This window comes from Arachis hypogaea, chromosome 3, assembly GCF_003086295.3.
Source record: "Arachis hypogaea cultivar Tifrunner chromosome 3, arahy.Tifrunner.gnm2.J5K5, whole genome shotgun sequence".
Lineage (NCBI taxonomy): Eukaryota > Viridiplantae > Streptophyta > Magnoliopsida > Fabales > Fabaceae > Arachis > Arachis hypogaea.
This window is the reverse complement of record NC_092038.1, coordinates 60,003,841-60,075,929: the sequence shown is the minus strand read 5'-3', so window position 1 is coordinate 60,075,929 and position 72,089 is coordinate 60,003,841.

The window sequence follows — 72,089 nt, the reverse complement described above, 5'->3', positions numbered from 1 at the left end:
CTACCAAATTAAAGTTCTACAAACCCAAAATGCTCGAGCTTGGCTTCTCCAGAAAAGGATTGAAGTCTAAACAAACTCGACCTCAAAAAAGACTACGCTCAAGCAGGGGCACTGTTCATGCCTTGGGTCGAGCTGTACGACCCGGGCTGATTGAAGACAAATCGACCAACCTGTTCAAACCAGGACTACCCGACCTCTTTTAAAAAGAGGTCGGCCAAACTGCTACAAAGGCCCAAAAAAGGCCCCAACAGAGGAACACGACCTAAAAGGCAGCCCAAGCCTAGAAAGATAAGGGCGGTTCCTCTAAAGATAAGATGACTTCACTCAAAGATAAGATAAGATAACTATATTATCTCCAGAAAGGTCACTCTACACCATTATAAATTTACTGGAGCACCCATGTATAACTCATACTCTGATTCTACTAAAAACCTGCTTAATACCCTTGCTAACTTAAGCATCGGAGTTCCTTGCAGGTACCACCACCATCCGGTGACGAAGGATCAGCACCACCACCAAGTCCAACAAGTTGGGTGCGGTGACTCTGGTCACCATCATCAAGTCGGACACAACAACGCCGACCAGTACAGAAGATCTCGTCTGAGATCGACCTACAGTTTCATGTAACCTTTGGAACAACACTCAAACACAAAACTCAACACCTAAGAGTTAAGGATTCAAAATTTCACTAGGGTTTGAGGTATCTTACCTTAACCAAGGGTCAAGGGAGCAAGAACAAGCCTTCCCTTCAAGCTAGTTTGAGCCTACAACATCCAAACTAAAAAATCTCAACACTTTTACCCGTAAATTTTTGAAAATGAGGGCTGAGAATTCGAAGAGAATTCTGTGACTTACCTCAAAATTGCTTGGGTGGGTTTTGTAGAGCTCAGCACCGTAGTCATATGGCCGCAAATGGTGCGTCAATCAGAGCCCCAAATCAAAAGATATGATCAATTGAAGTTGGAGCAAGGGTTTGTGTTTCTCCTCCCATCTCCCTTCTAATTTTCATCATGTGTGGTGTTCTTTGTGGGGAAGAAAGGGCTGAGCTTCATTTAATTAATGAAGCTTGGCTAGGCCTTGGGCCCAACTTAGGTCCGGTTGGCCCGGTTTGGCCCGTTCATCCCAATCTTGGGCCGATTTCTTTAAAATTGGTGCCAAAATTCTCATTTCAAATTTCTCTACCACATTAAACCATAAAAATCTCATTTCTCACTTTCTAGAATATATTTTAATCTATGGGTTAATTAGCCATAAATTAACCGGGTTTTACAACTTCGGCGGTCCGTAACTCGGTCCTCGGAGTTAGGAATTCTTAAAAATTGGATTTTTATGAAAGTTTATTCAATGATCTTTCCAACGGATCAGAAATGGTTGAAAAAGAAATTTTGTAGAAGAAGTAATGTGTGGCGGAAGTTTAAGATTTAAAAATGGAATTCTGCAACTTTTCAGACTTATTCCGACCCGCACACATGGCCGACACGCACGTGTCAACCATGATTTTTACTCCCTCATGGGTGCGCCTGGCCGACGCATATGCATTGCTGTAATGATGCAAGTGCCCTATAGAAAATCCAAAGAGTTGTGCTGGTACTAGGTTGGTTTTGTGCAAGGAGCACAAAACGTACCCACGCGTACGCATGGGCGATGCTCACGCGTCACTCTAGTTTTCCACCTTCCACGTGTGCGCTTGAGCGACGCGCACACGTGATCCCATTTTCAACAAAGTTGATTTTTTGAGTTTTTAAAGTCAAAGTTCAAACTTCTAAGCCTCTTTTTTCATTCCTTAAGTCCTAAATTTTTATAGTATGCCTAGTAATGAAAAGAAGTTAGGACATGTGGTAACTTACGGATAAAGTAAAGTGAGAATCAATGATGAATGATGAGTAATGATTATTGTATGAGTTGCTGAGCACGATGGTGAAAGTGTTGTGTATAGTATGGGCCAGATGGCTGTGATAAGAATTGAATTATGGCTGAGTATGTATATGTATATGATTAATGATTAAATGTGGTAAATGAATAATGATGGAAAATGTTGAATGTGATGTATGACCCAGGTAGTAGGCAGTGGCGTTATCCACTTTCTCCAGGTGTGAGATGGGGAAGGAGGATTTCAATAAATGAGTTTAATTATGTAGTTTTGAAGGAATGTATGTTTGAGATGCCTGGGTATTAGCAAGGGTTGTGGTCATCCCACTTGCTCCAGGTTATAGATTGTGACGCCTGGGTAGTTGTGGTAGTAGTGGTGATTCCACTCGCTCCAGGTTGAGCTTTTAGACACCTGCCTGGGCAGATGCAGTGGCTTTGATCTACTTGCTCTGCGATGTGGTGAGATATACCTGCCTAGGTAGATACAGTGGCATTTGTTCCACTTGCTCTGGGTTTGGTTTGCAACTCATGGGGTAGATGCAGAGGTTAGCCCCCACTTACTCCCAGTCGAGGTTGATTTGAGATTTGTGAAATTATCTGAGTTTTGAATTTCCCTGGGTAGATGCAGCGGGTCGGCTCTACTTGCTCCAGATTGAGAGCCAAGATTTTGTTGACCCTATATCGTAAGTGTGGCCGGACACTATGAAAGTTCCGGATGAGCTCTCTCCCATGGATAAACACCAGTGTGGGTGTTGTGTGATTATGATTATGATTGTGAATAACTCGAGTTGAGGATGCATGACAGAGGGATACTCCAATGGCTAGCTACCAAGACTTGTCGGGTTGGCTTTATAACCAACAGATGAGGCTCATCAACCATAAGGCAGGCATACATCATTTGCATATGTTTAAATTGTTTGGGTTTGCCTATTTGTTTTGGATTGCTATAACATATATGATATGTTACCTGATTATGTGCTACTTATTTTACGTGTACCTTATTGTGTATTACTTGCCTGTATTGCATGTGTTTGTACAACTGAGAGGTCCCTCATGCTGGTGTCGGTTGACGCTGAGGGCTGTTCTTGATGAGATGAGTTGATGATGTAATTGAATAATGATGATGATTATTGAATGAGGTAATTGAGCTCCCTGGGTAGACGTAGTGAAGTGATTTCACTTGCTCTAGGTTAGGCTATGAGGTAATGATATAGAATTGCTGAGAGAGTATGGCTGGGATCGGTTTCGTTTATAATTCTGACTGTGAATTGTCTGGGAGTTAGAAAGTTGGAAAGCAAGAGGAATATGAATTAGATTTAGCATTCCCTTGTGTCAGTTGCCTATTTATGGATTAGCGAGAACATAGGATGAATATTTCGTGAAAGGAAGTTTAGGATGCTTAGTGGGTTTTTATTACAATACATTGTATTTATTTGGCACTTTTACCGTACTGGGGACCCATGGGTCGGGGGTTCTCATTCCGTATATATCTCTTATTTTTCAGATACAGATCCAGGTGCTCAGAAGTGAGCTGTGGTTCATCTAAGAGATGGCTGATGACAAGTCATCATATGCCTATTTTTCAAGCTAATTTCACTTATTTCACTAGTTTTTATGCACTTTCTTGGATTGTAAGTAAGTAATTTAGAGTGGAATTGCATGATTTATTTGAATCAATCAACCACCCTTTAATTGATGCTAAATCATGAGGTTCAAGTTAAAATTAATTGATATTTGAATGATATATGAACCTTGTGAATTTGGTGATACTTTGATTGGTTGTTTTGATTAATTGTAGGTGAAGAAAAGAAGAAGAGAAGAAAGCGTGGCTTAAGAAGTGTGGCCCAAGGAAGAAAATAGTGTTGCAAAAGAAGAAGAGAGTGTGGCACAACAATGAAGGAAAGCCTATTGCTCTCCCCAAGAGCACAATCCTCTCCAAGGGAGCACAACAATGAACCAAGCATGCAAAGCTTCACTGCTCTGCCCCCTCTTTAGAGTGGAGCACAAATTTAAGCCAAGAAACAAGGAAGAGCAAAAACATTGTTCTGTTCTCCTTGAGAGCATTTTCGGGCTCCTCTTGGAAGAAAATTGAAAGAAAATATCTCCAAGTGCCACCCATGGGTTTCGAACCCAATCACAAGAGGGAAGGGGGGCAGCGCTCAAATGCAAGGAAAACAAGCCAAAATTGGCTTGTTTTCAACCTCCAAGGTTCGAACACAAGACCTCCAAGGAAGTAAAGGCCTAGGCGCTACTTTGGTGCCAAGGAACCCAAGGAAAAAATGCAGCAACTTCCTCAACCAAGTTTCGAACCAAGGGTCTATAGGAAGCCAAGCCTTATGCGTGAATTAGGTGCCAAGAAGAAAAAAGCCAAGCAATGCACTCCATTGGATTCGAACTTGGCACTCCCCTTGGAAGCTCCAATGCACTGCTCACAAGGAGAGCAGAGCATTCCCCTTGGTGCGTGCATCATGACATGGTCTAGGAAGCTTGGCGCGCACAACATTGACACGGGCAGGATGCACATGCAAGGCTCCACTACTCCGCTCTCCACAAGAGCAGAGCAATCTCATGTTGCCTCACAAACCTTGGCACGCAACAAGGATCCCCACACAAAGCTTCAATGCTCCGCTCCCCACAAGAGCAGGGCATCCTCTTGGGAGCAACACTTGGGCTAAATTCACTTAAAAATCCAATTTAATTCAATTCTTCACCCATCTTTCAAGCCCACTCAAAATTCTTAGATCTAAAATAGAAAGTGTATAAATAAGTGTTACTTAGGATTAGAGAGGAGGACTGGATTTTGAATTTTCATCTTTTGTCAACTTGAGAGCTCACTTTTCATTTTCTGCTTTTGGAACTTCTGGTTTTCAATTTTCATATTCTGTTTTCTGCCATTGGCTTGAGAATTGGAGGAGAGAATTCACTTCTTCTTCCTCTGATCTTTTTGTTTCCTTTACTGGGTTTTGATTGAGTCTTAAGTGTAAAGAATTGAGGAACTTCTGTCTCAATCTCCATTTAAGATCTCTTTGATTTTCCTACTGCATAATTAAGTTGAATTCAATTTCCTTTACTGCTTCACTCTTCAATTTCTCTTTAATTGCTTTGTGAACTTGGATCTAAGAAGGCAATTGAGATCTAGACTTTGCTATCTAGTCTTTGGAGTCCTGAGATCTGATTTTCTTTTTGGTTCTTCTGCTGAACAACTACTGCAATCAAATTTTATTTCCTATTTGAGATCTAGTTAATTTCAATTCACCTTTTGCTTTGTTAATTGTTGCAATTTACTTTCTCTTGCTTAAATTCTGAATTCTCAGTCCCTCAATCCCTTTTCATTCAAGCAATCTATATTTCTTGCATTCTAAGTTGCCTCAATTTATATTTCTTGCAATTTAAGTTTCAGTCATTTAATTTCTTGTTATTTAAGATTCAGCACCTTTACTTTCAGTTCTCTTTAATTTCTACAATTCATCCCTTTCCCATTTATAATTCATGCAATTTACCATCTGTTTGCTACAAATCACTCAAATCAATCCTTGTTGCTTGACTAAATTAACCATTAAACTAAAATTGCTCAATCCTTCAATCCTTGTGGGATCGACCTCACTCATGTGAGTTATTATTACTTGATGCGACCCGGTACACTTGCCGGTGAGTTTTGTGTTGGATCGTTTTCCACACATCAAGTTTTTGGCGCCGTTGTCGGGGACTGAAATAGATTGACAATGATTAAGTGAGGTGGTAGTTTAGATCAAGCACTTTTTCTTTAATTTTGATTAATTCGCTAACTGTTTGAGATTTTGTCTCAACTAACTACACTCAATTTTCAAGAGTGCTGTTGTTTGTTCCTTGTGATTGTGTGTATGTCACAGGTAAGAAGAGAGAATTCTCACTTCTCTGAGCAAGACGAATGAACCCTTAGGAAGTTGAGAAGAGAAGCTAGAGAAAAGAGTGTTGTTGGAGAAGAAGAAGGTTCAGAGGAAGAAGAGTATCACGAAATGGAAGGGAATCCCTCAAATTCGAATCCAATAGGGGGAGTAACCAACAATAATCCTCCTTGGTGGACGAAATTGTGATCATCAATGTTGTATTCTTTGTTGTTGTATGTAATAATTATAATGGCTCTTTGCTATGTGTGGACACAACTCCGTTCAACTAACCAGCAAGTGTACTGGGTCGTCCAAGTAATAAACCTTACGTGAGTAAGGGTCGATCCCACAGAGATTGTTGGTATGAAGCAAGTTATGGTCATCTTGAAAGTCTCAGTCAAGCGGATAATAATTGATTATGGATTTTCGAATAATAATAAATAATAAACAGAAAATAAAGATAATTAAAATAGGGTAGAAATACTTATGTAAATTAATGGTGGGAATTTCAGATAAGCGTCTATAGATACTGTGCCCTTTCTTTTTCTACTTTCCTACTTCTTCCTTCAATCCTTCTTACTCCTTTCCATGGCAAGCTGTATGTAGGGCATCACCGTTGTCAATGGCTACATCCCATCCTCTCAGTGAAAAAGGTCCAAATGCTCTGTCACAGCACGACTAATCATCTGTTGGTTCTCAATCAGGTTGGAATAGAATCCCTTGATTCTTTTGCGTCTATCACTAACGCCCAGCCTTCAGGAGTTTGAAGCTCGTCACAGTCATTCAATCCCAGAATCCTACTAGGAATACCACAGACAAGGTTTAGACTTTCCGAATTCTCATGAATGCCGCCATCAATCTAGCTTATACCACGAAGATTCTGTTTAAGGAATCTAAGAGATACACGCCCGGCCTAAGGTAGAACGGAAGTGGTTGTCAATCACGCGCGTTCATAGGTGAGAATGATGATGAGTGTCACCGATCATCACATTCATCAAGTTGAAGTGCAACGAATATCTTAGAATAGGAATAAAGAGAATTGAATAGGAAATAGTAGTAATTGCATTAAAGCTTGAGGTACAGCAGAGCTCCACACCCTTAATTTTTGGTGTGTAGAAACTCCACCGTTGAAAATACATAAGTGAAAGGTTTAGGTATGGCTGAATGGCCAGCCCCCAAAAACGTGATCAATAGTCTCCTCAGATGAAGAAAAAAACAAAAGTGAGACCAAAGATGTCTAATACAATAGTAAATTATCCTATTTATACTAGACTAGCTACTAGGGTTTACATGAGTAAGTAATTGATGCATAAATCCACTTCCGGGGCCCACTTGGTGTGTGTTTGGGCTGAGCTTGATCTATCCACGAGCTGAGGCTTCTTTTGGAGTTGAACGTCAAGTTGTAACGTGTTTTGGGCATTCAACTCCGGGTCGTGACGTGATTCTGGCGTTTTACTCCAGACAGCAACATGGAACTGGTGTTGAGCGCCAGTTTACGTCATCAATTCTCGAATAAAGTATGGACTATTAAATATTGATGGAAAGCTCAGGATGTCTATTTTCCAACGCCGTTGAGAGCGCCCCGTTTGGAGTTATGTAGCTCCAGAAAATCCATTTCGAGTGCAGGGAGGTCAGATTCCAACAGCATCAGCAGTCCTTTGTCAGCCTCCTTATCAGAGTTTTGCTCAAGTCCCTCAATTTTAGCCAGAAATTACCTGAAATCATAGAAAAACATACAAACTCATAGTAAAGTCCAAAAATGTGAATTTAACATAAAAACTAATGAAAACATCCCTAAAAGTAGCTTGAACTTACTAAAAACTACCTAAAAACAATGCCAAAAAGCGTATAAATTATCCGCTCATCACAACACCAAACTTAAATTGTTGCTTGTCCCCAAGCAACTGAAAATCAAATAGGATAAAAAGAAGAGAATATACTATAAATTCTAAAATATCAATGAAGATTAATTCTAATTAGATGAGCGGGACTTGTAGCTTTTTGCTTCTGAACAGTTTTGGCATCTCACTTTTTCCTTTGAAGTTCAGAATGATTGGCTTCTCTAGGAACTTAGAATTTCGGATGGTGTTATTGATTCTCCTAGTTAAGTATGTTGATTCTTGAACACAGCTACTTTTATGAGTCTTGGCCGTGGCCCTAAGCACTTTGTTTTCCAGTATTACCACCAGATACATAAATGCCACAGACACATGACTGGGTGAACCTTTTCAGATTGTGACTCAGCTTTGCTAGAGTCCCTAGTTAGAGGTGTCCAGAGCTCTTAAGCACACTCTTTTTACTTTGGATCACGACTTTAACCACTCAGTCTCAAGCTTTTCACTTGGACCTGCATGCCACAAGCACATGGTTAGGGACAGCTTAATTCAGCCGCTTAGGCCTGGATTTTATTTCCTTGGGCCCTCCTATCCATTGATGCTCAAAGCCTTGGATCCTTTTTTTACCCTTGCCTTTTGGTTTTAAGGGCTATTGGCTTTTTCTGCTTGTTATTTCTTTTTCTTTCTATTTTTTTTGCCTGATTTTGTTTTTCACTACTTTTTCTTGCTTCAAGAATCAATTTCATGATTTTTCAGATTGTCAATAACATTTCTCTTTGTTCATCATTCTTTCAAGAGCCAACAATTTTAACATTCATAAACAACAAGATCAAAAATATGCACTGTTCAAGCATTCATTCAGAAAGCAAAAAGTATTGTCACCACATCAATATAATTAAACTAAATTCAAAGATAAATTCGAAATTCATGTACTTCTTGTTCTTTTGAATTAAAACATTTTTTATTTAAGAGAGGTGAAGGATTCATGGAATTATTCATAACTTTAAGACATAGTTACTAAACACTAATGATCATGAAGTAGAGACACAAAACATAGATAAACATATAATATAAAAACCGAACAGCAGAAAAGTAAGAACAAGGAATGAATCCACCTTAGTGGCGTCTTCTTCTTGAAGGACCAACATTGTCCTTAAGCTCTTCTATGTCCCTTCCTTTCCTTTGTTGCTCCTCCCTCATTGCTCTTTGATCTTCTCTTAATTTCCTCTTCAGAGTCCTTTCAGGTTCAGGGTCAACTTCAATAAGAATGTCTTTTTTTCCTTGTTCCTGCTCATATAGGGAAGAAGAGAACAAGAAAAGAAAGAGGAATCCTCTATGTCACAGTAAAGAGGTTCCTTATTGTTAGTAGAAGAAGAAAGGGGATAATGGAAGGAGAGGGATGAATAATCTGTATAAAGAGTAAGGATAGGGAAGGTGATAAGAGATGAAGAGAAGTGTTAGTAAATAAATAAATAAATAGAAGAAGATGAGAGATGGAATTTCGAAAATATTTTTGAAAAGGAGTTAATGATTTTCGAAAATTAAGATAGGAAATTAAAATTTAAAATTAAAATTTGAAATAATTAATTAATTAAAAAGAATTTTTTGAAAAAGAAGGAGATATTTTCAAAAATTAGAGATAGAAAAGTAGTTAGGTGGTTTTGAAAAAGATAAAAAACAGAAAAGAAGTTAGTTAGTTGATTGAAAAAGATTTGAAAATCAAATTTGAAAAGATAAGAAGATAAGAAGATATTTTGAAATTAAATTTTTTGGACAAGATAAAATTTTTTAAAAAGATATGATAAAAAGATAAGATAAGGAGATATGATAAAAAGATATGGTTGAAAAAGATTTAATTTTTAAAGTTAAAATTAATTACTTTACTAACAAGAAACTACAAGATAAGATTCTAGAATTTAAAGATTCCTTTCTTAACAAGAAAGTAACAAACTTCAAATTTTTGAATCAATCACATTAATTGTTAGTGAATTTTCGAAAATTTGATATAAAGATAAGAAAAAGATTTTGAAAATATTTTGAAAAAGTTTTTTGAAATTTTCGAAAAAAAGAGGAAAAAAATGGAAAAGATATGATTTTTGAAAAAGATTTTGAAAAGATAAGATTTTTAAATTTGAAAATTTGACTTGACTTGTAAGAAACAACTAATTTTAAAAATTTTTGACTAAGTCAACTCAAATTTTCGAAAATTATGAGAAAATTAAGGAAAATATATTTTTTTGATTTTTTGAATTTTTAATGATGAGAGAGAGAAACATAAAAATGACCCAAAACATGAAAATTTTGGATCAAAACACATGATGCATGCAAGAACACTATGAATTGTAAAGATGAACACCAAGAACACTTTGAAGATCATGATGAACATCAAGAACATATTTTTGAAAAATTTTTTATGCAAAGAAAACATGCAAGACACCAAACTTAGAAATCCTTAATGCATGGACACTGTGAATGCAAGAATGCACATGAAAAACAATAAAAGACACAAAACAAAAAATCATCAAGATCAAACAAGAAGACTTACCAAGAACAACTTGAAGATCATGAAGAACAATATGAATGCATGGAATTTTTGAAAAAAATATGCATAAATTTTAAAAACATGCAATTGACACCAAACTTAAAAATTGACTCAAGACTCAAACAAGAACAAAAAATATTTTTGGTTTTTTTTATGATTTTATGATTTTTTTGGTATTTTCTTTATTTATTTTCGAAAAAAAGGAAAAAAATTATGAAAAATTTTTAAAAACAAAACAAAAAGAAAATTACCTAATCTGAGCAACAAGATGAACCGTTAGTTGTCCATACTCGAACAATCCCCGGCAACAGCGCCAAAAACTTGGTGGACGAAATTATGATCATCAATGTTGTATTCTTTGTTGTTGTATGGAATAATTATAATGGCTCTTTGCTATGTGTGGACACAACTCCGTTCAACTAACCAGCAAGTATACTGGGTCGTCCAAGTAATAAACCTTACATGAGTAAAGGTCGATCCCACAGAGATTGTTGGTATGAAGCAAGCTATGGTCATCTTCTAAATCTCAGTCAGGCGGATAATAATTGATTATGGATTTTCAAATAATAATAAATCATAAACAGAAAATAAAGATAATTAAAATAGGATAGAAATACTTATGTAAATTAATGGTGGGAATTTCAGATAAGCGTCTATAGATACTGTGCCCTTTCTTTTTCTACTTTCCTACTTCTTCCTTCAATCCTTCTTACTTCTTTCCATGGCAAGCTGTATGTAGGGCATAACTGTTGTCAATGGCTACATCCCATCCTCTCAGTGAAAAAGGTCCAAATGCTCTATCACAGCACGGCTAATCATCTGTCGGATCTGATGACAAGTCATCATATACCCATTTTTCAAGCTAATTTCACTTGTTTTATTAGTCTTTATACACTTTCTTGCATCCTAAGTAAGTGATTTGGAATGAAAATGCATAACTTCTTTAAATCAAGCAACCACCATGAAATTAATGTTAACTCATGAGGTTTAAGCTAATTTTAATTGAATTTTAATTGATTTATAAGCCTTATGAATTTAGTGATACTTGGAGTGGTTGTTTTGGTTTATTTTAGGTGAAGAAAAGAATAAAAGAGAAAAGCGTGGCCTAAGAAAGCGTGACCCAAGGAGAAGGAAGCGTGGTCAAAGGAAGGAAAAGTGTGCCGCATGCAATGGGGGAGGCAAGCATTGCCCTCCACAAGGGCACACTGCCCTCTAGGAGGGCAACATAAGGGAACAAGGCATAAAAGGCAACTCTGCCCTGCCCACTACAAAGGCAGAGCAAAAATCTGTGCCTTGGAATCAATAAGAAGAAAATGTTGCCCTGCCCTCCACAAGGGCAGTATCGGGCTCACAAGGGGAGAAAATCAAAGGAAAATGTCTCCAAATGCTTGCCACAAGAGTTGAACACGGGACCATGAGGAAGCAAGGAACTAAGTTCCATTACCGTGCCAAGAAAGCCAAAGAAAATGAATAAGCGTGTGTAGCAGCCAGGATTCGAACTCAGGACATCAAAGTGAAAACACTACCCTGCCCTCCGCGAGGGCAGGACAGCATTTTGTGTGGCATGATTCTGGCGCACCAAGAAACGAGTCTGGTGCACCAAGGAATGAATCTGGCAGCACCAGCAGCGCACCACAGCACCCATCTGGCGCACCAATTTTTCCTGCCCTGCCCTCCGCGAGGGCAGGGCAGCGTTCTGTGCACCAAGACCGCACCAGCTCGCACCAAGCCGCACCACACATCAATTTTCTGCCCTGCCCTCCGCAAGGGCAGGGCAGACTCCTGGAAGCTATTATTTTGGGCCGAAAATTTAATTAAAATTCCAATTCAATTCATTTCTTCACCAAATCAAAAGCCCATCCAAATCCCAAAATCCAAGAATAGAAAGTGTATAAATAGGAGCTAGTTTGATGTAATTAGGACCTTTTGCTTTGCTTTTGAATTTTGCACTTTCTTTGAGCTTTGAATTTTATTTTTGCACTTTGGAACTTCTCTTGGTGTCTTCACTGAGATTTCAGAGAATTAGGGAGGGGAATTGATCTCTCTTCTTCCTCGTTCTTGCTTGGGCATTTTTAATTTTCTTGTTTTGAGTCTTGGGTGTTAAGAATTGAGGAAATTCTGTCTCAATCTCCACTCAAGAGCTCTTTAGTTTCTTTTCTGCATAATTGAATCCATTTACATTCTCTTTACTGTTTCTTCTTCAATTTCTTGTCAATTGCTTTGAGAACTTGGATCTAGGAAGGTAATTGAGATCTAGGCTCTGCTACCTAGTCTCTGGAGTCCTGAGATCCGAATTTACTTTTGGCTCTTCTGTGAACCCTGCTGCACTTTAATCTCAATTTCTGTTTGAACTCTAATTGTTCATAACTCAGTTTCTGTTCTATTAATTGTGGCAATTCAATTTCTCTTTGTTTAGATTCTGCAATCCCAGTCCTCAATTCCCTTTTACTTTCAAGCAATTTACATTTCTTGCCATTTAAGTTTCTGTAATTTACATTTCTTGCACTTTAAGTTTCAGTTATTTAATTACTTGTTCTTTAAGATTCAGCAAGTTTATTTTTCCCGCTCTTTAATTTACTGCAATTTCCCCCTTTCCCTTTACATTCCAAGCAATTTAGCTTCTGTTAAATACAACCCACTCAACCAAAACTTGATTCGCTTGACTAAATCAACCACTAAACTAAAATTGCTCAATCCTTCAATCCCTGTGGGATCGACCTCACTCATGTGAGTTATTATTACTTGATGCGACCCGGTACACTTGCCGGTGAGTTTTGTGTTGGATCGTTTTCCACACATCAAGTTTTTGGCGCCGTTGCCGGGGATTGAAATAGATTGACAATGATTAAGTGAAGTGGAGATCTAGATCAAGCATTTTTTTCTTTTCTGTTATTTTAATTTTGACTAACACACTAACTGTTTGAATTTTTGCTTAAACTAACTAAAACTTCATTCTAGCTATAGATTGAAGTTTCATTGGTTTTCTGGATCTGTGTGTTTATTGTTGTGTGTTTGTATGTCAGGTACAGGAAGATCTTCTCCTGTCCTCTCTGAAATTGACCAAAGAACTCTTCGAAGAATAAGAAGAGCTGAAAGAGGGAAGAACGTTATTGGAGAGGAAGAATCTGAGGAGGAATTCCAAGAAATGGAAGGAGATCTCAATCAACCAGGAGAAGGAGCCAACAATAACCAACAACAACGAAGAGTCCTGGCTTCATATACATTTGCAAATGCTAGACACTGTGGAAGTAGCATTCTTCCTCCTAATGTCAATGCAAACAATTTTGAATTAAAGCCACAACTCATCACTTTAGTTCAAAACAACTGCTCTTTTGGAGGAGGACCATTGGAGGACCCAAATCAACATTTATCTACTTTCTTGAGAATCTGTGACACGGTGAAAACCAATGGTGTACCTCCTGATAGCTACAAGTTATTGCTCTTTCCATTTTCTCTCAGAGATAAAGCCACTCAATGGCTAGAAACCTTTCCAAAAGAAAGCATCAACACTTGGGATGACTTAGTGAGCAAATTCCTTGCCAAATTTTATCCCCCTCAAAGAATCCTAAGATTGAAGACTGAGGTGCATACATTCACTCAAATGGAGGCTGAGAACTTATATGAAGCATGGGAAAGATATAAGGCTCTATTGAGGAAATGTCCACCAGAGATGTTCACTGAGTGGGACAAGTTGTAGAACTTCTATGAGGGACTCACTCTTAAGGCTCAAGAAGCACTTGACCATTCAGCTGGAGGCTCTTTGCAACTCATGAAAACTACAGAGGAAGCTCAAAACCTCATTGATATGGTGGCCAATAACCAATATTTCTTTGCTCATCAAAGACAACGCCAACCATCACAAAGAAGAGGAGTAATGGAGTTGGAAGGAGTGGATTCAATTCTAGCTCAGAACAAGATAATGCAGCAGCAGATTCAACAACAGTTTGAGCAAATGGCTAAAAGGATTGATGGCTTGCAAGTTGTATCAGTGAGTGCCACAAGCCAACCACCAACTACTTGGGTGCAAAGTGAAGAAACTCAAGAGGAGCAACAGCAAGAGCAAGTCCAGTACATGCACAACCAAAATCCTGGAACAAATGAAGTCTATGGTGATACTTACAATCCATCTTGGAAGAACCATCCCAACCTCAGATGGGGAGACACCCATAATCAAAACCAACAGCCATGGTAAAGGAACTCAACACAAAACAATTGGAAAAACACAAACCACAATCCCCAGCCAAACACTAACCAAAATACATACAGAAAACCACAAAATAATTACCCCAACTCTAACCATTATCCACCCAATAACCACCCAACAAATCAAAACACCTATCATCATCCATCAACACCCCAAAACCAACCAATTTCACAAGAATCCCAGAGGATCACTAATCTAGAGCTGCTCATGGAAAAGATGATGAAGAACCAAGAATTGACAACAAAGAACCAAGAAGCTTCCATGAAGAACTTAGAACGGCAAATTGGGCAAATCTCCAAACAGATTTCTGTTGAAAAACCATCAAGCTCACTACCAAGTGACACCATTCCTAACCCAAAAGAAGAATGCAAGGTTGTGCAACTGAGAAGTGGAAAAGTGTTAGTGGATGGTAACCAAGGAGCAACCAAGAACAATGACAATGAGTCAACAAAGAATGATGAATCCATCAACAAGGACATGTTAAGCAAGGATGTCCCAAAAAAACTCACAAAGGAAAACAACGAACCACAGAATCTAGAGAAAGGAAAGCAGATCAAGGAAGAACCAAATCCAAGACAATATCAAGTGGAGAAGAACTTAACACCACCACTGCCTTATCCACAGAGATTTCACAAAGAGACAAAGGATCAGCATTTTCACAAATTTCTTGAGACTTTCAAGAAGCTGGAAATCAACATACCCTTAGCTGAGGCATTGGAGCAAATGCCTCTGTATGCCAAGTTCTTGAAAGAGCTCATCAACAAGAAGAGAAGTTGGAGTGAAAAAGAGACTGTAATGCTTAGTGAAGAATGTAGTGCAATCATTAAAAAGGGACTCCCTCCCAAGCTTGAAGATCCTGGAGGTTTCTTCCTACCCTGCACTATTGGAAACCTATTCATCAACAAGGGAATGTGTGATTTAGGAGCAAGCATAAATCTAATCCCATCTTCTTTAGTGAAAAAGCTTGGCATAGAGGAGGTGAAGCCAATACAGATGTCCTTGGAGTTGGTGGACCAATCAGTACTATATCCTAAAGGGCTGATTGAGAACCTGTTAGTTAAGGTTGACAAGTTCATATATCCTGCGGATTTTGTGGTCCTGGATTCTTCAGAAAATGGAAATGACTCCATAATACTTGGTCGACCATTTTTGGCCACTGCTAGAGCCATTGTGGATATAGAGCAGGGAGAGTTAACCCTCAGGATGCATGAGGAGAGCATCATCTTGAGAGTCTTTCCATAATTACAAAGGAATGAAGAAACAAGCAAAACAAGTGGTGATCTCCTTCCAAAGCAAGCAACCGACAAGGCAGTAGAACAGAAAAACAAGCTTGTACAAGGAGAAAAAGGAATTCAAAAGGAAGCAGGGGTGATAAACAAGAAGGAAGGTATCACAACCCAAGTCACTGACAAGAAAGAAAGATCAACAAGAAAGAAAAAGATGAAGAGCAAGAACAAGGCTCACAAAGGGTGGAAGAACAAGAAAATTCCAACTGAGGGATTTTCCAAAGGTGACAAAGTACAATTAGTATATCAACAACTAGGAACAGAAGATTATTACACTGTCAACCAAGTACTTTCTCTGGAGCATATGGAAATTGAGCATTAAGGCACACAGAGAAAGTTTACAGTGAGAGGTGACAAGTTGAGACATCACCAACATCAACCACCCTAAAGGGAGTTTGATGTCAAGCTAGTGACAATAAAAGAGCGCTTCATAGGAGGCAACCCATGATTTAAGATTTCTGTCTTCTCTTTCATTTAATAAGCTATGATTCCTCTGAGTATGATTTTGAATTTTCATGCCTGATAAATACATACATTGTTTTAAAGCACATGTCAAACTTCTAAGTTTGGTGTACCTTAAGGCACACCCAAGTTCATTTTTCAATAAAGGGGATTAGTCTTAGAACATATGCATAATTCTTTTGATGAAGCATATGACCAAACACTAAGTTTGGTGTCTGCATGTGTAACAATGTTCAGAAGATCATTTCCCAATCATGGACTCAAAACCATACAGAAAGGGATCATGCATCAAAATTTTTTTTTTTAAAAATGCATCAATTGTGAAGAATGGTTTGCATTGTTAAGCCATTCCCTCAATAAAAGATAAGTTTGGTGTTCACCAGATTTTAGCATCTTTAATTAAGGGACACAATTGACCATGAAAGAAAAAAAAATTATATATAATAAATGATAATAAGCAAAACAAAACAAATCTTTTATTACAAATCAATTGCCAACGATTGTATTAATGATTTAAGGCTAGCTGTCTTGATTCATGCAGGAGAAAAAGATTGAGACAAAAGCAAGGAGGGGCCACGGCTAGGATAAGCTATGTGAGGATGGTCACATGTGCCTAGAAGAATGCGCTCATGGGGAAGCAGAATTTGCATGCATACATGCATCATTGAACGCCTAAATGCATGCAGCCAATGGGAGGAGGATCCTCGTCAAAGCCTCAACAATGCATGCAGACCGTCCATTCCATGCACTCCTTTGATGAACAACTCAATCTCAACCCTTCATGAGCACCAACGAGCTCTTTCCTCATTCATTGTGGTTTTGTTGGAAAGCTTGAAGAATCTGCCTATTAATAGCCGTAGCACTAAACGGTTTACACACTCATTCAAGCTACCTTCATATGAAAATCATAATCCTCTTTACTCCTAAAACTAACATAATTCCCTTGTCTCACAACAGAACCGAACCAAAACTCTTCCCAAACACAACACATACTTCTTCTTTTCTCACTTTTCTTTTCTTTTCACCTCAAATCCAATGACCTCTTCAAGTTCAAAAAGGAGGCCGGGAAAGGAACCTATGGTAGCCGAAACTCCATTATTTGATGCAACCAAATTTAGATCCCAATTCCATGAAGGGAGATATCATAGGTTCATGAAGACAAAGAATGTCATCTATGAGAAAGGTCTTGATTTGAAGGAAGGAGAATATCCCATCATGAGGCAAATCACTAAAGAAAGAAGGTGGGAACTCTTATGTGCTCTTCTTGTTGACATCAGTGCAGTCATGATCAGGGAGTTCTATGCAAATGCTGTAAAAGAAAACAAAGATAGTGCCCCTTACACAAGTTATGTCAGAGGAGTTGAAGTGAGTTTTAGCCCAGCTGCCATCACAAGGGCCCTCAAGTTGAGAACCATAACTTATGCAGAGCCCAGTTATGAAACCAGATTGCAGATGGAAAACAATCCTGATGAGATCTTGCAAGGGTTATGTGTGGAGAATACAGATTGGGAAAGAGATTCAAAGGGAGTTCCAAGTCACTTGAGAAGGATAAATCTTACTCCTGTGGCCAAGGGATGGTATGAAATAGTGAGAAGATCTATCCTTTCTACTGGAAACGCCTCTTGGGTCACAATCAAATGGGCACTCTTGACGTACTGCATCTTACATGGAGGTGAAATCAACCTCGCACAACTCATAGCCGACAGTATTCAAGAGATGGCCAATAGCACAAGCAAATCAAGTAGTCTTGGACATCCAAGTACCATCCTCAGGCTATGTGACAAAGCTAGAGTAATCTTTGAAGATGAGGACACAGAAAAAGTGAAAAAGGGAAAAGGAATCACCAAGAAGAGTATGGAGGGAACGAATGAAGAAGAAGATCAAGAAGGGGTGGTAGCTCCTAGACAAAGGAGATCACAAAGAGAGGAAGGACGAAATCAAGCTCATGATGCCATAGACATGAGCCAGTTACAAAGTTCAATTGAAGAACTATCTCAGCAACTCATGCAGGCTCAACAAGGTCAAAATCAGGTGGGCCAAGAGAAATATCTAGAGCCCCATCCAGAATTTATGGAGCAATTTTTGAAAGAAAAAGAGGAACGAGAAGCTTGGCAGCATCAAATGGAGGAGAAACAAGAGAGATGGCAACAACAAATGATGACTCAGCAGCAAGAATTTCAAGCATAGATTCTTGAAGGACAAAAAGAGAAATACAAAGAATTCAAAGAATCATATGATAAGCTGTATTTTAGTCAAGCTAAAGCAGGGGAATATAGTCACAACCTGTATCAATGGAAGAATGTTCATCACACCATGGGAGAAGTTAGATATGCACAAAGAATGGAGAATGATGAAAACATGCAAGCAAGGTTGGAGTACTTGACCCACAATTTGCCAACACTCAATCCTGAGATCAAGCCATTTGAGCAATGCCCTGAATTTGTAGCCAAGCAACAGGCAAGATCTCGTCAATATACTGAGGCAACTTTTAAAAGATTGGAAGACGTTGGGCTCTCAGGACTCTTAGATTCTGTTTGGGGTAGAAGATGTCTTGGTGAAGAGATCCGAGATTATTCCAAGACAGGGAAGAGAAAGAAAAAGAAGGGAGAATCAAGCAGCAGCCACGACCATTAGAAGGTGGCAAAGTTCTTTCATATTTACTCTTTCATGTCTCTAATAAGGAGATGCATGTCTGAAACATGATATTCCTCCATCATCTATTTCTTTTTACTTCATGCAATTTTTATTCTTTGTTTTCATTTTAGTTATTTAATAAATAGTTAGAAAAATGCTAAATCTGCATAATTCTTGTTATCCATCACTTAGCTTGAAATTTGTTTTGTTTCCCACATGCTTAAATAAAAGAGATTTTTTTGAATTGAAAAGTGAAATATCCAATGTTGCATAAGTAAGAATGGAAGTTAGTGGTGGTATATGTGTTCGATTAAATGCATAACTCATGAAATAATTGTTGCATAATATCATTCTCATTCAAGTGTGAGTTAGCTTGCTGTTGTAAAGATTCTTCAATAAAGAAAAAAGCCCTTGGTAACGAAAACAGAAAGAAAAGGAAGAAGAAAAAGCCAAAATGGCAAGAAAAACAAAGAATAAAGGTTGGACACCAATAGCTTGGACCCTAGGACATATGCCTGTGGTGTTCTTGTACTAAGATATGCTTGGATGAGTAAATTCTAAGGGGTATTTTAAAACCCGGTCACTTAGATCAACTGATTTGGGATGGCCAATTGAAAATCCACAATAAAGAGCAACTTAGATACAGAACATTTAGTTATCCAAAGAGATGCTGGGCATCAATGATCCTAGGAAGAATTAGTGAGCCATGTGTCTGTGGTGGAAAGATGTTGAGAAAAAGAGAAGAAAATAAAGCCAAAGGCTACTACTGCAACATTTGACACCAAACCTCCAAAAGAATAATAAGCTTGTTAAGCATTATAAGCCAAGAGAAGTTAGCAAGGGAGTAATTAAAAAGTGAGTCTTCTAATAGCAAGTTTAGCAAGCCTTTGAGGAAAGATGTATATTATGTAACAGCAACAATAATTGAGTTATCATTGTCTGCATAAAGATCCCATAAATTAAGTTCTGCTATATGCCTAATAAGGATATGTGTTCTTTTCTTAATTCATTTCAATTGCTCTTAAATTTGATGCTTGCTTGGGGACAAGCAAGATTTAAGTTTGGTGTTGTGATGACAAGTCATCATATACCCATTTTTCAAGCTAATTTCACTTGTTTTATTAGTCTTTATACACTTTCTTGCATCCTAAGTAAGTGATTTGGAATGAAAATGCATAACTTCTTTAAATCAAGCAACCACCATGAAATTAATGTTAACTCATGAGGTTTAAGCTAATTTTAATTGAATTTTAATTGATTTATAAGCCTTATGAATTTAGTGATACTTGGAGTGGTTGTTTTGGTTTATTTTAGGTGAAGAAAAGAATAAAAAAGAAAAGCGTGGCCTAAGAAAGCGTGACCCAAGGAGAAGGAAGCGTGGTCAAAGGAAGGAAAAGTGTGCCGCATGCAATGGGGGAGGCAAGCATTGCCCTCCACAAGGGCACACTGCCCTCTAGGAGGACAACATAAGGGAACAAGGCATAAAAGGCAACTCTGCCCTGCCCACTACAAGGGCAGAGCACAAATCTGTGCCTTGGAATCAATAAGAAGAAAATGTTGCCCTGCCCTCCACAAGGGCAGTATCGGGCTTACAAGGGGAGAAAATCAAAGGAAAATGTCTCCAAATGCTTGCCACAAGAGTTGAACACGGGACCATGAGGAAGCAAGGAACTAAGTTCCATTACCGTGCCAAGAAAGCCAAAGAAAATGAATAAGCGTGTGTAGCAACCAGGATTCGAACTCGGGACATCAAAGTGAAAACACTGCCCTGCCCTCCGCGAGGGCAGGGCAGCATTTTGTGTGGCATGATTCTGGCGCACCAAGAAACGAGTCTGGCGCACCAAGGAATGAATCTGGCAGCACCAGCAGCGCACCACAGCACCCATCTCGCGGAGGGCAGGGCAGCGTTCTGCGCACCAAGACCGCACCAGCCCGCACCAAGCCGCACCACACATCAATTTTCTGCCCTGCCCTCCGCAAGGGCAGGGCAGCCTCCTGGAAGCTATTATTTTGGGCCGAAAAAATTTAATTAAAATTCCAATTCAATTCATTTCTTCACCAAATCAAAAGCCCATCCAAATCCCAAAATCCAAGAATAGAAAGTGTATAAATAGGAGCTAGTTTGATGTAATTAGGACCTTTTGCTTTGCTTTTGAATTTTGCACTTTCTTTGAGCTTTGAATTTTATTTTTGCACTTTGGAACTTCTCTTGGTGTCTTCACTGAGATTTTAGAGAATTAGGGAGGGGAATTGATCTCTCTTCTTCCTCGTTCTTGCTTGGGCATTTTTAATTTTCTTGTTTTGAGTCTTGGGTGTTAAGAATTGAGGAAATTCTGTCTCAATCTCCACTCAAGAGCTCTTTAGTTTCTTTTCTGCATAATTGAATCCATTTATATTCTCTTTACTGTTTCTTCTTCAATTTCTTGTCAATTGCTTTGAGAACTTGGATCTAGGAAGGTAATTGAGATCTAGGCTCTGCTACCTAGTCTCTGGAGTCCTGAGATCCTAATTTACTTTTGGTTCTTCTGTGAACCCTGCTGCACTTTAATCTCAATTTCTGTTTGAACTCTAATTATTCATAACTCAGTTTCTGTTCTATTAATTGTGGCAATTCAATTTCTCTTTGTTTAGATTCTGCAATTCCAGTCCTCAATTCCCTTTTACTTTCAAGCAATTTACATTTCTTGCCATTTAAGTTTCTGCAATTTACATTTCTTGCACTTTAAGTTTCAGTTATTTAATTACTTGTTCTTTAAGATTCAGCAAGTTTATTTTTCCTGCTCTTTAATTTACTGCAATTTCCCCCTTTCCCTTTACATTCCAAGCAATTTAGCTTCTGTTAAATACAACCCACTCAACCAAAACTTGATTCGCTTGACTAAATCAACCACTAAACTAAAATTGCTCAATCCTTCAATCCGTGTGGGATCGACCTCACTCATGTGAGTTATTATTACTTGATGCGACCCGGTACACTTGCCGGTGAGTTTTGTGTTAGATCGTTTTCCAAACATCAGGTTCTCAATTAGGTTGGAATAGAATCCCTTGATTCTTTTGCGTCTGTCACTAACGCCCAGCCTTCAGGAGTTTGAAGCTCGTCACAGTCATTCAATCCCAGAATCCTACTCGGAATACCACAGACAAGGTTTAGACTTTCTGGATTCTCATGAATGCCGCCATCAATCTAGCTTATACCACGAAGATTCTGTTTAAGGAATCTAAGAGATACACGCCCGGCCTAAGGTAGAACGGAGGTGGTTGTCAATCACGCGCGTTCATAGGTGAGAATGATGATGAGGGTCACCGATCATCACATTCATCAAGTTGAAGTGCAACGAATATCTTAGAATAGGAATAAAGAGAATTGAATAGGAAATAGTAGTAATTGCATTAAAGCTTGAGGTACAGCAGAGCTCCACACCCTTAATTTTTGGTGTGTAGAAACTCCACCGTTGAAAATACATAAGTGAAAGGTTTAGGCATGGCTGAATGGTCAGCCCCCCAAAATGTGATCAATAGTCTCCTCAGATGAAGAAAAAAACAAAAGTGAGACCAAAGATGTCTAATACAATAGTAAATTATCCTATTTATACTAGACTAGCTACTAGGGTTTACATGAGTAAGTAATTGATGCATAAATCCACTTCCGGGGCCCACTTGGTGTGTGTTTGGGCTGAGCTTGATCTATCCACGAGCTGAGGCTTCCTCTGGAGTTGAACGCCAAGTTGTAACATGTTTTGGGCGTTCAACTCCGGGTCGTGACGTGATTCTGGCGTTTTACTCCAGACAGCAACATGGAACTGGCGTTGAGCGCCAGTTTACGTCGTCAATTACCGAATAAATTATAGACTATTATATATTGGTGGAAAGCTCTGGATGTCTACTTTCCAACGCCGTTGAGAGCGCGCCATTTGGAGTTCTGTAGCTCCAGAAAATCCATTTCGAATACAGAGAGGTCAGATTCCAACAACATCAGCAGTCCTTTGTTAGCCTCCTTATCAGAGTTTTGCTCAGGTCCCTCAATTTCAGCCAGAAATTACCTGAAATCACAGAAAAACATACAAACTCATATTAAAGTCCATAGATGTGAATTTAACATAAAAAACTAATAAAAACATCCCTAAAAGTAGCTTGAACTTACTAAAAACTACCTAAAAACAATGCCAAAAAGCGTATAAATTATCCGCACATCACTCCTCAAAGAAGAGTTCTAGCTTCTTACACAATTGCAAACCCAAGACACTGTGGAAGCAGCATTCTCACTCCCAATTTCAATGCAAACAATTTTGAGTTAAAGCCACAACTCATTACACTTGTCTAGAACAATTGTTCCTATGGAGGAAGCCCATTGGAAGATCCAAACCAGCACCTATCCACCTTCTTGAGGATTTGTGGCACTGTCAAATCCAATGGTGTGAATCTTGAAACTTACAAGCTTCTGCTGTTCCCATTCTCATTGAGAGACAAGGCTGCACAATGGCTTGAGACCTTCCCCCAAGGAAGTATCACTAGTTAGGATGATTTGGTGACCAAATTTCTTGCCAAATTCTACCCACCCCAAAGGATTATCAGGCTGGAAACTGAGGTGCAAACATTCACCCAATTAGATGCTGAATCTTTGTATGAAGCATGGGACAGATACAAAGCTTTGATCAGAAAGTGTCCTCCAGAGATGTTCAACAAATGGGATGTGCTGCAGAATTTCTATGAAGGCTTAACATTGAAATCCCAAGAGGTATTGGATCACTCTGTTGGAGGTTCACTACAACTGATAAAAACTGCTGAAGAAGCCCAGAATCTTATAGATATGGTGGCCAACAACCAATATTTCTTTGCTCATCAAAGAACCTGACAACCATCACAGAGGAAGGGAGTACTAGAACTGGAAGGAGTGGACTCCATTTTGGCTCAAAACAAGATGATACAACAACAAATTCAATAACAATTTGAGCAGATGGCCAAGAGAATTGACAGTCTTCAAGTAGCAGCTGTGAATACAAGCCAATCATCAACTACATGGGTGCAAAATGAAGAGAGCCAAGAAGAACAGCAACAAGAGTAAGTACAGTACATGCATAACCAAAGTTCTGGATAGAATGAGGTCTATGGCGATACTTACAATCCTTCCTGGAAGAACCACCCCAATCTTAGGTGGGGAGATAACCATAACCAAAGCCAACAGCCATGGCAAAGAAACACAAACCAAAACAACTCAAGGAATAACCAGCAAAATAACAACCAAAATTCATTCAAAAAACCACAAAACACTTACCCTAACTCTAACCATTATCCAGCCCATAACCAGTCCACCAACCAAAATGCTTACCATCCACCACCCATATCTCACAACCAACCATAAGCATCACCAGAATCTCAAAGAATCACCAACCTAGAAACTTTGATGGACAAAATGTGGAAGCACCAAGAGATGATAACTAAGAATCAAGAAGCCTCCATAAAGAATGTGGAGAGGCAAATTGGCCAACTCTCTAAACAATTTGCAACAAAGAAGCCATCAAGTTCCTTGCCAAGGACACAATTCCCAATCCTAAGGAAGAGTGCTAGGCTGTGCAATTAAGAAGTGGGAGAACATTAATAAGCAATAATGACACTACAAAGAAGCAAGTAGAGAGCTGCAAAGGGCCAATAGAAAAGGAAAAGTCAACAGACATAGAAGAAACCAATGATCAAGATGCGATGCCAAACAAGAACACAAAAAAGCAAAAAAAGAAAGAAGACAAGCCAACCAATTTACAAGAGAGAGAGGAGAAATTAATTCAAGGACAACAACAAAAGGAGAAAGCCTTCACTCCTCCATTGCCATATCCACAGAGGTTCAACAAAGAAACCAAGGATCAACATTTCCACAAATTCCTGGAAACTTTCAAGAAAATGGAGATAAACATCCCTATGGCCGAGGCATTAGAGCAGATGCCTCTATATGCCAAATTTCTAAAAGATCTGATCAACAAAAAGAGAAGTTGGAGTGAGAAGGAGACTGTGTTGCTCACTGAAGAATGTAGCGTTATGCTTCAAAAAGGAATCCCACCGAAGCTTAAAGATCCAGGGAGCTTTGTAGTTTCATGCACCATAGGTAAAATGGATCTAGACAAAGCTCTTTGTGATCTTGGAGCTAGTATCAACTTAATGCCCCTATCCATGATGAGGAAGCTTGCCATAGAAGAGTTCAAACCCACCAGGATGTCACTAGTCATGGATAATAGATCAATCAAGACACCCAATGGAATTGTGGAAAATTTGTTAGTAAAGGTTGGGGAGTTTATCTTTCCTGCGGACTTTGTAATCTTGGACACCGAAGAAGAAGAAAACAATTCAATCATCTTGGGAAGGCCATTTTTAGCAACTGCAAGAGCTATTATCGATGTGGAAAAAGGAGAAATGATCTTCAGAGTACACAATGAGCAAATGGTCATAAATGTCTTCAAGTCAATGCAACACCCTCCTGCACAAGAGGATTATTTGAGTGTGGATATGATAGAGAGTCTGGTGGAGGAAATGTTAGACACTAATCATCATGAACAAGAAGAGGAAAGCAGTCAAGAGACAACAAAGGAACAAGTAGCCGAAATCTCCATTGACAAAGATGTGAAGCCAGACAAGAAAGAGGAAGTGCAGAAATAAGAACTGAAGCCGTTACCCACCCATCTCAAATATGCATTCCTTGGCACATCAGAGAGTTTCCCAGTGATCATCAATTCGTCCCTAACAGAAAAAGAAGAAGGAGAACTTCTTGATGTACTCAAAGCTCACAAGGATGCTTTAGGATGGACCATTGACGACTTGAAAGGCATCAGCCCAGCAGTGTGTATGCATAAGATCCTATTGGAGGACAATTCCAAACCAGTGGTTCAACCTCAGAGGAGGCTAAATCCCACAATGAAGGAAGTTGTCCAGAAGGAAATGATGAAGTTGTGGAATGCAGGGATAATCTATCCTATCTCTGATAGCTTATGGATAAGCCCAGTTCAAGTGGTACCAAAGAAGGGTGGGATGGCAGTCATTGTTAATGAGAAGAATGAACTCATTCCCACAAGAACTGTGACAGGATGGAGGATGTGTATTGACTATAGGAGGCTGAATGATGCCACACGCAAAGACCATTTCCCTCTTCCCTTCATTGACCAGCTGCTTGAAAGATTGGCCGGCCATGCTTACTATTGCTTCCTGGATGGCTATTCTGGGTATAATTAGATAGTGGTAGATCCAAAGGACCAGGAAAAGACTTCATTCACATGTCCATTTGGAGTTTTCGCTTATAGAAGGATGCCATTTGGGCTATGCAATGCCCCAGCCACCTTTCAAAGGTATATGCTCTCCATTTTTTCAGATATAGTCGAAAAGTTTTTAGAGGTTTTCATGGACGACTTTTCTGTTTTTGGTGACAATTTCAATGCTTGCCTGAAACATCTAACTCTTGTCTTGAAACAGTGCCAAGAAACTAATTTGGTTTTGAACTGGGAGAAGTGCCATTTCATGGTGCTTGAAGGGATTGTTATTGGTCACAAAGTTTCACGAAAAGGGATAGAGGTTGATAAGGCAAAAGTAGAAATCATAGAGAAGCTCCCTCCACCAACTAATGTGAAATCTGTTAGAAATTTCTTGGGGCATGCATGATTTTATAGAAGGTTTATCAAGGATTTTTCTAAAATAGCCAAACCTTTGAGTAATTTGCTAATGATTGATAACCCTTTTGTTTTTTATGAAAGTTGCCAGCATGCCTTTGAAACTTTAAAAAGCAGGCTCACAACAGCACCAATCATCACATCCCTGGATTGGGAAATACCTTTTGAACTCATGTGTGATGCAAGTGACATTGCAATTGGTGCTGTGCTTGGACAAAAGAAGGGAAACTTGCATCATGTCATATATTATGCAAGTAAGGTGTTGAATGAGGCTCAAAAAAATTATACCACAACTGAAAAGGAGCTATTGGCTGTAGTTTATGCATTTGATAAGTTTAGATCATACTTGATAAGATCCAAAATTGTGGTTTATACTGACCATACCGCCTTAAGTATTTGATGTCAAAACAGGATGCTAAACCAAGACTTATCAGGTGGATATTACTCCTACAAGAGTTTGATATTGAAATAAAGGACAGAAAGGGCACTGAAAACCAAGTTGCTGATCATTTATCAAGGCTACCACAAGAAATAATTCAAGAAGCCTCCCAGCCTGTGAATGAAAGCTTTCTAGATGAACATCTTTTGCAGATCCAACAAGCACCTTGGTTTGCTGACATAACAAACTACAAAGTAGGGAGGAAGATAACTCAAGAATTATCTAAGCAACAAGTGAAAAAGCTAGTCAATGAAGCAAGGAAGTTCTTGTGGGATGAACCTTTCCTATTCAAGAGATGCTCTGATGGAGTAATTAGGAAATGTGTCCCTGAGAGTGAAATAAGGGATATATTATGGCATTGCCATGGCTCAGCATATGGTGGACACTTTGGCCCAGAAAGAACAGATGCAAAGATACTGTAGAGTGGCTTCTATTAGCCAACTATCTTCAAAGATGCTAGAGAATTTGTTCACAAATGTAGTGAATGCCAGAAAGCAGGAGGGTTGACAAGAAGGAATGAGATGCCTCAGAATTTAATTCTGGAAGTAGAATTATTTGATCTATGGGGCATTGATTTCATGGGACCCTTTCCCCCTTCCTATTCTTTCAGATATATCTTGGTAGGAGTGGAGTATGTCTCAAAGTGGGTGGAAACCATAGCCACAACCACCTGTAATGCACAAATTGTCCTTCAATTCCTTAAGAAGCATATTTTCACTAGATATAGAGTTCCCAAGGGTCTTGTTAGTGATTGTGGTGGTCATTTTTGTAACAAACAGATGGAAAAACTTCTCCATAAATATAGAGTCATTCATAAAGTAGCCACACCATATCACCCCCAGACTAATGGCCAGGCTGAATTAGTAAATAGGGAATTGAAGAAAATCTTAGAGAAGACAGTAGGAAGTACAAGAAAAGATTGGGCTAGGAAGCTAGAAGATGCACTCTGGGCATACAGGACAGCTTTCAAAACTCCCATTGGAAAGTTCCCCTTTCAGCTATTGTATGGCAAATCTTGTCACCTCCACGTAGAGCTTGAACACAAAGCCTTCTGGGCAACTAAACTCCTCAATCTTGATTCTCAAGCAGCAGGGGAGAAAAGGTTGTTACAACTAAATGAGTTGGATGAATTTAGGCTAGAAGCCTATGAAAACGCTAAGATATACAAAGAAAAAGCCAAGAGGTGGCATGACAGGAAGATCTTGAAGAAAGAATTCAAACCAGGACAGCAAGTACTCCTGTACAACTCATGGCTCAAGATTTTCCCTGGCAAGCTTAAATCTAAGTGGACTGGTCCATATCTGGTAACAAAGGTTTTTCCTTTTGGAAGCCTTGAATTGCTGGATGAAGCAACAAAGAGTCATTTCACAGCAAATGGACACAGAGCAAAGCCTTACTTTTGAGGACAATGGGACAAGGAAAAAGATGTTCAGAGCCTACAGCCCTCTTGAAGCAAAGATGAAGGATGTCAAGCTAATGACAATAAAGAAGCGCTTGTTGGGAGGCAACCCAACCTGAGGTAGTTTTCTTTTCATAGCCTTTTTCAATAAAAATGTTGAATAATTGGTATGCATTGCAATGAGCAAAGTTTGGTGTTGCACACCAAAATAATTCAAGGGAGAATGAAAGACTCTAAGTTTGGTGTTCCACTAAAATCTCATTTAAAAGAACATTCTCACTTCCTGCACAGTGCTAGCTCTAAGCAATCAGACAAATTATTCAACTATTTAACTGCTTCCTAGCTTTAATTCCATAACCTCTAGCAAAGACACAAGGATTTCACATATGGTTAACTTGCTGCATCAGAGGCAGTGGAAAGCAATTAAGTTTGGTGTTCCCACACCAAAATAAATCCAAAAGACACACTCAATTCATGCATACTAACCATTCACTTAAGGGCTTGAGATGCAAGCAACTTTTGAGAAGTATGCAGAAAACTAGCCAACATTTGAAGATATTTTGCATTATGACTAAAAGAGGAGGCAACAGAAGGAAGAATGAAAAGCTGCAACACAAAAGGTTGTATTCACACTTAATCCTTGTTATTGGGAAATGTTTTAATTTAGGAATTCATGTATGTCTTGCTAAAGTTTTCATCTAGTTGCAAGTGAAGTTGTTTGATTAAGTATGTTGATCTGCATAATGTTTGTCATTCATTACTTAGCTTTAAATTTTGTTTTGTTTCCCATATGCTTGAATAAAAGAGAAATGTTTGAATTAGAAAGTAAATATCCAATGTTGCTTAAGTTATAATGGAAGTTAGTGGTGGTATGTGTTTGATTAAATGCATAGCTCATAAAATAAATGCTGCATAATGTCATTTTCATTAAAGTGTGAACTAGCTTGCTGTCATAAAGGCATATATAAGTCATGATCCCTTGAGAATAAAATAAAACAGAAAGAAAAGGAAGAAGAAAAAGCCAAAAGTGGCAAAGAAAAAAAACAAAGAATAAGGCTAGGCACCAATAGCTTGGACCCTAGGACACATGCCTGTGGTGCTCTTGTGCTAGGATATGCTTGAGCAAGTAGGTTCTGAGGAGTATTTCAAAACTTGGCCACTTAGATCAACTGATTTGGGATTGCCAGCTGAAAACCCACAATAAAGAGCAACCTAGTTACAAAGCATTTAGTTATCCAAAGAGATGCTGGGCATCAATGATCCTAGGAGGAAAAAGATGAGCCATATGTCTGTGGTGAAGAAATGTTGGGCAAAAATGAAGGCAAAGGCTGCTGCAACATTTGCCACCAAGCCTTCAATGAATAATAAGCTTTTAAGCAAAACAACGAAAGAAAAGTTAGCAAGGGAACAAGCATAAATGAAGCCTTGTAGCAGTGAGTTTAGTAAGCCTTTAAGGGAATACCTTTTATGTAACAGCAAACAATAAGTGAGCTTTCATTGTCTGCATAAAAACTCCATAAATCAAGTTTAACTATATGCTTAATAAGGATATGCATGCTTCTCTTTTTCATTTCATTCCCTCTTATGTTTGATGCTTGCTTGGGGACAAGCAAGATTTAAGTTTGGTGTTGTGATGACAAGACATCATATGCCTATTTTTCAAGCTAATTTCACTTGTTTCACTAGTTTTTATGCACTTTTTTGCATTATAAGTAAGTAATTTAGAGTGGAATTGCATGGTTTATTTGAATCTATCAACCACCCTTTAATTGATGCTAAATCATGAGGTTCAAGCTAAAATTAATTGATATTTGAATTATTTATGAACCTTGTGAATTTGGTGATACTTTGATTGGTTGTTTTGATTAATTGTAGGTGAAGAAAAGAAGAAGAGAAGAAAGCGTGGCTTAAGAAGTGTGGCCCAAGGAAGAAAATAGTGTGGCAAAAGAAGAAAAGAGTGTGGCGCAACAATGAAGGGAAGCCATATTGCTCTCCCTAATAGCACAATGCTCTCCAAGGGAGCACAACAATGAACCAAGCATGCAAAGCTTCACTGCTCTGCCCCCCTTTAGAGTAGAACACAAATTTAAGCCAAGAAACAAGGAAGAGCAAAAACATTGCTCTGCTCTCCTTGAGAGCATTTTCGGGGTCCTCTTGGAAGAAAATTGAAAGAAAATATCTCCAAGTGTCACCCATGGGTTTCGAACCCAATCACAAGAGGGAAGGGGGGCAGTGCTCAAATGCAAGGAAAACAAGCCAAAATTGGGTTGTTTTCAACCTCCAAGGTTCGAACACAATACCTCCAAGGAAGTAAAGGCCTAGGCGCTACTTTGGTGCCAAGGAACCCAAGGAAAAAATGTAGCAACTTCCTCAACCAAGTTTCGAACCAAGGGTCTCTAGGAAGCCAAGCCTTATGCGTGAATTAGGTGCCAAGAAGAAAAAAGCCAAGCAATGCACTCCATGGGATTCAACCTTGGCACTCCCCTTGGAAGCTCCAATGCACTGCTCACAAGGAGAGCAGAGCATTCCCCTTGGTGCGCACATCATGACACGGTCCAGGAAGCTTGGCACGCACAACATTGACACAGGCAGGATCCCCACACAAAGCTTCAATGCTCCACTCCCCACAAGAGCAGGGCATCCTCTTGGGAGCAACACTTGGGCTAAATTCACTTAAAAATCCAATTTAATTCAATTCTTCACCCATCTTTCAAGCTCACTGAAAATTCTTAGGTATAAAATAGAAAGTGTATAAATAGGTGTTAGTTAGGATTAGAGAGGAGGACTGGATTTTGAATTTTCATCTTTTGTCAACTTGAGAGCTCACTTTTCATTTTCTGCTTTTGGAACTTCTGGTTTTCAAATTTCATATTCTGTTTTCTGCCATTGGCTTGAGAATTGGAGGAGAGAATTCACTTCTTCTTCCTCTGATCTTTTTGTTTCCTTTACTGGGTTTTGATTGAGTCTTAAGTGTAAAGAATTGAGGAACTTCTGTCTCAATCTCCATTTAAGATCTCTTTGATTTTCCTACTGCATAATTAAGTTGAATTCATTTTCCTTTACTTCTTCACTCTTCAATTTCTCGTTAATTGCTTTGTGAACTTGGATCTAGGAAGGCAATTAAGATCTAGACTTTGCTATCTAGTCTTTGGAGTCCTGAGATCTGATTTTCTTTTTGGTTCTTCTGCTGAACCACTACTGCAATCAAATTTTATTTCCTATTTGAGATCTAGTTAATTTCAATTCACCTTTTGCTTTGTTGATTGTTGCAATTTACTTTCTCTTGCTTAAATTCTGAATTCCCAGTCCCTCAATCTCTTTTTCATTCAAGCAATCTATATTTCTTGCACTCTAAGTTGCCTCAATTTATATTTCTTGCAATTTAAGTTTCAGTCATTTAATTTCTTGTTCTTTAAGATTCAGCACCTTTACTTTCAGTTCTCTTTAATTTCTGTAATTCATCCCTTTCCCCTTTATAATTCATGCAATTTACCTTCTGTCTGCTACAAATCACTTAAATCAATCCTTGTTTGCTTGACTAAATTAACCACTAAACTAAAATTTCTCAATCATGCAATCCCTGTGGGATCGACCTCACTCATGTGAGTTATTATTACTTGATGCGACCCAGTACACTTGCCGGTGAGTTTTGTGTTAGATCGTTCTCCACACATCAATGGCAAAGATCTTTATATTTTGCTTAGAATCTCTCCATCTTTATTTTGAAAATTCTATGTTATTTCTTGAACTCTTTTGAACTTGCCTATAGAGGCTTTCATGTTTTATTTGGGAAAGATTAGGAGGTACTGTTGTCATCTACTTTTATATTGTATCCTAGCCAACCTAAACTTTGCGGGTCGTGACTAGTGGCTACTTACTTATGTCATATATCCATATACTGTCCTTCTCTTATTCTCCTTTATGACTTTATCCTTATATCATTTTCGATCCACGTTTTATCTATTGTCGATACGTGAGCGATACGACTTCACGATTTTATTTTACTTAATTTCAGGCTTCTCGTTTAATACTTCCTTTCAATTCTAATTATAATTATGTATTATAATCCATCTGGGAGTCATACCCCGTAATATCATTAACTTATGACTCGAGCATAAGGATTTGAACTTTAGGGTCCCACATTATGGTATCAGAGCAGTTCGTCCTCGTGAGCCTAAGGGATGGAACTGCTTATGCTTCAATGCACACTCTGAGTCTATGCCTGTGCTAGTTAGGGTATCTGACTGATACATCTAACATGAAGTTCATGAGTGTTCCTTTGGTAAATTGAAGCACTGAACTTGAGATATTGAGACTGATCAACCTGATATCGATTATTTGGTGTGTATAGGAACTAGAGGGTGCCTCATAGACAAGGTCGAGACCGTGAGAGAGATCGTACTAGGACTCAGGAACTGGAAACCAACCCAAATAACCTGATAAACTTCATTACGGCGTTGAAGAACATGGCTGTTGTTATGCAGGCCACTGCGGAGGCTCTTAGGCAATATATAAAGAATAATGGCAATGGCGGAAGTGAAACTCAGGGCCCGATGACACTGGCAACCTTCTTAAAAGTTAATCCACCTAAGTTCAAGGGAACCACCAATTTGACTGAAGCTGATACCTGGTTTAAGATTTTGGAGCAAGTACTGCAAGCGCAGTTGGTGCCAGAGGAGTAGTGTGTTAAATTTGCTACATATCTGCTCATTGGGGAAGCATCGCATTGGTGGCAGGGACTCCAAGGTCTTCTACAGCAGGGGGATGACCCTATCACCTAGGATGCCTTCTAGGTGGAATTCTATAAGAAGTACTTTTCAAATTCTGCCAGGACGGCCAAGGAACTTGAGTTACCAATCCGACTGAAGCTGATACCTGGTTTAAGGCTATGAAGCGAGCAATGCAAGCGCAGTTGGTGTTTAAGGAGCATTTTGTTAAATTTTCTACCTATCTGCTCATTGAGGAAGCATTGCATTGGTGGCAGGGACCCCAAGGTCTCCAGCAGCAGGCGGATGACCCTATCATCTAGGATGCCTTCTAGGTGGAATTCTATAAGAAGTACTTTTCGAATTCTGCCAGGACGGCCAAGAAACTTGAGTTACTACAGCTAAAGTAGGGTGTTATGTCCGTATCGGAGTATACAGACAAATTTGAGGAGCTATTCAGGTTTTTTTGCATGTGTCAGGGAGCTCCGAGAGACTTATAGGAATGAAATTGCATTAAGTATAAAGGAGGACTCTAGAGCAATATCTTAAGTTAAGTGGGATCAACGAAGATCAGAACTTTCTTAGAGTTGGTGAATAAAAGTAGGGTTGCTGAAGAGTGTGAGAAAAAAGGGGCTGCAAAGAGAAGAAGTCATAGGGGACCTTTTCAACAGAACCGAGGAAGAGACTTTGCTCCAAGGGGTCAAGATTTTAAGATAACAGGTTATAGTCCACAGCTCTAGCAAGCTCAAGACTATTCTGGAAGGAATAACAATAATCATCAAGGGTGGATGAATGGAAAGCAACCTCAGAATGAAATGACTTGTAAGCGGTGTGGAAGCTATCACCCGGGAACTCCGTGTCGTGCTGGATTGGGACTTTGCTGTAGTTGTGGAGGAGCTGGACACATGTCCTGGAACTGTCCTGAGAAGGCCAACTGGAATACTGCCAACGGCCAACAACAAGGTCGTGTGTTCACTATGACGACGGAGGATACCGCTAGATCCGACGGTTTGAGAAGAGGAAAGTGAAAGATCGGTAACGTGTTAAAAGTACGATTAAGTTGGTATTTGATTTTGACTATCAAAGATAGAATTCTAGTGAATGTCGGTCATGCTAAGTTGTGGTTTAGCACTTGAGGAAATAAGTGATAGGATTAGTACTAGACGAGAAATCAGAGTGGCGTAGCGGAAGTTTATGAAAGTATTAAAATGGGATAGATACAAATGGGAGCTGGACATGATGATTAAAAATACCCTAGGTTTGAACACCTGGAAGGTTTAATGAGGTAATTCCAATACTGATTCGCAAATAGTTAAGTTCAATTATGGATCTGGGGTTAGATTGATTCTAAAATAGTTGTATAAATGACTAGAGGTGTAATTGAATTCGTGCTTAAATTTTAATGGATAAATTATTGGACTTTGGATGATGGGGTTGGAAGACTGTAGATTGAAACATTGAGGCTGTATTAAGGTTAATTTAAGGGAAACATTGAGGCTGTATTGAGACTGTAGATTTTAGGGAAGGTATCATGAAGGGTGAGATGAACATAACATCTAATTAGTTATTGAGAAAGCTTATATGAAGACTTGATATGGAATTTTCGAGGGCAAAAATTTCTGTTAGAGGGGTAGAATGTAAAACCCGGTCAAACCATAATTAATTAAATAATAAATTAGATATGAGCGAATATGGTTAGAAAATTTAGCAATCAGAATTTGATAATCTAAATATGATATTTGGATTCAGTGATTTTTTTTGAGTCGAAAAACATAGTTTTCTGCGTAAATATGCGCACTGGAATTTCGACCGGCAGTACCGGCTGAGATCTATCTGGTACTACAGATGAGAAAATTGATTATAAGTAAATAAGGCTAACAAATTAGGATTTATAATTAAGACAGGTAGAAATATTTAAAACCTGATTTAAAGCTCTAATCTTAAAGGTTTTGATCCAAAATTGGGCTAACTGGCCAAACCAAGTGAATTGGGCCCAAGTGGACCCAAGCCAAGCATATATAAGCCTTAACTTAAAGCCATTCAGCCACCATAACCTTCATTTAGTGTGTTTGTTGCTGAAATGAAAAGAAAGAGATGAGAAGAGAGAAGCCGTAACTCTCTTTGATCTTCAAATCACCATAACTTGAGATACGGAGCTCCGATTGCAAGCCATTTGCGGTCACACATTGCTCTTCTCCTCGTCTTCGAGTCTATCTAAGTTTTATGGTGAGTATTTAACTCTCCTCTGCCCAGTTTTGTTTTTTCTCTTGTACTTTAAATTTGGATTGGGTTTTGAGGAAATCTTGTGATTTTGGTTGTTTTGGAGTGCGCTAATATGAGCCATTGGTGATATTCATCACAAAATTTTATGGGTTAAGGTAAGAAACCCTCTAACCCTTGTGATTTATCGATTTCACAAACCCTAGGATGATTATAAGTGTGAAATTGGTTATGTTAGAGTATTAGTTGATTTTAGTGACAATTGGGGGGTTGGTGTTGCTTGTGGAGCTTTGGTGAGGCTTGGAGTTAAGGGTTGGTGGAGAGTTCCAAGAAGAAACTTAATTATTTTGGCTACAAGAGGTACGATTTAAGTTTTATTTAAGTACCGTACGGTGTGATGAGAATTCCTAGGCTAGATGCCGCTAGGATTAAGTTTGGATTGTGCAAATGGTTGGTACTAATATGCATAGTTGATATGTAATGTAAATTAATGATTGGGTTGAGAATTGTGTGAATTTGTATGTTTGGTGTGTTGAGGATTTGATGAATTGGATGATGAATATTGGTTTGTGGAATATGCATTTAAATTGTGAATTTGGGCCGGAAGCCGGAAAGAGGTAAGGAAGGTAAGTTGATGTGTGTATTGTGCGATGATAAAAGAGATTGGATGGATTTTAGATATTGAATGTGTGAATAATTGGTTTGATTATTTAATAATAAGGTTTGAGAAATTGAGGTGTGGGATTTGATAGTTTTAGGTGAAATTCTGTAGATGAGGTATGTTTGGTTTTGGTTGAGTGTAATTATGTGAATGTGGTTGAGTTGTGGTCATTTGGATGAGTAGAAATAAATTTGGCTTGCGAACATTGGAAAAATTGATGATTTCTATTTTTGGGTAAAAACTGATTTTTGACCAACTTCGGCGGTCCGTAAATCCGTCCTCGGAGTTAGGAATTCTTAAAAATTGGATTTTTAGGAAAGTTTATTCAACAATCTTTCCAACGGTTAAGAAACGGTTGAAAAAGAAATTTTGTAGAAAAAGGTATATGTGGCGGAAGTTTGAGGTACAAAAATGGAATTCTACAGTTTGAGGTATAAAAATTTTTAAGAAAACGTACTTCGACGTGCATGCGTCAACCACGATTTTTACTCCCTCACGCGTGCGCCTGGCCGACGCATACGCATCGCTGTAATGATGCAAGTGCCCAGTAGAAAATCCCGAGAGTTGCGCTGGTACTGGGCTGGTTTTGTGCGAGGAGCACAAAACGTACCCACGTGTACGTGTGCGTATGGGCGACGCTCACGCGTCACTCTACTTTTCCACCTTCCACGCGTGCGCATGGGCCACGCGCACGCTTGACCCCGTTTTCAACAAAGTTGATTTTGAGTTTTTAAAGTCAAAGTTCAGACTTCTTAGCCTCCATTTTCATCCTTTAAGTCCTAAATTTTTATAGTATGCCTAGTAATGAAAAGAAGTTAGTACATGTGTTGACTTGCGGATGAAGTAAAATGAGAATCAATGATGAAGTATGAGTAATGATGATTGTATGAGTTACTGAGAACGATGGTGAAAGTGTTGTGTATAGTATGGGCCAGATGGCTGTGATAAGAATTGAATTATGGTTGAGTATGTGTATGTATATGATTAATGATTAAATGTGGTAAATGAATAATGATGGAAAATGTTGAATGTGACGTGTGACCCAGGGTAATAGGCAGTGGCGTTGTCCACTTGTTCTGGGTATGAGATGGGGAAGGAGGATTTCGATAAATGAGTTTAATTATGTAGTTTTGAATGAATGTATGTTTGAGATGCCTGGGTAGTAGCAAGGGTTGTGGTCGTCTCACTTGCTCCAGGTCAGAGATTGTGACGCCTGAGTAGTTGCGGCAGTAGTGGTGATTCCACTCGCACCAGGTTGAGCTTTTAGACACCTGCCTGGGTAGATGCAGTTGCTTTGATCCACTTGCTCCGGGATGTAGTGAGATATACTTGCATGGGTAGATGCAGTGGCATTGATTCGCTTGCTCCGGGTTCGGTTTACAACTCATAGGGTAGATGCAGTGGTTAGTCCCCACTTTCTCCCAGTCGAGATTGGTTTGAGATTTGTGAAACTATCTGAGTTTCGCATTTCCTTGGGTATATGCAGTGGGTCTGCTCCACTTGCTCCAGGTTGAGATCCGAGAATCTGTTGACCCTATGTCGTAAGTGTGGCCAGACATTGTGAAAGTTCCGGATGAGCTCGCCCCCATGGATAAACACCAATGTAGGTGTTGTGTGATTATGATTATGATTGTGAATAACTCGAGTTGGAGATGCACGACAGAGGGACAGTCCAATGGCAAGCTACCAGGACTTGTCAGGTTGAAAGTATAGCTTCTAGACCGACAAAGAATCCCTTTTGTGCAAAAGTTTGGTTGTCACAAATAATAAACCCCTAATAAAATTGATAACCGAAGTATTTAAACCTCGGGTCATCTCTCAAGTAATTGCAGGGAGGTGTTCTTATTGTTGGTTATGAGTTGTGTAAATTGGGGTTTTGGGGATGATAAATGAGAAGAGTAAATTGTAGAGAAATTAGAATGATAACAATAAAAACTCTTGGCAAGGTATAAGAATTGGAAGTCTTATCCTAGTTATCCTTATGAATTGTGATGAGAATTTTCCGTTGCTCCCATTTTGTCAATCTCTCACCATGAAGGTAAGTCAAGTGGATAATTCAATACGAATCCTCAAGTCCAAGTCAATTCCCAAAGAAAGACTAGAGTTAGTGGAATTCAAATCAACTAGCAAACATAACAATTATCCATCAACAAAGGAGTTTGATAACCTAAGCATCACCAATTACTCAACCAAAACCAAGAATATAGAAATCTACTCTAACATCCTTCCAAGCATTTTGTCAAACACTTGGGAGGTGATGTGTGGAAAACGATCCAACACAAAACTCACTGATGAGCGGATAATTTATACGCTTTTTGGCATTGTTTTTAGTATGCTTTTAGTATGTTTTAGTTAGTTTTTAGTATATTTTTGTTAGTTTTTAGCTAAAATTCACTTTTCTAGACTTTACTATGAGTTTGTGTGTTTTTCTGTGATTTCAGGTATTTTCTGGCTGAAATTGAGGGTCCTGAGCAAAAATCTGATTCAGAGACTGAAAAGGACTGCAGATGCTGTTGGATTCTGACCTCCCTTCACTCGAAGTGGATTTTTTGTAGCTACAGAAGCCCAATTGGCGCGCTCTCAACGGCGTTGGAAAGTAGACATCCTGGGCTTTCCAGCAATGTATAATAGTCCATACTTTTCCCGAGATTTGATGGCCCAAACCGGCGTTGCAAATCCGCCTCAGAATTCCCAGCGTTTAACGCTGGAACTGGCATAAAAATTGGAGTTAAACGCCCAAACTGGCATGAAAGCTGGCGTTTAACTCCAGAAAAAGTCTCTACACATGAAAGCTTCAATGCTCAGCCCAAGCACACACTAAGTGGACCCAGAAGTGGATTTTTACGTCATTTACTCATTTCTGTATACCCTAGGTTACTAGTTCACTATTAAGAGGATCTTTTGACATTGTATCTGTACCTCATGACACTTTACACGTTTCTTGGTGTACTTCTCACAGCATGAGTCTCTAAACCCCATGGTTGGGGGTGAGGAGCTCTGCTGTGTCTTGATGGATTAATGCAATTACTACTGTTTTTCATTCAATCATGCTTGCTTCCATTCTAAGATATCACTTGTTCTTAACCCGGATGAATGTGATGATCCGTGACACTCATCATATTCTCAACTATGAACGTGTGCCTGACAACCACCTCCGTTCTATCTTAGATTGAGTAGATATCTCTTGGATTCCTTAACCAGAATCTTCGTGGTATAAGCTAGAACTGATGGCGGCATTCAAGAGAATCCGAAAGGTCTAAACCTTGTCTGTGGTATTCTGAGTAGGATTCAATGATTGAATGACTGTGACGAGCTTCAAACTCCTGAGGGCGGGGCGTTAGTGACAGACGCAAAAGAATCACTGGATTCTACTCCGGCCTGATTGAGAACCGACAGATGGATAGCCGTGCCGTAACAGGGTACGTTGAACATTTCCACTGAGAGGATGGGAGGTAGCCACTGACAATGGTGAAACCCTTGCATACAGCTTGCCATGGAAGGAGCCTTGCGTGTTTGAAGAAGAAGACAGTAGGAAAGCAGAGATTCAGAAGATGGAGCATCTCCAAAACCTCAACCTGTTCTCCATTACTGTAAAACAAGTACTTATTTCATGTTCTTTTACTTTTCACAATCAACCCTGATAATTATTGATATCCCGACTAAGATTTACAAGATAACCATAGCTTGCTTCAAGCCGACAATCTCCGTGGGATCGACCCTTACTCACGTAAGGTATTACTTGGACGACCCAGTGCACTTGCTGGTTAGTTGTGTGGGGTTGCAAAAGTGTGATTGCAATTTCGTGCACCAAGTTTTTGGCGCCGTTGCCGGGGATTGTTCGAGTTTGGACAACTGACGGCTTATCTTGTTGCTTAGATTAGGACTATTTTATTTTTGTTGGTTTAGAGTCTTCTAGTTGAGTCTAGTTTCATATTTTAAGTTTGGTGTCAATTGCATGCTTTTATTTTTTTTTCATTTTCGAATTTGCATGTCCTTAGTCCCTTTTTGATCCTTAAAAATTCTAAGTTTGGTGTCCTCTTTGTGTTTTTTTTTTCCTTAAAATTTTCGAAAATTAGTGTTTGATTTTCTAAAAATTTTAAGTTTGGTGTCATTTTGTTGTTTTTCTCTTTCCTCATTTCAAAAATCAAATCTTTTTCACAAAAATTTTTCAATCATATCTTTTTAATTGCTATTCTCAAAATCTTTTTAATTAACTAATTGATTCAGTTTTCAAATTGGCTTTGGTCTTATTTTCTTTTAATTTTCGAATTTTTGTTTTATTTTCCTTTTGTTTTATTTTATTTTTTCGGTTAATTCAAAAAAAATAAATAAAAAAATAAATATATTTTTATCTACTTGCAATCCATATCATTTCCCTTTATCCATCATGGACCTAAGTGGAATTGAACAGTCCAGAAGGACTCTGGGGTCTTATGCTAACCCCATTACAGCTGCATATGGGAGTAGCATCTGTACACCTCCCATCAAAGCAAGCAGCTTTGAGCTAAATCCTCAACTCATTATCATAGTGCAGCAAAATTGCCAGTATTCCGGTCTTCCACAGGAAGAGCCTACTGAGTTTCTGGCACAGTTCTTACAAATTGCTGACACAGTACGTGATAAAGAGGTGGATCAGGATGTCTACAGACTATTACTGTTTCCATTTGCTGTAAAAGATCAAGCTAAGAGGTGGTTGAATAACCAACCTACAGCAAGCATAAAGACATGGAAACAGTTATCAGACAAATTCCTGAATCACTTTTACCCTCCAAAGAGGATGACACAGCTAAGACTGGACTTCCAAGGCTTTAAACAAGAGGATAATGAATCCCTTTATAATGCCTGGGAGAGGTATAGAGGTATGCTAAGAAAATGCCCCTCTGAAATGTTTTCAAAGTGGGTACAGTTAGACATCTTCTACTATGGGCTTACAGAAAAAGCTCAGATGTCTTTAGACCACTCAGCTGGTGGATCTATACACATGAGGAAGACAATTGAAGAGGCTCAAGAGCTTATAGACATTGTTGCTAGAAATCAATATTTGTACTCTGGCAATGAGTTCTCTCCAAAAGAGGAAGTCATGCCAGTAGCCACTGATCCTAATCCTCAAGAACAGATGATTGAGCTTAATCAACAATTACACCTGATGACAAAACAATTAGCAGAATTTAAAGAGATGCTCCATGAAACTAAAACTGCTAACAAGAACATAGAACTGCAGTTGAATCAAGCAAAACAGCAGATATCTAAACAGATAACAGAAGAATGTCAAGCAGTTCAACTAAGGAGTGGGAAGACATTGAATAACACTGCTCAAGGTAGCAAGAAGCCAAATAAGGAACAATTGACAGAGGATAACCAAACCACTGTTCAAAATCCCTCTGAGGACAGTAAGAGCCCAGAGAGGATTACTTTTGGCATTCAAACACCAGAAAGGGGAGGAAAGCTGGCGTTAAACGCCCATTCCCTGCCCAGTTCTGGCGTTCAAACGCCAGAGAAGGGAGAGAAGTTGGCGTTAAACGCCCAATCTTCACCCAATTCTGGCGTTCAAACGCCAAGGGAGGATCAGACACCTGAGAGTGCTGACAGTAATCCCTCTAAAAAGGCTTCTTCAACCACTTCTGTAAGGAATAAACCTGCAGCATCTAAGGTTGAAGAATATAAAGCCAAGATGCCTTATCCTCAGAAACTCCGCCAAGCGGAACAGGATAAGCAATTTGCCCGCTTTGCAGACTATCTAAGGACTCTTGAAATAAAGATTCCGTTTGCAGAGGCACTTGAGCAAATACCTTCTTATGCTAAGTTCATGAAAGAAATCTTAAGTCATAAGAAGGATTGGAGAGAAACTGAAAAAGTATTTCTCACAAAAGAATGCAGTGCAGTCATTTTAAAAAGCTTACCAGAAAAGCTTCAAGATCCAGGAAGCTTTATGATACCATGCACATTAGAATGTGCTTGCACCAAGACAGCCCTGTGTGACCTTGGAGCAAGTATCAATCTAATACCTGCATCCACTATCAGAAAGCTTGGGTTGACTGAAGAAATCAAGCCAACCAGGATATGCCTCCAACTTGCTGATGGCTCCATTAAGTATCCATCAGGCATAATAGAGGACATGATTGTCAAGGTTGGGCCATTCGCCTTTCCAACTGACTTTGTGGTGCTGGAAATGGAGGAGCACAAGAGTGCAACTCTCATTCTTGGAAGACCTTTCCTAGCAACTAGACGAACTCTCATTGATGTACAAAAAGGGGAAGTAACCCTGAGAGTCAATGAGGATGAGTTCAAGTTGAATGCTGTAAAAGCTATGCAGCATCCAGACACACTAAATGACTGCATGGACGCTGACATTATTGACTCTCTGGTGGAAGAGATCAATATGACTGAAAGTCTAGAATCAGAGCTTGAGGACATCTTCAAAGATGCTCAGCCTGATCAAGAAGAGTCAGAGGAAACAAAGGAATTTTCAAAAATTCCTCAGGAGAAAGATAAGCCTCCCAAACCTGAACTCAAACCACTACCACCATCCCTGAAGTATGCATTTCTGGGAGAGGGTGACACTTTTCCAGAGATTATAAGCTCTGCTTTAAATCCACAGGAAGAGGAAGCACTGATTCAAGTGCTAAGGACACACAAGACAACTCTTGGGTGGTCCATAAGTGATCTTAAGGGCATTAGCCCAGCCAGATGCATGCACAAGATCCTGTTGGAGGATAATGCCAAACCTGTGGTCCAACCACAGAGGAGGCTAAATCCAGCCATGAAGGAGGTGGTGCAGAAAGAGGTCACTAAATTACTAGAGGCTGGGATTATTTATCCTATTTCTGATAGCCCCTGGGTGAACCCTGTCCAAGTTGTCCCAAAAAAGGGAGGCATGACAGTGGTTCATAATGAAAAAAATGAACTAGTTCCTACAAGGACAGTCACAGGGTGGCGTATGTGTATTAACTACAGAAGGCTCAATACAGCCATCAAAAAGGATCATTTTCCTTTACCATTCATAGACCAAATGCTAGAAAGACTAGCTGGTCATGATTATTACTGCTTTTTGGATGGCTATTCAGGTTACAACCAAATTGCAGTAGATCCTCAGGACCAAGAGAAAACAGCATTTACTTGCCCTTCTGGCGTGTTTGCCTACAGGAGGATGCCTTTTGGTCTGTGTAATGCTCCTGCAACCTTTCAGAGATGCATGTTATCCATCTTCTCTGATATGGTGGAGAAATTCCTGGAAGTCTTCATGGATGACTTCTCAGTATATGGAGACTCATTCAGCTCCTGTCTTAATCACCTAGCACTTGTCCTGAAAAGGTGCCAAGAGACTAACTTGGTTTTAAACTGGGAGAAATGTCACTTTATGGTGACTGAAGGAATTGTCCTTGGACACAAGATTTCAAGCAGGGGAATAGAGGTGGATAAGACAAAGGTAGAGGTAATTGAAAAATTACCACCACCTGCCAATGTTAAGGCAATCAGAAGCTTTATGGGGCATGCAGGATTCTACAGAAGGTTTATAAAGGATTTTTCGAAAATTGCAAAACCTCTGAGTAATCTGCTAGCTGCTGACACACCATTTGTGTTTGACACACAGTGCATGCAGGCATTTGAGACCCTGAAAGCCAAGCTGGTCACAGCACCAGTCATCTCTGCACCAGACTGGACATTGCCATTTAAACTAATGTGTGATGCCAGTGACCATGCCATTGGTGCAGTGTTGGGACAAAGGCATAACAAGCTTCTGCACGTCATTTATTATGCCAGCCGTGTTCTAAATGATGCACAGAAGAATTACACAACCACAGAAAAAGAGTTACTTGCAGTGGTCTATGCCATTGACAAGTTTAGATCCTATCTAGTGGGATCCAAAGTGATTGTGTACACTGACCATGCTGCTCTTAAATACTTACTCACAAAGCAGGATTCAAAACCCAGGCTTATAAGATGGGTGTTGCTTCTGCAAGAGTTTGATATAGAAATAAGAGACAGAAAAGGGATAGAGAACCAAGTAGCTGATCATCTGTCCTGAATAGAACCAGTAGCTGGGGCGTCCCTCCCTCCTACTGAGATCTCTGAGACTTTCCCAGATGAGCAACTCTTTGCCATTCAGGAAGCTCCATGGTTTGCAGATATTACAAATTATAAAGCTGTGAGGTTCATACCCCAGGAGTACAGCAGAGTGCAAAGAAAGAAATTAATTTCAGATGCCAAGTACTACCTATGGGATGAGCCATATCTCTTTAAGAGATGTGCAGATGGAATGATCCGTAGATGTGTACCCAGAGAAGAAGAACAAAGGATCCTATGGCACTGCCATGGATCACAGTATGGAGGACATTTTGGAAGTGAGCGAACAGCCACTAAAGTCCTCCAATGTGGCTTCTACTGGCCTACTCTCTATAAAGATGCCCGAGAGTTTATGCGTAACTGTGACAGTTGCCAAAGAGCTGGTAACTTGCCTCACGGATATGCCATGCCTCAACAAGGGATATTAGAGATTGAATTGTTTGATGTATGGGGAATTGACTTCATGGGTCCATTCCCACCTTCATACTCAAACACTTACATTCTGGTGGTAGTAGACTATGTATCTAAGTGGGTAGAAGCAATTGCTACACCCACTAATGATACAAAGACCGTGCTAAAATTTCTCCAGAAACACATCTTTAGCAGGTTTGGTGTTCCCAGAGTACTAATCAGTGATGGGGGCACTCATTTCTGCAATAGACAGCTATACTCTGCTATGGTCAGATATGGAATTAGCCACAAAGTGGCAACTCCGTATCATCCACAGACAAATGGGCAAGCTGAAGTCTCTAACAGAGAGCTAAAAAGAATCCTAGAACGGACTGTGATAGCCCGAAGAAAGGATTGGGCAAAGAGTTTGGATGATGCTCTGTGGGCATACAGAACAGCATTCAAGACTCCTATAGGAACCTCCCCATACCAACTGGTGTATGGGAAGGCCTGTCATCTGCCTGTGGAACTGGAACATAAAGCCTACTGGGCAACCAGGTTGCTAAACATGGATGCTCAGTTAGCTGGTGAAAAAAGATTGCTCCAACTAAATGAGCTAGAGGAGTTCAGACTCAATGCCTTTGAAAATGCAAAAATTTATAAGGAAAAGGCAAAGAAGTGGCATGACAAAAAGTTGTCATCCAGAGTCTTTGAGCCAGGACAAAAAGTTCTGCTATTCAACTCTAGGCTCAGATTGTTCCCAGGAAAGCTTAAATCTCGTTGGAGGGGTCCGTATGTGATTACAGGAGTCTGACAAAAAGTTCATTGTTAATGGACAGAGGATCAAGCATTATCTTGAAAACAATTTTGAGGAAGAATGCTCAAATTTGAGACTTGAGTGATTCTCAGTGAAGGTCCAGCTAAAGAAAGTAAAGAAGCACTTGCTGGGAGGCAACCCAGTCATTAGCAGGTTATATGTTTTATTTCTACAGAGGCAATTATCAAAATTGAAGGAATTCACAGAGTTACAGAAGGATTCAGCGCAAAAAGCAGAGAAAAAGAGCATCCTGGCAAAAAAACGCCAGTAAGGGGCATTTAGTAAGGGTGCCATTTTGGGCGTTAAACGCCAGAATGGGCACCATTCTGGGCGTTTAACGCCAGTAAGGGTGCCATTTTGGGCGTTAAACGCCAGAATGGGCACCATTCTGGGCGTTTAACGCCAGGTGTGCAGCATCCTGGGCGTTTAGCAAAACGCCCAGTGACAAAGGGAATTCTGGCGTTTAACGCCAGCCAGGGCACCTGGCTGGGCGTTAAACGCCCACATTGGCTAGCAAATGGGCGTTAAACGCCAGAATGGATGCCATTCTGGGCGTTTAACGCCAGAAAGGTGGGGGACCAAGATTTTGCTTTCCGATCAAATTTTTTCAAACTTTCTTTTTTTTGACCCATACTTTTCTACATAAACACATTTCAACCTTTCATCATTCACCTTCAAATCTTCAAAAATCGAAATCATTCTTCAAATCTCTCTCAAATCAATCCTAAATCTTGTTCAAAAACTCACCCTGCTCTCAAAATCTCTCCACATCTTCTCAAATCTCCTTCCAATTTTTCGAAATCTCTTCTCCCCCCCTTATAAAAACACGTTTGGCCTCCTCATTCCCCCACACCATTCGAATTTGCTCTTCTCCTCTCTCTCTTCCTTCCTTTCTTTTGCATGAGGACAAGCAAACCTCTAAGTTTAGTGTGCTTTTCCGTGAACACTAAGCCAAGATTCATCAAGATCATGGCTCCTAAGGGAAAACAAACCAATTTAAGAGGAAAGAAAGAGAATAATCTAAAGAATCTTTGGAATCAAGAGAAGTTCTCAACCAAAGAACATGAAGACCATTATCACAAAATAATGGGTCTGAGGTCAGTGATCCCGGAAGTTAAATTTGATCTGAAAGAAGATGAATATCCGAGGATCCAAGAGCAAATTCGAAACAGAGGATGGGAAGTTCTTTCCAATCCTGAGATAAAGGTTGGAAGAAATATGGTTCAGGAATTCTACTCAAATCTGTGGCTGACAGATAAATAGAGAATGACTGGAACTGCTTACCATACTTACAGAACCATGGTCAGAGGGAAAGTTATCTACTTCCATCTGGACAAAATAAGAGAAATCTTCAAATTGCCTCAACTGCAAGATGATCCTGAATCCTTTAATAGGAGAATGGTGATAGCAGATAAAGGGTTGGATCAAGTTCTAGAGGACATATGCCTCCCTGGAACTAAATGGATAACCAATTCAAAGGGTGTCCCAAACCAACTCAAGAGGGGAGACCTCAAACCAATTGCAAGAGGATGGCTAGACTTTATTGGGCGTTCCATCTTGCCCACTAGCAACCGTTCTGAGGTCACTATCAAGAGAGCAGTGATGATTCATTGCATCATGCTTGGAAAAGAAGTGGAGGTTCATCATCTGATTGCTTGTGAGATCTACACAATTGCAAATAAGAATTCCACTGAGGCCAAACTGGCTTACCCAAGCTTGATCTCCTTGCTCTGTAAAGAGGCTGGGGTAAAGATGGGAGTAGATGAATTCATACCCATTGAACATCCAATCACCAAGAAGTCAATGGAAGGACAAATGCAAGACAACTCTATCAAAAGGAGGGCGCAGGAGTTCCTCCCTGAATTTCCTGAAATTGGCTACTGGGCCAGCTTAGAAGCATCTATCACCAAGTTGCAAGAAACTATGGAGCAACTTAAGGAAGAACAGCAGAATTAGAACTGCATGCTCTGCAAATTGCTGAAGGAACAAGAGAAGCAGGGACGTGAACTTCAAGAACTGAAACGCCAAAAATTCTCCCCTCAATTTGAGGGAGCATCCACTTCTCAAAATCAAGGTTGTTGAGTCCTAACTCTGTGAAAACCTCTATCATTAGGAGCCTATTTAAATTTTTGTTTTCTAATTTTTTAGTCTCATCTTATATCTATTTTTGAGTCTTGTTCTTAATTCATAATTAATAAAATTTAAAATTCATGTCTTAAAGCTATGAATGTCCTATGAATCCATCACCTCTCTTAAATGAAAAATGCTTTAATCACAAAAGAACAAGAAGTACAGGATTTCGAATTTATCTTGGGAACTAGTTGAATTAGTTTGATGTGGTGACAATATTTTTTTTGTTTTCCGAATGAATGCTTGAACAGTGCATATGTCTTTTGAATTTGTTGTTGTGAGAATGTTAAAATTGTTGGCTCTTGAAAGAATGAGGGAAAAAGAGAACTGTTATTGAGGATCTGAAAAATCATTAGATTGATTCTTGAAGCAAGAAAAAGCAGTGAGTCAAAAAAAAAAAGAGAAAAGAAAGAGAAAGAAATAAAGTTGTGATCCAAGGCAAAAAGTGTGTGCTTAAGAACCCTGGACACCTCTAATTGGGGACTCTAGCAAAGTTGGGTCATAATATGAAAAGGTTCACCCAAGTATGTGACTGTGGCATGTATGTATCCGGTGGTAATACTGGAAGACAGAGTGCTTTGGGCCACAGCCAAGACTCATACACTAGCTATGTTCAAGAATCATTATACTTAACTAGGAGAATCAATAACACTATCTGAGTTCTGAGTTCCTATAGATGCCAATCATTCTGAACTTCAAAGGATAAAGTGAGATGCCAAAACTGTTCGGAAGCAAAAAGCTACTAGTCCCGCTCATCTAGTTGGAGCTGAGTTTCCTTGATATTTTGGAGTCTATAGTATATTCTCTTCTTTTTATTCTATTTTGATTTTCAGTTGCTTGGGGACAAGCAACAATTTAAGTTTGGTGTTGTGATGAGCGGATAATTTATACGCTTTTTGGCATTATTTTTAGTATGCTTTTAGTATGTTTTAGTTAGTTTTTAGTATATTTTTGTTAGCTTTTAGCTAAAATTCACTTTTCTGGACTTTACTATGAGTTTGTGTGTTTTTCTGTGATTTCAGGTATTTTCTGGCTGAAATTGAGGGTCCTGAGCAAAAATCTGATTCAGAGACTGAAAAGGACTGCAGATGCTGTTGGATTCTGACCTCCCTGCACTCGAAGTGGATTTTCTGGAGCTACAGAAGCCCAATTGGCGCGCTCTCAACGGCGTTGGAAAGTAGACATCCTGGGCTTTCCAGAAATGTATAATAGTCCATACTTTGCCCGATATTTGATGGCCCAAACCGGCATTGCAAATCAGCCTCAGAATTCCCAGTGTTTAACGCTAGAACTGGCATAAAAATTGGAGTTAAACGCCCAAACTGGCATGAAAGCTGGCGTTTAACTCCAAAAAAAGTCTCTACACATGAAAGCTTCAATGCTCAGCCCAAGCACATACTAAGTGGACCCAGAAGTGGATTTTTACGTCATTTACTCATTTCTGTATACCCTAGGTTACTAGTTCACTATTAAGAGGATCTTTTGACATTGTATCTGTACCTCATGACACTTTACACGTTTCTTGGTGTACTTCTCACAGCATGAGTCTCTAAACCCCATGGTTGGGGGTGAGGAGCTCTGCTGTGTCTTGATGGATTAATGCAATTACTACTGTTTTTCATTCAATCATGCTTGCTTCCATTCTAAGATATCACTTGTTCTTAACCCGGATGAATGTGATGATCCGTGACACTCATCATATTCTCAACTATGAACGTGTGCCTGACAACCACCTCCGTTCTATCTTAGATTGAGTAGATATCTCTTGGATTCCTTAACCAGAATCTTCGTGGTATAAGCTAGAACTGATGGCGGCATTCAAGAGAATCCGAAAGGTCTAAACCTTGTCTGTGGTATTCTGAGTAGGATTCAATGATTGAATGACTGTGACGAGCTTCAAACTCCTGAGGACGGGGCGTTAGTGACAGACGCAAAAGAATCACTGGATTCTACTCTGGCCTGATTGAGAACCGACAGATGGATAGCCGTGCCGTGACAGGGTGCGTTGAACATTTCCACTGAGAGGATGGGAGGTAGCCACTGACAACGGTGAAACCCTTGCATACAGCTTGCCATGGAAGGAGCCTTGCGTGTTTGAAGAAGAAGACAGTAGGAAAGCAGAGATTCAGAAGATGGAGCATCTCCAAAACCTCAACCTGTTCTCCATTACTGCAAAATAAGTACTTATTTCATGTTCTTTTACTTTTCAAAATCAACCCTGATAATTATTGATATCCCGACTAAGATTTACAAGATAACCATAGCTTGCTTCAAGCCGACAATCTCCGTGGGATCGACCCTTACTCACGTAAGGTATTACTTGGACGACCCAGTGCACTTGCTGGTTAGTTGTGCGGGGTTGCAAAAGTGTGATTGCAATTTCGTGCACCACTCACCAACAAGTGTACCGGGTCGCATCAAGTAATAATAACTCACATGAGTAAGGTCGATCCCACATGGATTGAAGGATTGAGTAATTTTAGTTTAGTGGTTGATTTAGTCAAGCAAACAAGAGTTAATTTGAGTGATTTGTGATTGACAGAAGCTAAATTGCATGAATTGTAAAGGGAGAGGGAAAAATTGCAGAAAATTAAGGAGCTAAAGAAATTGAAGTGCTGAATCTTAAAGAACAAGTAAAGTAAATGACAGTAACTTAAAGTGCAAGAAATGTAAATTGTAGAAACTTAGAGTGCAAGAAATGTAAATTGATTGAATGTAAAAGGGAATTCGGAGTTGGGATTGCAAAATCTAAACACAGAAGAGTAAATTGCAACAAGTAAAAGAGTAGAAGATGATTTGAATTGAAAGAGATCTCAATCAGACTAGTAAATTTGCTTGAAGAAGCATTCAGCAGATAAACTAAATGGAAATGCAAGATCTCAGGGGTCAAGAGACTAGAAAACCAAGTCTAGATCTCACTACCTTCCTTGATCCAATTCAGAAGATAATTCAAAGCAAAAGGAAAGATGAAAATCAGTAAGGAAACTTGAATTATGTAGAAAAAGAAACAAAGAGATCTTAAGGTGAGATTGAGACAGAATTTCCTCAATACTTCACCCCCAAGACTCAAGCAAGCCTTGCAGAGAAGGAAACGAGAATGCCCAAAGGAGGAGAACTCAATTCTCCTTCCAATTCAAGCAGAATTTTCCAAAAGAGCAAGCAAAATTCAAAACAGAAAGTAAAATGATCCAATTCTTCAATTACAATTTCAAAAAAATAAAATGTCTGAAGGAGCCCTCTCTACATCTAACTAACACCTATTTATACACTTCCTAATTTGGATCTAAGAATTTGGGTGGGCTCTAAAATTTGGTGAAGAAATGAATTAATTTGGATTTTTGGGTGAATTTTGGCCCATGGTGCACCTCCCAGGGGAAAGCTCGGCTCTTGGCAAGAGCTTTGGCCAAGAGCTTTGGTTCCCTTCCTTGCTAAAGTGTGTGCACGGTCCTCCCTTGTGACAAGAGAACAAAGCTCTTTGCAAGAGCTTTACTTGTCCTTGACGTCCTTGGTTCAAATCTTGGGGGGAGGACTCTTGTGGAGCTAGCTTTCTTGGCACAAGAATAGCGCACAAAATCTTGCTTCCTTGAGGAACCCGGTTCAAATCTTGGTGAAGGAAGTTGCTGGCCATTTTCCTTGGCAAGTGAGTGGCGCACAAGGCCTTGCTTCCTTAATGCTCCCTGTTCGAACCTTGCTGAATGAAAACAAGCCAAATTGGCTTGTTTTTCCTTGTTGAATAGCGCTGGCCCCCTCCCCTTGGTCATGAGTTCAAGTCTTGGTGAGTGCATATTTGAGCTTTTTCTCCTTGATTTTTCCCTTGGAATGCCCGAAAAAGCTCTTGGGCAAAGCTCTTGGCAAGAGCTTTGCATGTGAGCTTGCCTTGCTTCCTTCTTCCATATGCTTGTGACAAAGCTCTTGGCAAGAGCTTTAAGCTCTTGGTAAGAGCTTGGCTCTTGATTATTTGAAGGAAAGCTCTCCACAAGAGCTTTAAGCTCTTGGCAAGAGCTTTATACCCTTCTTCCTTGAATACATCCACGCTTTTCCTTCTTTGAGCCACGCTTCTCTTCCTTGTGCCACGCTTTCTTTCTTTGCTTAGATCATGCTCCTTAAACTATGCTTTTCCTATTTTTTTCTTTTCTTCACCTACAAGTAATCAAAACAACCAATCAAAGTATCACAAAATTCACAAAGCTTAAAATACATTTAAAAACCAATTAATTCAAGCTTAAACTTCATGATTTTGTGTCAATTAAAGGGTGGTTGATTGATTCAAAGAAACCATGCACTTCCACTCCAAATTGCTTACTTGTAATGCAAGAAAGTGCATAAAAACCAATGAAACAAGTGAAATTAGCTTGAAAAAGAAGCATATGATGGCTTGTCATCACAACACCAAACTTAAATCTTGCTTGTCCCAAAGCAAGCATCAAAAACAAGAGGGAATGTAATGAAACAGAGAAGTATGTATATCCTTATTAAGCACCTAGTTGAACTTGGTTCATGGGGTTTTTATGCAGACAGTGATAACTCACTTATTTCTTGCTATTACATAAAAGGCATTCCCTCAAAGGCTTACTAAACTTGCTGCTATTAGGCTTTATTTTTACTTGTTTCCTTGCTAACTTTTCTTCCTTTGTTTTGCTTAAAAAGCTTATTATTCATTGAAGGCTTGGTGGCAAATGTTGCAGCAGCCTTTGGCTTTATTTTTTTTTTTTTGCTCAACATTTCTTAACCAAAGGCACATGGCTCACCCTTTTCCTCCTAGGATTATTGATGCCTAGCATCTTTTTGGATAACTAAGTGCTTTGTAACTAAGTTGCTCTTTATTGTGGACTTTCAGTTGGCAATCCCAAATCAGTTGATCTAAGTGGCCAAGTTTTGAAATACTCCTTAGAACTTACTTGCCCAAGCATATCTTAGCACAAAAACACCACAGGCATGTGTCCTAGGGTCCAAGCTATTGGTGCCTAGCCTTGTTCTTTGTTTTTTTCTTGCCACTTTTGGCTTTTTCTTCTTCCCTTTTTTGTTTGTTTTATTTTGTTATCAAGGAATTCTTACTGATATGAGCCTTTATGACAGCAAACTAGTTCACACTTCAATGAAAATGATATTATGTAGCATTTATTTCATGAGTTATGCATTTAATCAAACACATACCACCACTAACTTTCATCCTAACTTATGCAACATTGGATATTTACTTTCTAATTCAAATATTTCTCTTTTATTCAAGCATATGGGAAATAAAACAAAATTCAAGGCTAAGTGATGGATAACAAGCATTATGCAGATAAGCTTTCTTGACAAACAATTCCACTTGCAACCAAATAAACGCTTTAGCAAGGCATACAAGAGTTCCCAAATTAAAATGCTTCTTCAAAATCAAGGATTAAGTGTAGATACAACCTTTTGGGTTGCAGCTTTTCATTCCTTCTCCTATTGTATCTCCTTTGAGTTATAATGCAGATTATCTTCCAATATTAGCTAATTTCCTGCATAATCTTGAAAAGTTGCTTGCTTTTCAAGCCCTTAAGTGAATAGTTAGTATGCATGAATTGAGTGTGTCTTTTGGATTTATTTTGGTGTGGGAACACCAAACTTAATTCCTTGCTACTGCCTCTGATGCAACAAGTTAACCATATGTGAAACCTTGTGTCCTTGCTAAAGGTTATGGAGTTAAAACTAGAAAGCAGTTAAATGGTTGAATAATTTATCTGATTGCTTGGAGCTAGCATTGTGCAAGAGGTGAGAATATGCTTTTAAATGAGATTTTGGTGGAACACCAAACTTAGAATCCTTCATTCTCCCTTAAATTATTTTGGTGTGCAACACCAAACTTAGTTCCTTGCAATACATACTAATTATTCAACATTTTTATTGAAAAAGCTATGAAAAGAAAACTACCTCAGGTTGTGTTGCCTCCCAACAAGCGCTTCTTTATTGTCATTAGCTTGACTTCCTTAATTTTTGCTTCATGACGGCTGTAGGTTCTGAACCTCTTTTTCTTTATCCAATTGTCCTCCTAGGTACAGCTTTGCTCTGTGACCATTTGCTATGAACAGACTCTTTGTTGCCTCATCTAGTAATTCAATACTTCCATAAGGAAAAACCTTGGTTACCAAATATGGACCAGTCCACTTAGATTTAAGCTTGCCAGGGAAAATCTTGAGTCGCGAGTTGTACAAGAGTACTTGCTGTCCTGGTTTGAATTATTTCTTCAAGATCTTCCTGTCATGCCACCTCTTGGTTTTTTCCTTGTATAGCTTAGCATTTTCATAGGCTTCTAGCCTAAATTCATCCAACTCATTTAGTTGCAATAACCTTTTCTCCCCTGCTGCTTCAGAGTCAAGATTTAGGAGTTTAGTAGCCCAAAAAGCCTTGTGTTCAAGCTCTACAGGGAGGTGACAAGATTTGCCATACAATAGCTGAAAGGGGGACTTTCTAATGGGAGTTTTGAAAGCTGTCCTGTATGCCCAGAGTGCATCTTCTAGCTTCCTAGCTCAATCTTTTCTTGTACTTTCTACTGTTTTCTCTAGGATCTTCTTCAACTCTCTGTTTGCTAATTCATCCTGGCCATTAGTTTGAGGGTGATATCATGTGGCTACTTTATGAATGACTCCATATTTATGGAGAAGTTTCTCCATCTGTTTGTTCCAAAAATAACCACCACCATCACTAACAAGACCCTTGGGCACTCCATATTTAGTGAAAATGTGCTTCTTAAGGAATTGAAGGACAATTTGTGCATCACAGGTGGTTGTGGCTATGGCTTCCACCCACTTTGAGACATACTCCACTGCTACCAAGATATATCTAAAAGAATAGGAAGGGGGAAAGGGTCCCATGAAATCAATGCCCCAGAGATCAAATAATTCTACTTCCAGAATAAAATTCTGAGGCATCTCATTCCTTCTTGTCAATCCTCCTGCTCTTTGGCATTCGTTACATTGGTGGACAAACTCTCTGACATCTTTGAAGATAGTTGGCCAATAGAAACCACTCTGCAGTATCTTTGCAGCTGTTCTTTCTGGGCCAAAGTGTCCACCATAGGCTGAGCCATGGCAATGCCACAATATATCCCTTATTTCACTCTCAGGGACACACCTCCTGATCACTCCATCGGAGCATCTCTTGAACAAGAAAGGTTCATCCCACAAGAACTTCCTTGCTTCATTGACTAGCTTCTTCGCTTGCTGCTTAGAGAATTCTTAAGGTATCCTCCTCCCCACTTTGTAGTTCGCTATGTCAGCAAACCAAGGTGCTTGTTGGATTTAAAAAGGATGTTCATCTGGAAAGCTTTCATTCATAGGCTGGGAGGTTTCTTGAACTGTTTCTTGTGGTAGCCTTGATAAATGATCAGCAACTTGGTTTTCATTGCCCTTCTTGTCCTTTACTTCAATGACAAACTCTTGTAGGAGCAATATCCACCTGATAAGTCTTGGTTTAGCATCCTCTTTTGACATCAAATACTTAAGGGCAGCATGGTCAGTATAAACCACAATTTTGGATCTTATCAAGTATGATCTAAACTTATCAAATGCATAAACTACAGCTAATAACTCCTTCTCTGTTGTGGTGTAATTTTTTTGAACCTCATTCAATACCTTACTTGCATAATATATGACATGATGCAAGTTTCCCTTCTTTTGTCCAAGCACAGCACCAATTACAATGTCACTTGCATCACACATGAGTTCAAAAGGTAGTTCCCAATCTGGGGGTGTGATGATTGGTGCTATTGTGAGTCTGTTTTTTAAAGTTTCAAAGGCATGCTGGCAATTTTCATAAAAAATAAAAGGATTATCAATCATCAACAGATTACTCAAAGGTTTGGCTATTTTAGAAAAATCCTTGATAAATCTTCTATAAAATCCCGCATGCCCCAAGAAACTTCTAACAGATTTCACATTAGTTGGTAGAGGGAGCTTCTCTATGATTTCCGCCTTTGCCTTGTCAACCTCTATCCCTTTTCTTAAAACTTTGTGACCAAGAACAATCCCTTCAGGCACCATGAAGTGGCACTTTTCCCAGTTTAAAACCAAATTGGTTTCTTAGCACCGTTTCAAGACAAGGGTCAGATGTTGCAGGCAAGCATTGAAATTGTCACCAAAAATAGAAAAGTCGTCCATGAAGACCTCTAAAAACTTTTCAACCATATCTGAAAAAATGGAGAGCATACACCTCTGAAAGGTGGCCGGGGCATTGCATAGCCCAAATGGCATCCTTCTATAGGCGAAAACTCCAAATGGACATGTGAATGAAGTCTTTTCCTGGTCCTTTGGATCTACCACTATCTGATTATACCCATAATAGCCATCTAGGAAGTAGTAATAAGCATGGCCGGCCAATCTTTCAAACATCTGGTCAATGAAGGGAAGAGGGAAGTGATCTTTGCGTGTAGCATCATTCAACCTCCTATAGTCAATACACATCCTCCATCCTGTCACAGTTCTTGTGGGAATGAGTTCATTCTTTTCATTAACAATGACTGTCATCCCACCCTTCTTTGGTACCACTTAAACTGGGCTTATCCATGAGCTATCAGAGATAGGATAGATTATTCCTGCATTCCACAACTTCATTACTTCCTTCTGGACAACGTCCTTCATTGTAGGATTTAGCCTCCTCTGAGGTTGAACCATTGGTTTGGAATTATCCTCCAAGAGGATCTTATGCATACACACTGCTGAGCTGATGCCTTGCAGGTCGTCAATGGTCCATCCTAAAGCATCCTTGTGAGCCCTGAGTACATCGAGAAGGTCTCCTTCTTCCTTTTCTGTCAGGGACGAATTGATGATCACTGGAAAGCTCTCTGATGTGCCAAGGAATGCATATTCGAGATGGGTGGGTAATGGCTTCAGTTCTTGTTTTTGCACTTCGTCCTTCTTGTCTGGCTTCACCTCTTTTTCAATGAACATTTCGGCTACTTGTTCCTCTGTTGTCTCTAGGTTACTTTCCTCTTCCTGCTTATGATGATTAGTATCTAACATTTCTTTCACCAGGCTCTCTATCATGTCCACTCTCAAGTAATCCTCTTGCTCAGGAGGGTGTTGCATTGACTTGAAAACATTTATGACCATTTGCTCATTGTGTACTCTGAAGATCATCTCTCCCTTTTCCACATCGTTAATAGCTCTTGCAGTTGCAAGAAATGGCCTTCCCAAGATGATTGAATTATTTCCTTCCTCTTCAGTGTCCAAGATTACAAAGTCCGTAGGGAAGATAAACTCTCCAACCTTCACTAGCAGATTTTCCACAATTCCATTAGGTGTCTTGATTGATCTATCAGCCATAACTAGTGACATCCTGGTGGGTTTGAGTTCTTCTATAGCAAGCTTCCTCATCATGGATAGGGGCATTAAGTTGATACTAGCTCCAAGATCACAAAGAGCTTTATCTAATGTCATTTCGCCTATGGTGCAAGAGACTACAAAGCTCCCTGGATCTTTAAGCTTTGGTGGGATTCCCTTTTGAAGCACAGCGCTACATTCTTCAGTGAGCAGCACAGTCTCCTTCTCCAGCCAACTTCTTTTCTTGTTGATAAGCTCCTTCAAGAACTTGGCATACAGAGGCATTTGCTCCAATGCCTCAGCCAAGAAAATGTTAATCTCTAGCTTCTTGAAAGGCTCAAGGAACTTATGGAAGTGTTGATTCTTTGCTTCTTTGTTGAATCTCTGAGGATATGGCACTGGAGATGTAAAGCTCTTTTCCACTTGCTGCTGTCCTGGAGCTGGTTCTTCCATGATCTGCTTCCCTTTCTTCAAATTTTGTCGTTGGTTATCCTTTTTTGTGAGCTTTTCTGGAACATTTTTGATTGTCATGTCCTTGTTGCTAGCTCCCTCTTTTTCTGTTGGTTCTTTGTCACTCTCCATAGGCTTCTTGGTTGCCTCCTTGTTGTTGTCCACCAGTGTCTTTCCACTCCTTAATTGTATAGCCTTGCATTCTTCTTTTGGATTAGGGATGGTGTCACTTGGTAGTGAGCTTGAAGGTCTCTCAATAGAAATTTGCTTGGAGAGTTATCCAATTTGCCTCTCCAGGCTCTTCATGGAAGCTTCCTGGTTCTTTGTTGTCATTTCTTGGCTCTTCATCATCTTCTCCATTAGCATCTCTAGATTAGTGATCCTCTGAGAGTCTTGTGAGATTGGTTGGTTGTGGGGTATTGATGATTGATGGTAAGTGTTTTGGTTAGTGGGTTGATTATTGGATGGGTAATGGTTGGAGTTGGGGTAATTATTTTGGGGTTTTCTATAAGGATTTTTGTTAGTCTGCTGCTGGTTGTGATTTTGGTTGTTTCTTGAGGTGTTTTGATTTGAGTTCCTTTGCCATGGTTGCTGATTCTGGTTGTGATTGTCTCCCCACCTAAAGTTTGGGTGGTTCTTCCAAGATGGATTGTAGGTGTCACCATACACCTCATTTTGTCCAGAATTTTGGTTGTGCACATATTGGATTTGCTCCTGCTGTTCTTCCTAGTTCTCTTCATTCTGCCCCCAAGAAGTGGTTGGTTGGCTTGTGGCACTCACTGATGCAACTTGTAGGCTATCAATTCTTTTGGTCGTTTATTCAAATTATTGCTGAATCTGCTGCTGCATCACTTTGTGTTGAGCCAAAATTGTATCCACTCCTTCCATTTCTAGCACTCCCTTCCTCTGTGATGGTTGGCGTTGCCTTTGGTGAGCAAAGAAGTACTGGTTGTTGGCCACCATATCAATGAGTTTTTGAGCCTCCTCTGTAGTTTTCATCAATTGCAATGATCCTCCAGCTGAGTGGTCAAGTGCCTCTTGAGCCTTTAGAGTGAGTCCTTCATAGAGGTTTTGCAGCTTATCCCACTTAGTGAACATCTCTGGTGGACATTTCCTCAACAGAGCCTTATATCTTTCCCATGCCACATATAGATTTTTAGCATCCATTTGTGTGAATGTCTGCACCTCAGTCTTCAATCTAATGATCCTTTGAGGGGGGTAAAATTTGGCAAGAAACTTGCTCACCAAATCATCCCAAGTGTTGATACTCTCCTTTGGGAATGTTTCTAGCCATTAAGTGGCTTTGTCTCTGAGGGAGAATGGGAATAACAGCAGCTTGTAGATGTCAAGGTGCACTCCATTGCTTTTAACTGTGTCACAAATCCTCAAGAAGGTAGATAGATGTTGATTCGGGTCCTCATGTGGTCCTCCTCCAAAAGAACAGTTGTTTTGAACCAATGTGATGAGTTGTGGCTTCAGTTCAAAGTTATTTGCATTAACATTAGGGGTAAGAATGATACTCCCACAATGTCTAGCATTTGTAAATGTATAAGAGGCCAGTACTCTCCTTTGTTGTGGGTTGTTGTTGACCCCTCCTTCTGGATGATTGGGTTTAGATGGATCTCCTTCCATCTCTTGGAATTCTTCTTCTGACTCCTCTTCTCCAACAATAGCCTTCCCTCTAGCTTCTCTTCTCAACCTTCGAAGAGTTCTTTGGTCAGTTTCAGAGAAAATAGGGATACCTCTCCCTGTGCCTGACATACAAAACACAACACAAGAAACACACAAAACCAGAAAACCAGTGAAACCTCAATCTATTGCTAAAATGAAGTTTTGGTTAGCTTAGGCAAATAGTCAAACAATTAATATGTTAGTTGAGAACAACAAAAAAATGCTTAATCTAGATCTCTACTTCACTTAACCATTGTCAATCTATTTCAATCCCCAGCAACGGCACCAACAACTTGATGTGTGAAAAATGATCCAACACAAAACTCACCGGCAAGTGTACCGGGTCGTATCAAGTAATAATAACTCACATGAGTGAGGTTGATCCCACAGGGATTGAAGGATTGAGCAATTTTAGTTTAGTGGTTGATTTAGTCAAGCAAACAAGAGTTGATTTGAGTGATTTGTGATTGACAGAAGCTAAATTGCATGAATTGTAAAGGAAGAGGAAAAATTGCAGAAAATTAAAGAGCTAAAAAAACTAAAGTGTTGAATCTTAAAGAACAAGTAAAGTAAATGACAGTAACTTAAAGTGCAAGAAATGTAAATTGCAGAAACTTAGAGTGCAAGAAATGTAAATTGCTTGAATGTAAAAGGGAATTCAGAGCTGGGATTGCAGAATCTAAACACAGAAGAGTAAATTGCAATAAGTAAAACAGCAGAAGATGATTTGAATTGAAAGAGATCTCAATCAGACAAGTAAATTTGCTTGAAGAAGCATTCAACAGATAAACTAAATGGAAATGCAAGATCTCAGGGGTCAAGAGACTAGAAAACCAAGTCTAGATCTCACTACCTTCCTTGATCCAATTTAGAAGATAATTCAAAGCAAAAGGAAAGATGAAAATCAGTAAGGAAACTTCAATTATGCAGAAAAAGAAACAAAGAGATCTTAAGGTGAGATTGAGACAGAATTTCTTCAATTCTTCACACCCAAGACTCAAGCAAGCCTTGCAGAGAAGGAAACGAGAATGCCCAAAAAAGGAGAACTCAATTCTCCTTCCAATTCAAGCAGAAGTTTCCAAAAGAGCAAGCAAAATTCAAAACAGAAAGTAAAATGATCCAATTCTCCAATACAATTTCAAAAAAATAAAATGTCCGAAGGAGCCCTCTCTACATCTAACTAAGACCTATTTATACACTTCCTAATTTGGATCTAAGAATTTGGGTGGGCTCTAAAATTTGGTGAAGAAATGAATTAATTTGGATTTTTGGGTGAATTTTGGCCCATGGTGCACCTCCCAGGGGAAAGCTCGGCTCTTGGCAAGAGCTTTGGCCAAGAGCTTTGGTTCCCTTCCTTGCTAAAGTGTGTGCACGGTCCTCCCTTGTGACAAGAGAACAAAGCTCTTTGCAAGAGCTTTACTTGTCCTTGAGGTCCTTGGTTCAAATCTTGGGTAGAGCACTTGTGGAGCTAGCTTTCTTGGCACAAGAGTAGCGCTCAAAATCTTGCTTCCTTGAGGTACCCGGTTCGAATCTTGGTGAAGGAAGTTGCTGGCCATTTTCCTTGGCAAGTGAGTGGCGCACAAGGCCTTGCTTCCTTAATGCTCCCTGTTCGAACCTTGCTGAATGAAAACAAGCCAATTTTGGCTTGTTTTTCCTTGTTGAATAGCGTTGGCCCCCTCCCCTTGGTCATGGGTTCAAGTCTTGGTAAGTGCATATTTGAGCTTTTTCTCCTTGATTTTTCCCTTGGAATGCCCGAAATAGCTCTTGGGCAAAGCTCTTGGCAAGAGCTTTGCATTTGAGCTTGCCTTGCGTCCTTCTTCCATATGGTTATGACAAAGCTCTTGGCAAGAGCTTTAAGCTCTTGGTAAGAGCTTGGCTCTTGATTATTTGAAGGAAAGCTCTCTACAAGAGCTTTAAGCTCTTGGCAAGAGCTTTATACCCTTCTTCCTTGAATACATCCACGCTTTTCCTTCTTGAGCCACGCTTCTCTTCCTTGTGCCACGCTTTCTTTCTTTGCTTAGATCATGCTCCTTAGGCTACGCTTTTCCTATTTTTTTCTTTTCTTCACCTACAAGTAATCAAAACAACCAATCAAAGTATCACAAAATTCACAAAGCTTAAAATACATTTAAAAACCAATTAATTCAAGCTTAAACTTCATGATTTTGTGTCATTTAAAGGGTGGTTGATTGATTCAAAGAAACCATGCACTTCCACTCCAAATTGCTTACTTGTAATTACAAGTAAGTGCATGAAAACCAATGAAACAAGTAAAATTAGCTTGAAAAACAAGCATATGATGACTTGTCATCAGGAGGCATAACACAAAATAGTAGAAGAGCAATGGGAGGTAATAACATCCAAATAACCAATCTCAAATATCAGCTACATAGATCAAAAGAGAGCAACCCTGAATAAATACCTCAAGTTATATTAAATAGAAAATCCAATCACAAAAGGAATGTATAGATCAAAGTATTAGAATTAATAAGAGTAGAAGAGAATTAAGTCAAAGAACATTAAACCTGGGATTGAGAGGAGATAATCCTAAATCCTAAAGAAATCCTAAATAATAAAACCTAAGAGAGAAGAGAGAGCATCTCGCTCTAAAACTACATCTAAAACCTCAAATTATGTGAATATGTTGTGAATGAATTGTCCCCTCTATTCTGCCTCACTTCCAGCCTCTAATTTGTGTTTTCTGGGCATGGAACTAGGCAAAAAAGAGCCTAGAAATCACTGGGAGCGATTTCTACAACTTCTGCACGTGGCGCACACAAAATCTCTTATCACGCGGAGGCGTCAGTCACGCGTACTGGTGCACGAAATTGTGATACACAATGGCGCCAACAACTTGGTCACACAATTGTAATCTCAACTCTTTTTCACAACTTCGCATAACTAACCAGCAAGTGCACTGGATCATCCAAGTAATAAACCTTACGTGAGTAAGGGTCGATCCCACGGAGATTATCGGCTTGAAGCAAGCTATCTTCACCTTGTAAATCTCAGTCAGGCGGATTCAAATGGGTTATGGAGTTTTAATAATTGAAAGATAAATACACAGAAAATAAAGTTAGAGATACTTATGTAAATCATTGGTGGGAATTTCAGATAAGCGTATGGAGATGCTTCATCCCTCTTGAATCTCTGCTTTCCTACTGCCTTCATTCAATCCTTTATACTCCTTTCTATGGCAAGCTGTATGTTGGGCATCACTGTTGTCAATGGATACTTCCCGTCCTCTCAGTGAAAATGGTTCAAATGCGCTGTCACCGCACGGCTAATCATCTGTCGGTTATCGATCATGTTGGAATAGAATCCAGTGATCCTTTTGTGTCTGTCACTATGCCCAAAACTCGCGAGTTTGAAGCTCGTCACAGTCTTCCCTTCTTAGATCCTACTCGGAATACCACAGACAAGGTTTAGACTTTCTGGATATCAAGAATGGCCGCCAATAATTCTAGCTTATACCACGAAGACTCCGATCTTTCAGAATGGAGGCTAGGAGATACACGCTCAATCTTAAGTAGAACGGATGTGGTTGTCAATCATGCGTTCATAGGTGAGAATGATGATGAGTGTCACGGATCATCATATTCATCAGGTTGAAATGCGAGTGAATATCTTAGAACAAGAATAAGCTTGAATTGAATAGAAAACAGTAGTAATTGCATTAATACTCGAGGAACAGCAGAGCTCCACACCTTAATCTATGGTGTGTAGAAACTCCACCGTTGAAAATACATAAGTGGTCTGGAGGTCCAGGCATGGCCGAATGGCCAGCCTCCCCAAATATGATAATGTATCCAAAATTGTCTCTATGATCCGAAGATGAAAATACAATAGTAAAAGGTCCTATTTATAATGAAACTAGCTAATAGGGTTTACAGAAATAGGTAAATGAGGCAGAAATCCACTCCTGGGCCCACTTGGTGTGCTTGGGCTGAGCATTAAGCTTTACACGTGTAGCCTTCACTTGGAGTTAAACACCAGCTTTGGTGCTAGTTTGGGCGTTGAACTCGAACTTTTATGCCAGTTCTGGCGTTTTGACGCCAGAAAAGGGCAGAGAGCTGGCGTTTTGATGCCATTTTACGTCATCAAAACTCACGAAAAGTATGAACTATTATATATTGCTGGAAAGCCCTGGATGTCTACTTTCTAACGCAGTTGAGAGCGCACCATTTGGAGTTCTGTAGCTCCAAAAAATTTACTTCGAGTGTAGGGAGGTTAGAATCCAACAGCATCTATAGTCCCTTGTCAGCCTCTGAATCAGATTTTTGCTCAGGTCCCTCAATTTTAGCCAGAAAATACCTAAAATCACAGAAAAATACACAAACTCATAGTAAATTCCAGAAATGTGACAAAAAGCGTATAAATTATTTGCTCATCACAACACGAAATTTAAATTGTTGCTTGTCCCCAGGAAACTGAAAACAAAATAGGATAAAAAGAAGAGAATATACAATGAATCCCATAGTATCAATGAAACTTAGTCCTAATTAGATGAGCGGGGCTTGTAGCTTTTTGCTTCTGAACAGTTTTGGCATCTCACTTTATCCTTTGAAATTCAGAATGATTGGCATCTATAGAAACTTAGAATTTTAGATAGTGTTATTGATTCTCCTAGTTCAGTGCATTGATCCTTGAACACAGCTACTTTATTGATGCCAGGGCATCTAGGCCAGTTTCACTGACCTTTTCTTTACTGTTTTAGGGTAGTTTCATGCATTTTTCCTAGTAAACAAGGCAAGTTTTGGGTGAAAATACACTTACACCTTCATTTAAGCAACTATTGTGAATTTTGCATGATTTCATGAGATTTTTGCTAGAATTACATGATATTTTAGTGATGCATGATCTCATGATTTTGGCTAGAGCTTTGATGCACTTTAATTGCTTGATTTCAGGACAAATGAAGCATGGAAGAATCACGTTAGCGTTCACATTAACTTAGTTAACGTGACTTCTAATGTGAGATGGAAATTGACTTGCAATGTTAATGAGAAAAGTGATCACCAATAACGCCTGCGAAGCCATTTCATAGCCTACGTTAAGAGTCACGTTAACTAAGTTAACGTGGTACTTAACGTAGAAGGAAAGGAGGACTCCACGTTAATGAGAAACGTGAATTCCAATAACTTTTCTCCTCAATGTTAGTGGTAAAAGTGAACACCACTAACATTGGGAAACTAGGCAATGCCCCACGTTAAGAGTCACGTTAACTAAGTTAACGTGAACTCTAACGTGGACAAGGATCAACAATGCCAACGTTAGTGACAATCACTTTTGTCACTAACGTTGAATCATTTTCATTGCCTACATTAACTCTCACGTTAAGATTGTTAACGTGAAAGTTAACGTGGAGTGGGGTTCAAGGAACCAACGTTAGTGACACTCACTTTTGTCACTAACGTTGGAAGATGGCTTCATTACTACGTTAAGAGCCACGTTAACTTAGTTAACGTGGACTCTAACGTAGGGGATTAAGGCAAATAGAGCGTTAGTGACAAAGGTGAGTGTCACTAACGCTCTCGAAGGTGATAGGTGCCCACGTTAAGAGCTACGTTAGCTAAGCTAACGTAAGACCTAACGTGGGAGGCAAAGGGCAAGCAACGTTAATGGGAAAAGTGATTCCCATTAACGTTTGCAAAAAGGGGCACAAGCCAACGTTAATGGGAAAAGTGAATCCCATTAACGTTGGCCAAGAATTAAGAAGGAACGTTAGAAGTCACGTTAAGACTTCTAACGTTGAGAATAACGTGGGCATATAAGGGTGGAACGTTAGTGGAAAAGGTGAATGCCACTAACGTTCTCGCACCCAGAAATGTATTCCACGATTAATCTCACTAAGTGCCTGAGCCTAATTCGTATTTCTCTACAAGCTGGGCCCACTAAAGATGAGAATTATTTCAACTCAAAGTCCAAAGCCCACATCCAAGACTTGAAGAACTCACTAGAAGACCATGAAGAGTAGTATATATAGGAGTAGTTTTGAACTAGCGAAAAAACTTTTGGCATTTGGGAAAACTACTCTCTGGATATTTACTTTTCTGTACTTCTATCATGGATTCTTCTTTTCTGCCATTTTTTATTCCTAGAGCTATGAACAACTAAACCCCTTTCATTGGGTTAGGGAGCTCTACTGTAATTTGATGGATCAATATTAATTTTCATTCTTCTTCTTCTATCTTTTCTCTTGATTTTACTAGAAAGCTTTCAATCTTAATTCAATTGGTTAGTTATCTTGGAAAAGAAACTCTCCATAATTGGATCTCTTCGGAACCTTGGAAGAGGAATGAAGAGATCATGCTAGAATTGCTTTCTCATGCTGGACCAATTTGGGTTGGGATGGATATATGACTATAATCCCCTCAATACTTGAATTGGGAAATGTATGTGGTATAATCAGTGACCATACTTCATCTCTTCTCATGAGCAATTGACCATGGAATTGGCTATTGATCAAGATTTGAGAGATTGAATTACCAAGGAATTGGGATTCAATTACTTAAGATTGCCAAGGAGATCAATGAATGCATTGATTGAGGAAGAGATGAGAATGAACTTGATTCGGAGAATCGCAACATCTTCTAAACCCAATGATTCCCCCATTTCTGATCTTACCTATTCTCTTTAATTTCTGCCATTTACTTTTATGAGTATTACCCCAATTCCCCATTTAAGATTCTGCACTTTAATTTCTGCTATTTACTTTCTAGTCATTTAAATTTCTGCATCTCAATCTAAATTCTGTTTAGCTCAACTAGCATATTCTTCTAACTAAAGTTGCTTGACCAATCAATCCTTGTGGGATTCGACCTTTCTCTATAGTGAGTTTTTACCTGACGATAATTCGGTATACTTGCCGAAGGAAAATTTGTTGAGAGACAAGTTTCCATACATCAAGTTTATGGCGCCGTTGCCAGGGATTGATTTTGAATCAACAATGATTAAGCTAGAAGATCACTAGATTGAGCATTTTTTTCATTATTCTTTTCTATATTCAGTAATTTACCTTAATTTATTTTTAATATCTTCCTCACCCCCTATCCCCTCTCTAATTTCTGTTCTCCGTTCTTAGTTTACCATAATTCAGCTCACTAACCCACTAACTGTTTGATAAATTACATCACTCACAGTAACAATCATTCTAACAAAAAAAATTGTCTTCATTATATCTCCTGTTGTGCATTCTGTTTGTTGTATGACAGGGAGAAGAGAAGGGATCTCAACATCCTTTGATTCAGAGCTTGAGAGAACCCTTGATTCAGAGCCTGAGAGAACCCTTTGGAGACGAAAAAGGGAAGCAAGAGGAAAAAGAATTATTGGTGCTGAGGAAGAGGAAGAGTATTTTGACCCCAACATGGAAGAGAATTTGGAGAACAATCATGAAGAAGAAGCTCATAATCACGCCAGAGAAGGCCATGCAAACAGGGTTGGGCATGAAAGGAGGGTCTTAGGATCCCATATCAACCCTAATCCAGGAAACTGTGGAAGCAGCATTCAGAAACCCACCATTCATGCCAACAATTTCGAGCTAAAACCTCAGCTCATCACTTTGGTGCAAAATAATTGCTCATTTGGAGGAGGTGCCAAGAAGACCCTAACCAACACTTGACCACCTTCTTAAGGATTTGTGACACAGTGAAGACAAATGGAGTCCACCCGGATGTCTATAGGTTGCTCTTGTTCCCCTTTTCACTCAGGGACAAGGCAACAAAGTGGCTTGAATCCTTCCCAAAAGAAAGCCTAACAGATTGGGAGGAGGTAGTGAACAAGTTTTTAGCAAGATTTTACCCTCCTCAAAAGATTAACAGGCTAAGAACAGAGGTGCAAACTTTCAGGCAACAAGATGGTGAGACACTTTATGAAGCATGGGAGAGATTCAAAGACTTGACAAGGAGATGCCCACCAGAGATGTTTAATGAGTGGGTTCAACTTCACATCTTCTATGAAGGTCTTTACTATGAGTCAAAGAAGGCTGTAGATCATTCATCAGGAGGTTCTTTAAACAAGAAGGAAACTGTTGAAGAAGCCATAGATGTCATTGAAACAGTTGTTGAGAATGACTACTTCTATGCCTCTGAAAGAAGTAACACTAGAGGAGTCATGGAGCTAAACCACATGGACACATTGTTAGCCCAAAACAAGATGATCACCAAGCAGCTAGCAGATCTTACCAAGAAGGTAGAAGAGAACCAAGTTGCAGCAGCCATCACCTCATCACCAACTCATGAAGGAGTAAACATAGGAGAAGAAGGTAACTGGGAGCAAGCCAACTATGTGGAAAATTCACCTAGACAAGTCCATGATCTATACTCTAAAACATACAACTCTGGATGGAGAAATCACCCCAACTTTGGATGGGGAAACCAACAAGACCAAGGACAAGATTCGAGACGTTCCAACTTCAACTCCAACAACAATCCCACTCATCAAAACACCTCACAGAGATATTACCAACATCCATCTAGCCAACCTTCTCAACCACCTAATCTCAACCCACCATCATCCACAGATGATAGGCTTTCAAAGATTGAAGCTCTACTCCAAATTCTATGCCAAGATATTCAAGATAGTAAAGATTTCTGGGAAGAAGTGCAATCTAACATGCAGAATCAAGATGCTGCCATCAAGAAACTGGAAACACAGATTGAATTCTTATTCAAACAAACCCCTGGGCACAACAATTGCAGCAATATTAACTCAATACCAAGGGAAGAATGCCAGGCCATCACCCTCAGGAGTGGGAAGGAACTGAAGGAGACCCACAAGAAACCACCAGAGAAGGAATTGGATGAAGAAAACAAGGGACATGAGGAATTTCACACCTCAATCCCCAAGTCACATTAAGAAAGGGAAGTACCCAATCCATGCCTCTCAAAGGTCCCATACCCACAGCAGCTGCAATTAAAGAAGAAGGGAGAGGACAACCAATTCTCAAGATTCTTGGAGATCTTCAAGAAACTACAAATAAACATACCCTTTGCTGAAGCAATCGAGCAAATGCCACTCTATGCCAAGTTCTTGAAGGAGTTGATGACCAAAAAGAGAAGCTGGAAGAATAATGAGACTGTGGTACTTACAAAAGAATGCAGCGCCATCATCCAACACAAATTGTCTCAAAAATTGAAGGATCCTGGGAGTTTCCAAATCCCCTGTATCATTGGATAAATCACTGTGAAAAAGGCCTTATGTGATCTAGGAGCCAGCATAAATCTAATGTCTCTAGCAATGATGAAAAGGATGAAGATTGAAGAAGCCAAACCAACAAGAATGGCCCTCCAACTAGCAGACAGGTCATTCAAATTTCCCCATGGGGTAGTAGAAGACTTGTTGGTGAAGGTGGGAGACTTCATTTTCCCAGCAGATTTTGTAGTACTAGACATGGAAAAAGGAGCTAAGACCTCCATCATCCTAGGGAGGCCATTTTTAGCCACTGCCGGAGCCATTATTGATGTCCAAAAGGCTGAACTTGTCCTCAGATTACACGAGGAGAAAATGACATTCAATGTGTTTAAGGCCATGAGATACCCACATGACTTATTGGGAGAATGTATGAGGCTGGACTCAGTAGAAGCTTTGGTACAAGAAATTCTTGAAGAAGAGCTTGAAGCATCAACAGAAGAGGAGTTAGCAACAAACGAAGAAGCTGCAGCCGCTGAAATACATGTTCAAAGTGGGCTAGAAGAGAAGGAGGAAAGAAAAGAAGCACCCAAATTGGAGCTTAAGGCACTACCAACCACTCTTAAGTATGCATACTTGGGAGAAAATAAAAGCTATCCAGTAATCATAAATTCAGCTCTCAGCCAAGAACAAGAGGAAGAGTTGCTTCAAGTCTTACGACGGCATAAAGATGCGATTGGATGGACACTTGCTGACTTGAAGGAAATCACTTCAGCCATATGCATGCATAAAATACTTTTAGAAGAACGTGCCAGACCTTCCATTCAGCCCCAAAGAAGGTTAAATCCAGCAATGAAAGAAGTAGTGCAGAAATAAGTCATGAAGTTGTGGCAGGGAGGAGTAATCTATCCAATCTCAGATAGCCAATGGGTCAGTCCAGTTCAGGTGGTTCCCAAGAAAGGGGAAATCACTGTGGTGCCCAACGAAAGGAACGAGCTAATCCCTACAAGAACCATTACAGGCTGGAGAATGTGTATTGACTACAGGAAGCTTAATGAGGCCACAAGAAAAGATCATTTCCCACTTCCCTTTATGGACCAAATGTTGGAAAGACTTGCGGGACATGCATATTATTGTTTTCTAGATGGGTATTCAGAATATAACCAAATAGTGGTTGATCCAAGAGACCAAGAGAAAACATCATTCACTTGCCCATATGGAGTGTTTGCCTATAGGCGCATGCCATTCGGGCTATGTAATGCACTCGCAACCTTCCAACGCTGCATGCTCTCCATCTTCTCAGATATGATAGAGAAGTTCATTGAAGTTTTCATGGATGACTTCTCAGTATTTGGAGATTCCTTCCCTAGTTGCCTAACCCATCTTGCCTTGGTATTGAAAAGATGTCAAGAAACCAACTTAGTCTTGAACTAGGAAAAATGTCACTTCATGGTGACAGAGGGAATAGTTCTTGGCCATAAAGTTTTTAATCAAGGCATTGAGGTAGACAGAGCTAAGGTGGAGCTAATTGAAAAGTTACCTCCACCCAGTGATGTCAAGGCAATTAGGAGTTTTTTGGGGCATGCTGGCTTTTATAGAAGGTTTATTAAAGATTTTTCAAAGATAGTCAAACCCTTAAGCAATCTCCTAATGTCTGATACACCATTTACTTTTGATGAGAAATGCATGCTAGCATTTGAAAACTTGAAAAAGAAATTGTCCTCTGCTCCTATCATTTCCCCACCTGATTGGAACTTACCCTTTGAATTGATGTGTGATGCATTTGATTTTGCACTTGGGGCCGTGTTAGGGCAGAGGAAGGATAATTTAGTCCATGTGATATACTATGCTAGCAAAGTCCTCAATGATGCTTAAAGAAACTATACCACTACTGAAAAGGAGTTGCTAGCAATAGTTTTTGCATGTGACAAGTTCAGATCATATCTCATTGGTGCTAAAGTGATTATTTTCACAGATCATACAGCACTTAAATATTTATTTGCCAAGCAAGAATCAAAACCAAGACTAATAAGATGGATCTTATTGTTGCAGGAATTCAATATTGAAATCAGAGACAAGAAAGGAGTGGAGAACAAGGTAGCAGATCACTTATCCAGAATCCATCATGAGGAAGGCGGAACACATGATACAAGTGTGAACGAGCTCTTCCCTGATGAGCAATTGATGACAATTCACAAAACACCATGGTTTGCAGACATTGCCAACTTCAAGGCAACCGGTGTTCTACCTCCAAGGATCAATAAACATCAAAAAAGAAAGCTCATAAATGATGCAAAATATTTTGTCTGGTATGAGCCATATCTCTTCAAGAAGTGTTCATATGGAATCCTTAGAAGATGTGTCTCGGAAGAAGAAGGACGAGAGGTCCTATGGAATTGCCACGGATCATGCTATGGAGGCCATTTTGGAGGGGACAAAACTGCAGCAAAGGTGTTACAAAGCGGATTCTTTTGGCCCACCCTTTTTAAGGATGCTAAAGAACTAGTAAAGAGTTGCAATGAATGCCAAAGATCTGGAAACTTGCCCAAAGGAAATGCGATGCCACAAAATTTCATCCTAGAACTGGAACTGTTTGATGTGTGGGGAATCGATTTCATGGGACCATTCCTAACCTCATACTCCAACAAGTACATCTTGGTAGCAGTGGATTACGTTTCCAAGTGGATAGAGGCTATTGCCACTCCAACGAATGATAACAAGATGGTCATGAACTTCCTCAAGAAAAACATCTTTAGCCGTTTTAGAGTCCCCAGAGCACTTATCAGCGATGGAGGGAGTCATTTTTGTAACAGACCACTAGAACCTCTCCTCCTATGATATGGGGTAAGACATAAGGTTGCCACACCTTATCATCCCCAAACAAGTGGGCAAACTGAGATATCCAACCGAGAGCTAAAAAGAATTTTGGAAAAGACTGTAAGTGCATCAAGAAAGGATTCGGCGAAGAAGCTAGATGATGCTCTTTGGGCATACCGAACAGCATTCAAAACACCAATTGGAATGTCCCCATATCAATTGGTGTATGGGAAAGCATGTCATTTACCACTGGAGCTGGAACACAAAGCTCTCTGGGCTCTCAAGATACTGAATTTTGACAGCATTACTGCTGGTGCAAAGAGGATCTTGCAGCTGCAAGAGATGGAGGAATTTAGATCACAAGCCTATGAAAATGCCAAGGTTTATAAAGAAAAAGCAAAGAGAAGACATGACATGCATATTGCACCCAGGAGTTTCGAAAAGGGGCAACAAGTACTCCTCTACAATTCCAAATTGAGACTGTTCCCAGGAAAACTCAAATCAAGGTGGTCCGGACCTTTTCTTGTCACAAAAGTCTCGCCATATGGACACATAGAAATCATGGATGAAAGTTCAGAGAGGACTTTCACTGTGAACGGACAAAGGCTGAAGCATTATATGGGCAACATGGGGGAAAACCCCAGAGTAAAGTATCATCTCAAGTAATGGAGAAATCGTCGAGCTAGCGACGCTAAAAGAGCGCTCTGTTGGGAGGCAACCCAACCTGAGGTAGTTTCCTTTTCATCTTCACCTCAATAAAAATCACAAGTTGTTTCCCTTGTATTGCGAGGAGCTAAGTTTGGTGTTCTACACCAAAACAATCCCAGAGTGAAAGTGTAATTTTAAGTTTGGTGTTCCACCAAAGATATTAGTTAGAATCACACTACAACCCCCAAAAACACATTACTAGCTCCAACCAATCAAGGGAATCACTTAGCTGTAGTTTAGTTTCTATTAAGAATTGTTTGGTTAACAACATGATATAAGGTTCTCTGCATATATGCAAACTTTTGTACTGGGCAAGAAACTAAGTTTGGTGTTCACACACCAAATTCAGTTCAGAAGTTCACTAGCATACATGCAAGCTAACTATTTTTCAAGTGCTTCAGGAACAAGCAACTTCCAATAACTTTGTAGGAACCTTATGAGGAAATAGTGCACCTTCATCCAAGGAGGTAAAGTAGCAAAGACTATGGACGATAACAAAGAGGAGGACATATAGAAACCATCACTCGAAGGTTGTATTGTTACTTAATTCTGGAAGTCCAATTGCACCTTAGATTAATAGTTGCTCGTTAGTTGGAACCTTTTCAATTCTGTCTTTAATTCTTCATTGCTTAGGTCTATGTTATTGAGCCTAATGTCTTGAATGCTCACTGTCATCTTGCCTACTTGTATGCTGGTCTCTTTAAGTTAATCAAAAAGAAAATGTTATGGAAAGAACAAGAATGGAATCATTTTGTGAAGTGCATTCTAAGTGTTTGTGGTAGGATGATTAGTAAGCTAAGTTGGTTCACCAAGAAAGAAAAGAAAGCAACTATCCATCCTAAGTCATAAATTTGAGACAC